The following is a 72,089-nucleotide window of genomic DNA, read 5'->3' as shown; positions in this document are numbered from 1 at the left end:
CCAATAACAACAAAAATGATAACATTGTATTAGTAAGTACGTTCAATCATCTATCTAACAAAATAAATAGCATTGTAAAGAAAAATTGGCACATTTTGGAAGGACGAAACACCGGTTGAGTAGATTCGACTTAAAGTGCACTGGGTGTCCCACATTCGGGTAAAGCTGGCTGCACCAGGCCTATGAGGCTCCACTTACAACCTCAAAGAGAAATCTACAAAAAAGAGATTATAGGTCTGGTTGGTTGGCTGTACCGCAATGGAGGATGCAGCCGTCGGCTTCCCATTAGGGATATATATTTGGTTTAATTAGGAAAAATCACACAGCCCCTCTGCCTGAAATACAAACTAACCTCTGCGTCATTTTTCAGAAATTATTTTGATCTGATCGCTCACATGTGATTTCAACTTGCTATGGTTCGAGATCCATTAAGCTTACCAAACAGGATATCACCAGGAATATAGCCTGCCTTGACAAAGACACCTATCTGTCGAGACACGTGTAGGCTGGATCGAAAAGGAAAACGTTTTTTGTATACTAATAAAACTGCAGCTTATCTAGCGTCTTTGGACATCTGTGTTGATTACATGCAATCTATAAGTGAAGTGTGGGCTAGCGCAACCAACCAGAGATATATTCTCTTTTTTTGTACATTTTGGAAGGAGGAGGGTTCCCAGTTAATCGACCACTCTTTAAACGTGGTAAAAATCTAAAAGATGACTTACCAAGAGTGCTTCTAATAGCAATCAAATGAGCATTTCTAATGGGGTTTGTCAAAATCTACTGGCCATGCTACAAGCGGAACGTGTAGTTGTTGTGCCCAAACTAAGAGAACAAAAGAGGTGAATATAGGTGGACACAAGGACAATTTACAAACTGCAATACATGTCTGCAACAATCCGGAAGCTCCAGGATAGGGACAATCGGATCCCTCTCTAATCTATGGACTCTCTCGACTTTTTTGACCTAAATCATGGCCAGTGAATATTTTGACCTGGACCCTGTAGAGGTTTTTCTATCTATATCCAGATAATCATTCTACCACTAATATATTTAGTTTGACTGACAATATAAGGACATGAAACTCTGCTGAGGATCCCTTTTGATCTTAAAAAAGGGTGAACACGTGTAGAGAGTAGAAATCATCTGGAAATAAAAAATCTTTGACTATTATCACCAACAGTATGTGACTATTTTTCTTTGGCTCTCACCTTCTCAAGCCTTAACAACAGACTATTGGATTGGCGCAATTGGGACTTTACCTCTTACTAAGCTTTCACATTCTCATCCCTGGTAATCAAGATAACAGTGCACAGCCAATAGCTGACAACCAAACCTTCACCACATAATCTTGGACAAACCAATATTGAATTTGCCCAAAGAACGAAGTCCTCGCTTTTTGATTACCATTTATGAATTTAACTACATGTATGGTAGTCTACGCCATTTGGTGCCCCTGCAAGAAGTTATATATAGGAAAAACTGAGGAAAAAGCCAAAACACGTGTTATTGAACATAAAAGTAGCATTTGTAAAAATTTGCTAAATGCCCCTTTAGTTGGGCATTTTCTTGTAATGGGACACACATGTGATATGTTGAGATGTTGAGATAAGTGTTCTTATGCAAATACCACCAAGCGGAAATCTGGCTAATGACATAAAGAAACTTTATGAGCAAGAACAACGACTCATTTGTATGCAAACGTTTTAGAATTCGGCAATAATGAGATGTTAGATTGGTTCCCTTTGTAACATAAGTATATTTGTGTTGGTTTCTAATAGACAAACTCCTTTTTAAAATGGCCACCACCTTTGCACTTTCAGGTAAGAGAGGCTTTCACAGGTTTTCCCATGCAGTAACAAGTGACATTTACAGCTACCTCAACTACGAGCGTTAGTGAGTTTGAGATGCTAATTTGGTCCGGGATGCACAGAGGAATTTTTCGCAGATAGACTATGAAGCAGTAGCTCTAACACAGGGTATGCTGTAGAGAGTTCACATCCCCTGCACTCTATTAATGTTAGAAAGGTTTGGGATAGCTATCTTAGTAATATGGTACCACATATTATGTTATCTCATATTTGCAGATCCAATGTGCCAACAACAGGTACATTTAGAAAACTAACCGTAGAACTATGTTTATCCACCGATCGTACCACCTTCCAGCTATGTTCTGAGTAAGTTGGCTGTTCCTAAATCTCATTTTTTAATTAAATGAGGAATTGAATAATGTTCCACGTGATTAGGTACCTTTTGTAAACATTTTTGAAGACCTGCTACATGAATTGTACGGCTGTATTTTTAAATGGACGACATTCTGAACTCTATGAATTAAAACCGCTATTGTCCCGAACAATCTTTTAAGAAGAATCTACAGCACTCTAGTTGAGGTCTATAATCAATTGTGTTTTGTGAGGACGAGTAGGGAGTGGTTTTACTGATAACACTTTGGGTAGTGTCTGTTTGTATCAATAGGGTGATGTCTATCGTTAAGACGCTTGGTGCACGAGACTGAATCTATAAGAGTTACACATTAATGGCCCTGGTATGGTGGAGCACGATTGCTAATTGGTGGATGATCCCAAATGTAATTTGGCAACTGATGAAGAGGCATTATTCTTTTGCCTAAAAAGATCTCTGGTGTTTGTTTTTTAGGTTGTGTACACTATGTGAAGTCATTGTGTTTGAATCACTTTGATAATTGCACCTGTCACTTTATTGAAATGTCATTTATTGATTTTATAATGAAATTGTGAATAAAATGTGTTAATATATGTAATGCACATCTCAAATATTAGTATTACTACTATTTAGTATAGTCAGGAATGCTATTCATTTCGTACCTTCCTAACCCTATTTAATCTAATGTAGGGTTTATTATCTAGACAGTGCAGAAGTGGCGGGTTCTTTATTGTAAATTATAACCTGTTGTTGTTCAGGGTTCGATCCTCCCGCTTGTCGGTGACTCAGTGTCTCTCTTTACGTGCTTCATGGCAATTGAATGACTGACATTTTACTGCCGCTTTTAAGGCAGAGGCATCCTTACTTCTTATGATAGGGGAGTATTTTAATCTTTATTTTTAGGGCATTTCACAATTTGACAAAATAATTGTGCAGAAACATTGCATAATCGTCACGAGAATATTTGTATCTTACCCCTCGCTCCTCTACTCCCTCCACCCCCCCCCCCCAGAATACAGCTTTTAAATAGTATCACTGTGAAACAATACTATTTAACACTCTGAGTCAACTACTATTTTAGGCATGTTATGTAGAATTTGGGGCTGCAGAACTCTGATATTTCTGTATGAATTAAGCCCATAACACCTCAACATTGAAGTGCAGGTCACTTTATAAATTTGATAGCCTTTCCAATTTCACAAATGTCCCATGTCTTTATGCCCAATTCTTTTTTGTAGGCAGTTGCTCCGAAGTATTAGACATGCTCTAGACTTGCGCCCAGCAATAGGAAGCTAAGCCATTTGTGGTAACCATTTCCAACCCACTTCCCCTCATCTACATATATTTTGGAAAGATTCAATAGGTCTACTGCCATCTGTGTAGTAGTTTCACTCCATGCATTTTTTTAGTATTGTGTTTGGTTTAGAACACAATTCAAACTTTTAGAAATGATATACAACACATTCATCATCATACAGCAGAACAAATCACTATGAACAATTCATATATAGCCTTTTTCGGTTATAGGTTAAAGGTTTGAATCAAAAGGTTCGAAATGCAATAGGTTCGAGTCAATAGGACCGAAAACAAAAGTTACGAAAACAAATCTTTTTTTGGGGGGGGGCCCCCCAACCCCTGTTTTTGTGGTAAAAAACACTTTTTTTTTACCTATACGGAAACCCCCAAAAAATATATAATTTTAAAAAAAATTCAAACCTTTTGTTTTCGGTCCTATTGACTCCACCCTATTGCATTCAAATCTTTTGTGTTGGAACCTTTAACTGGACACCGCCTTTTTCAACAGAGGTTTCACAGCTTTACAAAAGTTACTACCGCCACAACCATTAAGCATTGTCACCCACAGCATTTCCACGTCTACCCATGCCACACTGTGCACACATTTGCCAAATACTATCAAGCGATGTTCACGCAAACTGGGGCAATTCGCCAAGAGATGATTTAAGCTCTAAATGCTACCGGGCTGTTCACAGAATTGACACCAGGATGAACCTGGTGCTGGTTTATTCCTAATGCTTAGCACTTCATTAGTGCCTAGTACAGTGCATGGAAATCTCATATAATCATTTCTGTACTTTGAGTCGGGGAATCTATACACATACACTTCAGCTCTCCCAGCTTTCTTAGGGATTTAATTAGATGGCCATATTTGCAGTAATGCTCAGGCTTTTCCCTCGTCTTAATCCAATCATCCAGTGTTACCCTATCTGGGTTTATCTGCAACGTTTTCACAGATAGGACCGCACTTTCCAGCTATTCATTACAGTACTTCGAGAATTCTCACACTGGAGGTCCCACATCCAGCAAACACTTAGGCTCTTATTCAGAGAGTGTTTTCCAATGGGGTTTTGCCATTTTAAAACGCTTCTGTGAATTAGGCCCTTAGTGTACTACTGTTGATATATGCCAACTGCGCCGTCAACCTTGTAGCTTTACCCTCTAACAGTACACGTACGGGAGTTTTTAGGGGATTCACCATGACCAGAAGACCAAGGTACACCAAGCTGTCCAACGTTTCCAGCTGTATACTCTTAGTGAACAAGGCAAAGCTTTGCTTTTGTTTTTTCCTATTAATTGTTAGAATGTTGGTGTTTGTGGGATTTAGCTTAACCCTGTTGTTCATGAAGTCCTTGAAGGCTGTCAGAAGGCGTTACAGGCCTACTGGCTTCTTGTAAAAAAATTCAAAATCGCCGACATAGGAGAGCCACATTATTCTATGGTCTCCTGGCGCTATAAAGGAAGCCTTCTTTTTTGGACAGACCCCTATATCTGCCATGTACAGGTTAAAGAGACATGGGGCCAGAACACACGCCTGTCTCAAACCAAAGAGCGCATCTATCCTTTGAGACAGGTGGCCCTCACTGTCCATCCTAAACTGTATTGTGTTCTGATGCAGATAGACCAGTATACTCAACAGCCAGTGTTCTATTCCCCATTGATCTAATTTCACCCACAGCAGGTTTCTGTCAACTGTGTCAAATGCCATAGGGAAGTCAAGTGAGGCCATAAAGGTTGCAGAGGCGTTCTAGGTTGCACAGGCATTCTTAATCCAGGCCATTATTTGAAATAATGACATTATGAGGCCAATGAAATCTGTCCCAATCCTCCATCTAAAGTCTGTTTGGTTTACCTTCAGTACCCTCTCTCGATCAAGCCAGACTTCTAGTTCTTTGAACACTAAAAAGCCTTGCTGTCCGCATCTAGCAGTGTTATGGGGCTATGGATAGTTTATTGGCTCTGCCCGATTGCCTTTTTCGAAGATTGAAAACACAAAGGCATTCTTCCATGTGTAGCGGTAGGATAGCTCAGAGGCAACTTGCTCGACTTGCAAGCAAGACAACACAGAGCTACACAGGCTCGTACCCCGGGTCCACGCGTAGAAACCTCTGGGTATTAAGCGTGTTATAAATAGCCAATCATATCATACCTGGGAGTCTGCTTTTTTAAGTATTTTAAGTATGATATTAGAGAGCAACAAAAACAATATACATGTCCACATCGCAGGGTCTTCATTAAATAGTTTATTAGCAGGTTGGTTACGACCCACTGCCCTTGAGCCACTAGCTCGCCTGATAGCTGTTTCCCCTTCCTCTACTGACAATTTTAGCTGCTATGTGCTATCCCTAGTTGTCACAGTCTGCCTCTGGTCTCCCGCCTAGTAACCACAGAGCTCCGAAAATTTTTTTACACAAGCCTCCTCTAATATTGGAATTGCTTGAGCATGACCCTGGTCTACCTCCAGGCTATTAGCCAATGGCCATGATTCCTGTTTTTTCAGCAATATGGATAACATTACTTCCCCATCTTTTTTGAAACAGTGTCTGATTTCTCATCCAGTTCTCATATTTCTGCTTCTCCTTCTTAACCAACCTAAAACGCTCCTCTAGTTCTAGTCCTTCTCAGCCAGTTCTCATATTGCTGCTTCACCTTCTTACCCAACCTAAAACGCTCTTCTACCTTCTCATCCAGTTCTTTAGTGCTGCTTCTCCGTCTTTACCAACCTAAAACGTTGCTCTACCTTCTCAGCCAGTTCTTATATCGCTGCTTCTCTTTCTTAACCAACCTAAAACGCTCCTCTACCTTCTCAGGCAGTTCTTATATCGCTACTTCTCCTTCTCAACCAACCTAAAACTCTCCTCTACCTTCTCAGCCAGTTCTTATATCGCTGCGTCTCCTTCCCAACCAACCTAAAACGCTGCTCTACCTTCATTTTAGATAACTTAATTTGCTGTACCAACCTTCGTGAGAATTTCTTTTGCGCATCAACATCTTTATCCCATTTATGATTTCATTTGTTAATTACTGGGGACCTACGACAATCATAGTAGATTTGAGCTGATCTTCAATGGCCAGATGTTCTTGTCACTCCATTTAATCCGAAAGTCACTGGGGTCACTGCTTTTTTACCACTCTCTTTGAATATATCTTTCAAATATATCTTTCACTTGCGGCCAGGTCCCCAATCGTGTTTGGCACTTCGGCTTGTCACCAGCACCTCCCTCTTTTTGCACACGGATCAAATCATTTGACATGGAGGGGGTATGTAGAGCTGGAGACCTTTCCCACTGTTATTATTGAGATGGCCACTTCTTCAATCCCTGAGCTGTTTAAAACTGGATCGAACTCATTTGAGGGCCTAAAGTACTCTGACACAGTGCGTAGGAACTTCTTTGATGATTTATCCATTGCGGCCGGGACTGTGTTATTCTTTCTCCCTTTAGACTTTCGCTTACTAGCTTGTTCCATTACATTTTTTCTTACTTTATTGTGCACAGCAGACTTCTGTTGAGGCCGCCATTCCGGTAAAATATTCAGCTGCTAGACCAGTCCTTTCATCTCCTCATTTGTCTTCCTCAGTGGAGCCGATGAGGCTTGGAGATCCCACATGCCTCGATTTTTCAGAGGCTTTCTGCAATTTGATCTAAAATACAGGATGGAACATTTAGTTCAGCAAGAATGTTATTGTTCACTGTACTCATAGAAGAGCATATTGCAGAGGTGACAAGCCCTGCCAGGGCTACTGATGGTGTCAGATTCCTGTTATCCAGTACTGGTGGTGTCAGATTTCTGTTATCCAGATTGGGGCTACTGGTATTGTCAGATTCCTGTTATCCAGATTGGGGCTACTGGTGTTGTCAAATTCCTGTTATCCACATTCACTTCAGCCGGGACTGCATTTCCAGCTGATTATTGATAAACTCCTCTGACCCACATACTCATAAATGCTCCCCGTGAATACATGGGGGGTATTGAGCAATGAAGCTGATATTGTGGTATGTTGGTATCGACCCCACCGTACTGCTTTCGCTCACTCTCGGGGAGATACACTTCCCTAGAAAAAGATTTACTACGGTTGGTGGTAGGGAGCCCAGATCACTCCCTTGTGACACTACCCTTTTTTCCACTGCATAGGATCGGTATAAGAAGTAGACATCCATAGTGTGTTTCATAGGTTTCCTCTGTTCAATATCGTGGAGAACAGGTTGAAATGTTTCCATTGAAAAATAAGCCTGTAGCGGGCTTGCTAGTGGGGGCGGGGGAGTGCGGCGAGGGTGGTAACTGTGTAGCCATCGCAAGGCTCAGGCTATCCCTCCTACCAGTAAAGACATTGATTTCATAAATTCCTTCAACTGCTTCCCGTGGCATGGGGTACTGTTTGACCCGTGGAGCTATTGGCCCTTGTTTTAGCTTAATCTAGCCTGCCCCTATTCTTTTAAAAAAACCCACATCATGCATGCCGCTGGCCCATATTTCTTTAGGCACCCTGTCTAAATCCTCTTGTAAATGTGCAGATAGTGTCTTTGTCAGAAGTACTTTCTGGGGAATCTCGTCATCATTGTCTGTGCTGGGTCAATGCATAAGACAGTGCACCATTCAATGCCATACTTTACTATAACATGTAAAATTACCTTGTCGTTCTTTGTGAGTACTGCCTCTAAGAGTATTATAATAGTGGTGCCTGGTGCTACCTCCTTGTGAACTGCCAGTCTGAAAAAAAAGTCTGAGCATAATTGAGATGTGCATTCTTGGATCCTGGGCACCCACTCTAACAACACTTGCACCCCCATAAAGGAATAGCTCAGAGTAAAGTTGTGCACCTCGAAGAGTGCTGTGAGCACAGAATGCTTGTATAACTGTAATAGCCTGTGTATAGTACACGCCTGTGGTGGAACACACTATACCCTTTTCCTTAAATGAAATTGTAATGTTTAATTTGCTCATAATATCTCTGCCCGATATGTTAATTGGCGTTTCTTTTGGATACAGCAAGGGTGCTACAATGTCTTGCGTGCTTATGGTAAGAGGCAAATATTTAGTTAAAGGAAAAATTACAACAGCCCCAGAAAATCCCTGCGTGTCCATTATTTTGTTCTGACAAATACAAGACTTGTTGCTCCTGTGTCAATAGAAAACGAGAATGTCTTGTCACCTATCTTCACTGCAAACTGTGGTTCCTCTTTGGAGTCTGCAGTTACTGATAGAAATGGGCACGTTGGAGCCCTCTGTGGGCTATCCTATTAGGAGGTTGAGTCTGTGCCTGGGAATTGTGAAGGTGCAGCCTCCCAACACTGTCACTCATTTGTGGTTTAGTACTGCACCCTGGGCTAACACATTTTTGCACCTGTGTTTGGAAGGGATTTGGGGGTGAGTATTGGGGCAACTGCTGCTGCTGGACAGTACTCTGTATAGTTTGTATGGTTTGTAGGGGGATTTGAGCAACTGGGGGCATCTGCTGTGGAGCGCTTTGTGAATTTGGGGTAAATCGTGATTGCATCTGTGGGGGGTGCATCTGTGATGGATAGGTGATACTTGGGAATGCCACCAGGGCCACCTCTACTTAATTTCCAGTACTGCATTCTCGTGCAAAGTGTCCCAGTCTCCTGCAAACCCAACATTGTCCTCCAAGAAGACAAGGACAGCAGAGAACAAATATTGAGAAAAGACAAGGTTGAGTCTAGTTCTTAACTAGAGAAGTGCAAAGAGAAGAACTCTCATTAGCCTCTCAGCAGCAGGCAAAGGCTTACTGGTATAGTGAAGAGTCAGAGCTAATCACACACACATACTAGAAAGACCAAGAGAATAGTTGAGATATTTAGTAACCATTGTATGTGTTTTCACAGGTCAGAGCAAGTCGTCAAGGACTCCCAGGGTTGTCACCACTGCAGTTTTAAGCTTGAGGATTGCAGGGTGGGAAAGACCAAGGGGGTCTGTGGGGCTATTGTCTGCTCCTGCAGGAAGTAAGAACTGGGTCCTGAAAGCTGGTGATTACTAGTAGTGACATGTGCTTACATAATGCTCAAATTAACAGCATACAAATATTTCATACATTAACCTTTTGTGTAGGAGAATCCATATTGAGGGACTCTAGTGTCAGATCCGGTGTAGGGGTTAAGGGTTCTGGGTGGGGGGGGGGGCAGAGCATTAACATGAGCAAGAAAGGAAAGTTGCAATCGGCTGTCATGGGTTAGATTAGGGTAGCTGTGTTTTTGTAGGCCGATCTGTCTCTCTTTGACCACTTCACTATTTAAGTGAGGTTAGTCTGTAAATACTTTAATAGCAGCATATTAAATGAGAGATAGATAGAACCCGGTCTAGTGTCCCCCTCCCTCTGGGACTCAGCTTATATAGGTTTCTTAATACATTGGTCTATGTGCTCGATAGAAAAATGAATTACTTATTTTTTCAGAGATTTCTCGGTTTCCACAATTATCTACTGTGACGAGTTGGAGGGTCTTGTCCCCATTAGCTACCATCAAAACATCCCTCCTATTCCAAAACCACAAGGACTTTTAAAAATGCCCAGTGGAAAATCAGAATCCTTCTCAGAGATTCCTTATGGGTACAGTTACTGCTGCAGGACGAACCCCATTAGAAGTACTGGGACAAGGAAGAACTGTACGACTCAACAGAGGATACTCTTTTAGGGATGTCCCATTGCTGATAACACCAGTCTCTTGGATTATGCGATAGGTCACAATAGCAAACTTAACTTGGTGATTAAGGTAAGTGACAACCGATCACTGATTGGGGGACCTGGAATAAAGCTAGAAATGATTGCTTTGGAGAGCTTACCCATTGACGGAAGTAGCTCAGAAAATCTATTGGAAGGACCCATCAAGCTCAACGAACTAACAAGGAGGTTCGAGGAGGAAATATTTTCATTTGTCCTAGATCCCAGACCGATCATGGAAGAAACCAAACCCGAGAACATGGCCACTTTGGAGGCCTTAATCCAGCGGGTGGTTGACCATCTGATGGAGGCGGAACATAGGTTCCAGGAAGGTCTTGAAAGGGGGATGGCCATCTGCCAAAGCCCCGTTGTACCCAATGGAATTGTACAACTCTACCAGGAGGCGGAAGACTTGAGAATATTATTTTAAAATTTTGAACGCTTAGCCCAGCATTTCCGATGGAGTGAGCAAGTGAAGACTTGTTATTTGGTCCCTGCTACAATGGGGAAAATTACAAACGGCCTACCAAAGCCTAAATCCCCTGAGAACTACCACCTTTGCAGCAATCAAGGAAGGTGTGGGAACGCCGCCTCGCGCAATCGTGAGGACGCGATCTTGGCAGACATGGGAGCGCGATGCGTGCGGGACTGACGAAGGCTGGCAGAACTTGACAGGAGCCGGCAAGAGTGACACTGCCCTGCGCTCCTCCTGCTACCGGAGCCCTAACCTCCACGAGGCCCAACACAGTGGGGGCCTGGCAGCCACAGCGTAATACCATGGCTGGGATCAGCCTCTTGGGTGCTCTGGTTGCATTGGTGTGCAGTCCTGTCACACCGCAGTATACAGTGATGAAAGAAACTATATGAACAGGAACTCTCACCTCGTGAGTACTGTTATTGCTCCATGTCCTGTACATTTGCCGATCCCCTGTTGTGCATTTAAATTCAGGTGTACTAATAAACACCCTGCCCAGCATCCATCTTGTTCTGTCATCATTCAAGGCCACCACAGAAGGTTTATTGCAGAGGGTTGGGCAGATGGAAAAAATGTATCAGAACAAATTCTGAGATCTGAAGCTCGGGATATGAGACACTCTGTTCGAATTACAATCACAGGAACAGAACACTGTATCACTGTGGTTGGAGAAGAAAACCCGGGATGAACTCCTTGAAGCTCTAGCTTAAGAGCAATTTGTGAATAGTCTACTACCATTATTGCAAAAAGGCATTACTCCAGCTAACAAAATTAACATTGATCATTGCCATCGAAAGTGCCCAAAGCTCGCCAACGCTAATATGCAACTCAGAGCCTTAAACAAAACAAAGGAAGTTAGGCGGGAACTAAGAGCCATTCCTCGCCCGATCCCATCAGAAATAACACCCAGACCCATTAAACCTAGACCCAAAGAAGTTGAGGAAAGAAGACTTTTCACCTCTCAAGACACAGGAGTGGCGAAACCAGAAGAACAAAGACCGCCTTTGGCCCTATGCTTTGTCTGTGTCGGAAAGGGACACCTAGCTCGGCATTGTCCAAAGAACTAAAAGGAAGAACTAGGAAATATGCTGGATGTCGGGATGTCCCTGGGAAGATCTTCAGGACGAAACAGAAAACCTTACCAGTTGCTTTTCCATAACTGTGGGAGTATAAAACTCATGAGACGGCCACAGTAAATGGTGTCCCTGTCATTGCTATTGTAGATTGTGTTAGCAGAAAAACTGCGGTAAGACCTGACTTTATTTACTTTGAGGAATTACTGGGGACAGACCCTGTCCAAATTCACTGGGTTCTCTTAGTGATAAAGAGCCGCATTCACAAAGAAAGTATTAATACAGCAGTCATGCCTGAACTTCCTGGAGAAACCATAATAGGGACAGACTTCACAAACTTTCATACAATTTTCCAGGACCTTAATCCATTACAAACCACATATTCCCATTTGACAACTGAGGAGCAGATAAGTTGAAGGAAGACACACCTGCTTGCTATTGGGGAGAAACCTCAACAAGTTCACCCAGAGAGAGCAATTTGCCAATTATAGATGGGGGAGCTCGATGTTATGGGGGAAGGTATGTGAAGAGCCAGAGGGTCATCAAAACATCCCTCCCATTCCAACACCACAAGGACTTTTGAAAATTCCCAGTGGAAGATCAGAATCCTGCTTAGAGATTCATTATGGGTATATGTACTTCTGCGGGACGAAGCCCATTACAAGTAGTGGGACGAGGAAGACCCGTATGGAGGAAAGAAGAGCCAACTGCACAAAAGAGTCATCCCATTTCTATTTCCAGTAATAATACGGGACGATAAAAGAAAAAAGGGACGACATCAAGGGGTTGGTCGAAATATTGTTGGGATAGCAAAAGCTGTGGCAGTGGTTTGGTAGAGGAAGGTGGAGAAGGACTGAATGTGGAGAAAGGCAGTCGTGAGTGGAGAAGTAGAGGTGGCAGTCTGCAGAGTGTGGACCAGACACAGTTAGAGTAAGAAATTAAGAGGAGCAACTTGGAAAACAGGACCTTTTATGAGGACAGGCTGAGGAGCCGTTTCGCAGAGATACAAAGCCGGGAGCTGCTGAATGGCTCGCCACCTTATTGGGGCAGGGCAGGCAATGCTGTGATACCAGCGATATTCTAGGGTGACCCGCGGCGCCCGGAGCTGACAGCACCAGAGGGTTGGTAATGCTTGAGAATGATCCTGGAAGCCGGCACAGAGGACAGCTGTTGAAGCCTCAGACTACCGACATAGACAGGCTTTAGGAGGGCTCTGGTACTGCAGGACGCTGAGAAAACATGTTGCGAGTAATTAGGGCTACATACAGCAAAATTGCTGTCAAGGCAGGGTTGATTCCTGCGGCACAGACACTGATGGTGTGGAAATACTTGCAGATACTCTGTCAACCCATTCTTACAAGCAGTGGAAGGGAGGTAGGGAAAGTTACAGAGGCAATCCCACCCCTGCAGGATACAGTTCTGAGAACCCTTCAGGAACAAGGGGGAAGTAACTTTGTTGAATGGTGCAAGGAACGTTATACTGAAGGTAAACGACAATGCCCCTGAAAGGGGGTGGTGGGGGTGCTGTTGACAACGGAAAAGCTGAGAAGTGGGCTGTAGGAGGAAACCACTCTTTTAGGTATGATTATGTGGAAAAGTGTAGATGTTTAAAGAGAACAGACAAACATTGCTTTGGTAGTTATTCACTGTTGTTAATGACAAAGAGGAGGAAAGACCAGGAAAGGGGATTGTGCCCCTGGCATATTGAAAATTTGCAGTAAGAGGGAAGAAAGGTTCTTCCTGAATAGTGGGTGGGTTGGGAGAGAAGCGTGTAAAACATTAGGGGCGAAGAAAACGAGGGAAGTCCTACAGTTTCTTGGCACCAAAACGGGGCAGGAAAAACCAGGGATGTGGATTGTCTACTTGGCATTATGGGAGGACTTAGTACTTGGAGTCACGCAGTGAAGTGGCATAAAAGTACCGCCAGGCTGCCAGAAGACAGTCGAATACAATATTATTTTCCCCGCCGTAAGTTTTGAAGAACATAAAGGTGAGGGCAAGAATAGGGTTTGCCAACCTATCCTGTTGTCACCAAAAGGTAACCCCTGTGCACTCTATTAGGGTCAATGGACCTCCCTCATTCAATGGCACATGCCAATATTTCAAAGACGTAAGTGCAATAAATCTAGAGAACATGCAGTTCAATATATAAGCATGGCAACTTTTTCACATAAAAAGTGTTCAATACAGTATTCTAAATAGTACTAAAATGTAAGGTTCAACTTCACCTTCCAGGTTACATTGTAAAATTAAGTTTGATTCAAAAGAAACTTCACAAAATAGGACTGAGTCCTTATACAGATTTGTTTATACACAACTCAAAAAATGACTTTCACTAATTCTTGTGTCGTAATTCAAATTGAACCGTTTACTGGAGTGCCCCTCTACGTATGGTTACGTTGTTTTTCCTCCAAGAATAGGGTTTGGACACAGGACAGTGAAAAGTATAACTATTATTTTGGGCATCTGGACAACGACTGATCCAATAGTTAGTTTGATTGAGGTAGAAAACCCCTCATAGAGTCAGTGCTAGTAATGTTTCCCACCCCCTTATTATTTAATTAAAAGAATTGGTGAATCCATTAACTCTGTGTCCGTCTCCTTACTTCTGGTACCTCGTTCTACATAGTGCCTCCACATACAGGCGATCAAGTCGAAGTTCTGCCAGATACTCTCTAACCTTTCTAATGTTATCAGTGCAGATGTGTGCACTAGTTATGACAGAATGCACAGCCCATGTCAAGTCAGCCTGTGCTAGACTGTATACTCAGCAGCTGAGCAGGTTACATAACCAAGAGGTGTGTGATGGCTATCACGCAAATTAACATATCCTCATCTCTGCATGCAACAGCAGAGATCCATCCTGGAAGCAACCATATATTTTCAAGATGAATTGGTTTAACTAAGCCAGGCATGGAAAGGATTGTACAGCCGGGTCTATGAGTAGTACAGTAATTTCAGTTTTCAATTTATTTTGTATCAGAGCCATGCTAGTAACCAATGGTGCCCCCACCATTTAAAGTACAAGAGCCATGCTAGTAACCATGGATGCTTCCATCATTTAAAGTACCAGAGCCATGCAAGTATCCACTGGTTCTCCCATCATTTAAAGTACCAGAGCCATGCTAGTACCCCCTAGTGCTCCCATAATTTAAAGTATCAGAGTCATGCACATAACCACTGGTGCTCCCATAATTTAAAGTACCAGAGTCATGCAAGTAACCACTGGGGCTCCCATCATTTAAAGTACAAGAGCAATGCTAGTAACCAATGTTGCTCCTATCATTTAAAGTACCAAAGCCATGCTAGCACCCACTGGTGCTCCCATCATTTAAAGTACCAGAGTCATGCACGTAACCACTGGTGCTCCCATAATTTAAAGTACCAGAGCCATGCATGTAACCACTGGGGCTCCCATAATTTAAAGTACCAGAGCCATGCAAGTAACCACTGGAGCTCCCATCATTTAAAGGACCAGAGCCATGCTAGTAACCACTGGTTCTCCCATCATGTAACGTACCACAGCCATGCAAGTAACCACTGGTGCTCCCATCATTTAAAGTACTAGAGCCATGCAAGTAACCACTGGTTCTCTCATCATTTACATTACCAGAGCCATGAAAGTAACCACTGGGGCTCCCATCATTTAAAGTACCAGAGCCATGCAAGTAACCACTGGTGCTCCCATCATTTAAAGTACCAAAGCCATGCTAGCACCCACTGGTGCTCCCATCATTTAAAGTACCAGAGCCATGCATGTAACCACTGGGGCTCCCATAATTTAAAGTACCAGAGCCATGCAAGTAACCACTGGAGCTCCCATCATTTAAAGGACCAGAGCCATGCTAGTAACCACTGGTTCTCCCATCATGTAACGTACCACAGCCATGCAAGTAACCACTGGTGCTCCCATCATTTAAAGTACTAGAGCCATGCAAGTAACCACTGGTTCTCTCATCATTTACATTACCAGAGCCATGAAAGTAACCACTGGGGCTCCCATCATTTAAAGTACCAGAGCCATGCAAGTAACCACTGGTGCTCCCATCATTTAAAGTACCAGAGCCATGCAAGTAACCAACGGTTCTCCAATCATTTACATTACCAGAGCCATGCTAGTAATCACTGGTGCTCCCATCATTTAAAGTACTAGAGCATGCTAGTAACCAGTGGTGTTCCCATAATTTATAGTACCAGAGTCATCCAAGTAACCAGTGGTGCTCCCATCATTCAAAGGACCAAAGCCATGCAAGTAACCACCGGTTCTCCCATCATTTACATTACCAGAGCCATGCTAGTAACCACTGGTGCTCCCATCATTTAAAGTACCAGAGCCATGCAAGTAACCACTGGTGCTCCCATTATTTAAAGGACCAGAGCCATGCAAGTAACCACTGGGGCTCCCATAATTTAAAGTACCAGAGCCATGCAAGCAACCAACGGTTCTCCCATCATTTACATTACCAGAGCCATGCTAATAACCACTGGTGCTCCCATCATTTAAAGTAGCAGAGCGATGCAAGTAACCAGTGATGCTCCCATCATTTAAAGTGCCAGAGCCATGCTAGTAACCCCTGGTGCTCCCATCATTTAAAGTACCAGAGCTATGCTAGTAACCACTGGTGCTCCCATCATTTAAAGTACCAGAGCCATGCAAGTAACCACTGGGGATCCCATCATTTAAAGGACCAGAGCCATGCAAGTAACCAACGGTTCTCCCATCATTTACATTACCAGAGCCATGCTAGTAATCACTGGTGCACCCATCATTTAAAGTATCAGGGCCATGCAGGTAACCAGTGGTGCTCCCATCATGTAAACTACCAGAGCCATGCAAGTAACCACTGGTACTCCCATCATTTAAAGTACCAGAGCCAAGCAAGTAATCCTCAAAGACCTCCAACATTCTAAAGTTTAGCTTTACTTGAGCTTTGGCAGAATAATAATTGATATATTTTCACGACTGGATACTGACAGTCTAAATATTAGTGCAAAGTCATGGATGTGAATGCACCGGAAGTGTGAAATAAAGCAAAACATACAACACCATGGAGACTAAAATCCATTCCAGACCGCAGAAATATTCGAGGTGTTCAAGTCTTGAAAGGTTTGTACAGTGGATGGGCGGCTTTGCATGTAAACAGGAACATTTGATATACAATGCGATGTACTGAAAATCATCATCAGAATTGTCTAGTAGGTCAGAATTAGGAGACAGACAGGCAGGCATGGGTTTCAAAAGGTGTATTTCCTCTTGTGATTCACAAAGGCCTAATCTGTCCCTATCTCTGTGATACTAAGGCCTATTCTATACAAATAAAGTTAACAAGCGGTGCTTGTCAGTCTGACGAGATGGTCAAACATAGATTAAGTCCTCTGTCCATAAATCATATTCAACATAAATCATAGCTATCCTCCGGCCGACTCCTTTTTTGTAGACCTGCTCAAGATGGCGATCGGTAGTGCCACCGTTCCATTAACATTAATGCACTAGGTGTTTACTAGGTTTTTGCTGTATACAACGTAATATTATTTGATTTTTCAGTCATACGTGATATGTAATCCAGTTACTTGGATACATTTAATGTATTCTTACCATACAGGTACGTGCATGCTTTTCGTTGGGCAGCACCTTTTCACTTTTTTCACTTCAAAATAATTTCTTGGATAAATGGGTGATTTTGTACTTTTTTCATTTTTCCTTTTACAATAGTGTCTGGTAGCTGTGACGATTTTAGCTGCTTCTTTACTTCAGCAGTTTTTTGTGATAATAGCTTGACGGCTTGGATTTGTGTCTCTAAATATTTGTGTCTGAATATGGAAGTGTTGACTTCATGCACGTTTTAATGTCTTAGATTAAGAATCTGCTTTGTGCTCCGAAGGTGAATTGCAAGTTATGTCTTCATTATTTTTAGGAAGCTTTGAAGGGCTTACCTCTAATGAAGGGTTAGTCTCGAAATGCGTAGGGTTTTTGTGAAGCCTTCTATCATGTTGAATTTGCCATCCAAGAAATGTGTTGTTGATCATTTTGTGCAATTATTATTATTATTAATTTTACCTAAGTAACACTACGGTGCCTCTAAACAGGAGCCTGGAACCTTGCTATATTCTCTGGATGTATGTATATGTCGCTTGTTGAATTTGCTTTTTGAAATTTTTCATGTATTACTGTGTATTAAGCCTTTTGTTCTGTGATCCCTTTCCCTTTCTCGTGGGATCTCGATCTCTCTTTAAATAAAGATTCTGTCTAGTAATGGGTTAGATTTCCGAGACAAGCACGAGTAGGATGTGTGATGTTCTATTAAGGAAGGCAAGTGTGGTTTTCTGGCCTCATGTAGTCCAGATATTCCTTTGGGGAGGGCAGATTCAGGGTTGTCACAAGTGGAACTTTCACCACCTCCCAGCATGATAGGTCCGAGTTCTCTTTTTTTCTCTAGAGATGTTTTAGGGGTTTTGCCTTTTCCTGCAAGATTTCACCTGGGAAGGAACTTAGATCTTCTATTTATGCTAAATCTAAGCCTATGTTCATAGTAGCCTGATCAAGGTCTTGCTGGGGATTGAGAATGGATCGTGTGGGGATAGTAATGTTCCTGTGCACTACACTCCCTACAGTTCCAAAAGTGGTTGGTCCGATCTTCCTTAACTGGTTTACCAGAGCTTCATGGAACTCAGGATATGATCACAAGGTCCTTCCCTGCTCTTCCTTTACTGAGGAGTCTAAGGTTTGGGAAAAAGCTGGGAGGGTTTCACTGTTAATATGGGGAGACTTGGTCAATGCTTTTTCTCTTCTTCAGTAATATATACTCTTTGCTTCTTATATATGATAGGTATGCCATGTTAGAACAAAGAATAGAGTTCAGTCTTTCTTTAGGAATCACAATTAGGCACACATGACCACTTTGATGTAGCTTTCAGAGTTTAAAGTTTGGTATGAAATTGTATTCCTGTGAAAGTGAAGGATAGAGTTCAGTCCTCCTTTGGGAATCACAATTAGGCACACACAACCACTTTTTAATGTACTTTTCACAAGTTAAAGGTTGTAATAATTATGTTATCGGCTTCAACAAACAATTTCTACTCGTTTTAAATCTTATGCAAGTGAACAGGGAACTGGATACTATTACCGTCAATGCTTGCGCAAGGTGTCAGATCGCTGCGCTTCACTCACCGGTTTCTTTGTGTTGCACTGCTTCAACACCCTTCCTCTGTGAAGGTGTCTCCAGTCCGGCCACACGTTTTCGGAGCCCCTCTCGCTCCTGAGACCCACGGTTTGACTATTGCTCCTTGCCACGGTCTCCAGCACGATCTTTGCGCGGCAACCACAGCCATCAGGCTCACATGGGGAAAGACCAGTCTCCTGCACGCCTTCTGCTGCGCGCCTCTGCACTTCAGAGTTTGGGGCAACAGGACCCTCTCAGAACAAGCAGGTTAAATCGGATGTCTCCACATTCTGGCGTCCCTCTTGTTGTTCCACTTCTTTGCCAGCCTTGTGCCTTCTTCCTTTTGCTACAACTGCTACAACTTGCATTCCAGTCACAGTTCCAGCTCCTTCCAATTACCTTCATCTGAGGGGGCTTTTTATACCTCCCAGGTTCTCTCAGTTGAGGGCTATTGGGCTTAATTGACTGACTACTGCAACTGCATGCCTCTTCAGCCCTCTTCCTCGTCCCAGTACTAATGGGACTTTTAGCAAAGTTAGTTCTTTTAATCATTGAGTAAATTTTAAAGGTATATGTATTTCCCTTAAACTCATTAAAAGATGGATTGTCAGAGTTAGTTGGTACAGAGGAAGAAATTGAATTTAAGGCATTTTCTGTAGATCATTTTATACCTCTGGGAGTAAGGAAGGTTTCTATTCTGAGATACCCTGAAAGATCTTTCTGTTAACAGAATTTAAACCTTGGGTTACTTACATCACTCTAATGGCTCTATTTTGAATCATGCCTTTTCTAACATTCTCTGTCTGTTTCATCAAATTTCTCCATGGCTTGACCCCCCCATCTTTCCTCTTTGATTTCCTTCTACTACCCCTCTTGCACCCTTCTCTCTCAAACCCATTTTCTACTTACAGTCCGCGTCCTCTATGTGCTAAATCTTGCTTCCATTCCTTTTCCTTACTGGCCTTCCTAACATTGGCACGCACTCCCTGTCCCCCTTCACTTCCTCTCCTCTTTTCCACACATCTGTTTTCATCTCAAAACACATTTGCTTGCTTGCCGATTTGGTTGTTGCATGTATTTCCACTTACTTGTTAAGCACTGTGGCGCTTAGCGCTCCATAAATAAAATCAAATACAAATAATCAGGGGGGCGCTCTATTTTTATTGGTGTAAACTTTTGCTACATCTAAACAAATATAATAAAGCAAGTTGCAAGTAATTTTGAAATGTAGAATTAGCAACTTAATATGCTGTTATTTAAAATCTTGCATACATCCCTTTTTTCTAATATATCCATATGTTTCATTCAATGCCCTGGTGGCAATAATTAAACACCATTACCCTTGAGCATGCCTGCAGGCTCTCATTGGGTTCTTTTACTTTTGTCAATGCAGTGAACTCTAAAAACACACTGTGGTGTTATAACTTTCATAAGATGGTTTGTCTTTTGAACAGAATTTTAAACACACGCTAGTCCTAAGAAGGTTATAACAAAGCGTTGGAAAGTGGCTCATGCTGTGTAGTGATGTTGTGTTATTCCCTCACAGCCACCGTGCACCTTTCCTCCACCCTGCTCCTTTCCTTCAGATGTTGTACCCCCTCCAACATCTTTAGTACAGTTACTCCTCTGGCCTTCACTGTTGCTCTGAAGCGCCATTGCATCCTGGGAGGGTGATTACTAGTAGCGGCATGTGCTTACATAATGCTCAAATTAACAGCATACACATATTCCATACATTGCCCTTTTGTGTAGGTCAACCCATAGTGAGGAACTCTAGTGTCCGTCCCAGTGTAGGGTGTTGGATGGGGGATAGAGCCTTACAATGAGCAAGGAAAGGAAGTTGCAGTCTGCTGTGATGGGATAGACTAAGGTAGCTGTGTTACCGTAGGCCCAACTGTGTCTCTTTGGTGGTTCCGAGGGAAAACCCCAGACTACTTCACTATTTAGGTGAGGTTAGACTCTTAACACTTCAATAGCAGCATAGCAGATGAGAAGCACAGAAATGTAACACAATAACATGAGATCGATAGAACACAATCTAGTGTGTCCCTCCCTCCGGGACTCGGCTTATATAGGTTTCTTATTGCATTGGTCTATGTGCACTGTAAAAAATGAATTACTTCATTTTTTGGAGGTTCCTCAGTTTCCCCAATTATCTACATAGCGCCTCCACATACAGCCAATCAATTCGAAGTTCTGCCAGATACTCTCTAACCTTTCTAATGTTATCAGTGCAGGGACTCCATGGGAATGGGGATTTACAGAATTCCGCCTCCGGAATTACCAGGTCACTGGGGTTATAATATTTCAGTGATTCCGGCAATCACGGAGGCAGAATGGTATTACGGGTCCGGCGGCAGCCTGCCGGTTTTTCCGGCACGGCTACCGCCAGACTTGTAATGTGGCCCATTCACTTCTAATTTTTGCGCTATTAAATGTACTACTCATATTTCTTTGCAATATATGTAAAACGTGACTCTCTAATCCATTACCTTAATGCTACTTATCGATAGCACTAATGTTTTTGCTTACCAAGTCTGTTCAATTCTTTTTTTAGGGTTAAATAATGATTTTATTTGGAAATTATTCTCACTACCATTAACATTTTTTAAACATCTTTTTTGGTCTCCTAATAGCACTATTGTTATTGCTTGTCATGTTATGCATTAAGTGTCTTTAAAAAGTTCATTTCCGAATCTGATGCACTGTTTGCGCAGATGCAGAGCGCAGCCAATGCGACCTCACTGACTCTGCTGCTGGCTGCTGAGATGAGGTGAGCAGGAGCAGCGTGTTAGGTCAGCGCATAAAGCCAAAGCCATTTGATTTTCAGGCACTCCTGAATGGGTCGAGACCAGTCACATGAATCATCCATGAGGCACATGGAGTCCTCCTCCAGCCCGTCTGCCTCTAAGCGCAAGTCCAGAGTGCTAAGAAAGTGCCGGACCCCCGCAACAGCCTGCACCACATCCTCATGACCCAGGCCTCTACTAGACCCCCAGACTTCCCCACGAAGGCGGACCGCACAGCAAAACGTTTGAGAGAAGCTTCAAGAATGAGGTAATATTTGCCAGGTACTCTGGCGCTAAAGGCTATCCGGATGTACCAGAACATGCCTCCCTACCCAAAAGCTTCCGTTCTCACGACTGGTCCGGGAAATCTGCTTTTGGTACACAAGGGGGTGGATTTCCGCTGGCAGGCACAGGAACTTGTTGCACTTCAAGAGTCCAGTGATCTGCTGCTTTTTGTATTCAATAAAATGACTCCTCCAGTAAAAAAAAAGAAAAAGTTAATTTCCTTAATTTTTTGGGGTCCAATAATGCTTTTCATGTCATATTCGTCTCACTGCTGTTATTTTTGAAATGTCTTCAATTGTTTTCATTAAACCGTTGTTATTATGCACTCAAACAGGCCCTTTCTTTTTTTAAAGTGACCTTGTGGCAGTGTAATCCAAAAATGCAGAACACTAAAAATGGCTTTATAAGGACCATTGATATGGAGGGTCAGGGAGCATTACTTCCAACATGGCTCCCTTCCATTCCATATCAATGGACCTGAATGCACTGTTTAGGCTTTCAGGACTAATGGGCACTCCAACTGCCGCGTTCATGGGAGAAGATGAAAGTCAACCTGGAAAAGCTGTGAACGCCTGTGAAAACTATTAGTATCGCAGGGAATTTCACACCGGAATGCTAATGTCAATAAGCCCCTCACCGGAGGGGCATTACTGCATCAGGTAATGTCCCTTGGGGCTTCATTAGGCGCTCGCTGTGCTTGGGCCTGTAAGTAATGCCCAGCTCTACACGGGGGTTATTGCCTATGTAGGACCATGAGCTCTGATACAAGATGGTCTGCATGTTAGAATTCCTGTAGATGACAAGAATTGTGAGGCCTTCGCTCTACCACACGAAGATGAAGCGGAACGTGTGTCACATTGAGCTTTACTTTGCCATGGGGTTGACACAAACGATTCACGACTGCATGGAAAACGTTTACAAGAAGTGTCCATAGATACATACATGGGCATGCCAAGCTAGCAGTTAGCCCATTAAGATACCCATCACTTTGTATGTTTCGGAGAGCTACAAGACGCAATATTATTTGGCACAAGTCAAAATTGTATGCACATTTTTTCCAAATAATACACTAAGAAAGACTGTTTTACAGGACCTACTAGTAACTGCTCTGGTATTCATATTTAGGTGGACTTCGGGTCCAAACAGAGAGATGTAAAACGAGATAGAGAGACTTGGAGAGCAAGAGAGAGTGAGAGTGAAAAGCACAACAAACTGGAGACTTCCTCAGATGTGTAAACAGGTAAGACCCTGGGAGCAAAGTGAAAATAGAACAATATGTTGTAACGATCTTGCAACAGCCAGAACCGTCACAACTTAAGCCATTTACTGCTTAGGCACGTAGCATAAAGTAAATCAACATCTCTTTTTTTAAAAAATAATTTTTATTAGGTAAATTCATAAACAGATAATATAAATATATGGTGTAAACTTTTTAACATGTATGCTCTCTTGGAGCATTATAGCCAGAAGGTTTGATAAAACGAGTTAATAAAATAAATATGATACGATTATTTTACTGAATAGATATTGAGACAAACTGGGTGACAAAGACAAGACAGAAGACAATAGGAAAGGAGGGGGGAGGGCATCAAAGATCAGGAACTGATTATACTTATTCAAGATTGTTAAGTTAATGAATAAACACATTCAATTTTTTGTTAAATTTGAGTCAATAGTCAACAGAAAATGCATGAGTGGAGCAAATAGAATTCCACCAGTTATTATAAGATACATTGGATGTGTTCTTCCAGTTTTAAGTAATGTTATGAAAAGCAATACTGATGAATACATTATATAATGCAGGAGATTCAACTTGTCGTACAAACGGTTTAACAATAGAGCCAATCATAAGATTAGAGAGTGACAAAGGTTCTGTAAAATGCAAGATCACTTGCAGACATGACCAGATCTTTGTCCAAAAAGCATAAACATATTTTCAATTAAAAATTAAATGAAGAAAATCTGCATTTGGTACATGACAAGACCAGCAATCGTTGTGTGAGTTATCCGCTACTTTGGCAATTCTCAGGGGTGTAGAATAAAGAAGTGGGTTTGGGTAATGTTGGCAGATTTAGACGTAGAACGACACAATTTCCAAATTTGAGCCCACAAGTCTGAGGTAGGCTAAAAGTTCCAGTCGTTCTCCCATTGCCTGATAATACTAGAATTTAATAGATTGGGAGGAGGGGGATCATTTAGGAACGCATATCATTTGGCTGCTCTAATGGAAGGGTTGCTGTTTAAAAAAGTCAGAAATGGGGTAGGGGATTTTTGAGTCAGTGAGGGCAAGGGTTTAGTTAGTGATTTGAGGAGGGATGTGTGAAAGAGGAGTTGAGATTTAGGGATATTATTGTGCACAAATCTGTGCAAAGGGGATATCTACGGAACTGTGAAGTAATTGTTTGATATATTTGATGCCTGATGAGCACCATCTATAAATAATAGTGGGGTTAGATTTGGTACAGTTGTGTTTATTGAACCAGAGGAAGATGTCACCAAGATTGGTTTCATAGAAAGAGTTTGTAGGGAGTTTATTCCAAGTGCATTTGAAAAAGTGCAGTGAAGGAAATGAAGTAATATTAGGCCATGAGGATGTAGTTAAGAAGTGAGAAAGGGAACGCAGGGAAATAATCCTGGCTTCTATATTGAGCCATAAAGGAGCATTTTAAGAATGGGTTTCATAGTGTTTAAAGATAGTTCATTGTTTTAGGATGAAGGCTTTATGATGCAATTGAAAGTTGGGAAATGCAACTCCACCTAAAAGCTTAGGGAGTCTTAGTTTGTTGATGGCAATTCTCAGTTATGGTTCCATAAGAAATTAAGAAGTAGGGAATCAAGTTGTTTGTAAAATTTGGTATGAATTGCTAAGGGGATCATAGATAATGAGTAGAGGATAAAGGGGTTGATCATCATTTTTATGGAATCAAGACGACCCTACCAAGATGAGAAGAGGGCACGCACCCAAGCAAGTACCTGAAAAGTCTCGCTTGGCCGCTTTGCCACGGTGCTGCCTGGCATAACGCTAACTTGAATTGCAACCCAGGTCTTTCACCACCCACTTCATTGCTCAAAGTTGACTTTGGGCTGATTAAAGTGGGTGTGCCAGTGCACTACATGTATTACAAGTAAGTTGTGCAAATTCAGTTGTTGATTATCCACCCATCTGTCTGTCGTCTGAACAGGGGCGGGTGGTGTGTTGATGTATAAGAAATACGGTTTCATGCTACACAACTTGTACACCTTAAAAACAAACATGCCTGAATCTTCAGGTCTGTTAATAACCACGCCCGCAAATGGCAATAAAAAGGCTTCATCCATATCTCGCACATCAAGAAAATCCATCATTCTTACCCCAGTTCTAAGAATGCCCTTGACAAATAGAGATATTCGTACCTTTTGTGCCAAAAGGAAAGAGTGTATGCCGGATGAATTAGACCTTCAATAGGTGGTGGCGCCAGTAAGTTTGCACCCGAACCCTTTGGTCTCTGCCATGAATGAAGTATCTAAAGACACAACCTCGTCCACTGTGTCTGATCTTACCATCCTTACAATAGCTAAAACGCCCAAAAATATGTAAATAATTGCAAACCAATGTCTCCTGTGCCCGAAATTAGCGAAATGTCGCCCGTATTACCGGATATTTCTATTCATGCCAGCATAGATAAACTAAACAAGACACCTTGCTCGACAGTCACAGATTACGGTGCGCCAGGTTCCATGGATACTACCATTCAATCAATTGCTGAATCTTTTCTGCAACCTACACCCATGCGCCGTTTACAAATTAATAATTCTGATAACCCAACGGCAAATGTTGCCCTTATTGAAATTACCCTAGCCGCTGTCAACACAACTGATGCAAGTTTATTCAAACTATTTGAGAGCTTAGACTCAAAATCACACAACAATCCAGTCAGATAGAACAAATACTTGACTGGATTACAAAACGACCTGTTGATTTTCAACAATCTGTGAATGTTTAGTCACGTCACAGACGCACTTACGCGCTAAGGGCCTTTGGTCCAATGAAATCGCATATGCGTGCTGACGTGCATACGCGCTAAGGGCCTTTCCTCGAATTACACGCAGACGTGCAGGATTTTCACGTGCCAAATCACTACGTATCAAGCTGGCCACGCATAAGCACACGGAAGACCACGCTCCTGCCCAGAAGGCCGAATTACTGCCCCCCAGAGCCCCGAGCACGCTCCCATCTGCCATCTGCTGCTGCCTGACTGCCTGCTGCCCACATGCCCTGCCATTTGTTGCCTGCACATCAGCCCAGGGTGCTGTTGCTGTGACCACCCCTGCTGGAACCGAAGACTCCCGACTGGGATTCCATCGCTCCACAGCCCAGCCACAGGACCCAGTTGCCCACCCACTCCTGCCTCTGGGGTTGTCATGTCGGGCACTGCAACATCTGGCACCACTGACAACCCCCGGCCAGAGAGGCAGAGGGGCACCAGCTTCACTGCCACCAAAGTTGGTGTCCTGGTGGAGCAAGTCCTGGGGCAGTATGATGCCCTCTTCGGAAGTTCCCGCGCCGACAAGGAAGGACGGACTCGGATCTGGACGGACATCGTGACTGCCATCAACGCGGAGGGGGTGGCAGTCCGACTATTCCATCATGTCAAGAAGCGCTGGGAGGAATTCAGGTCCAGGACCCTCAACAAGGCCTGGCGCCTCTTGAAGGCAGCGGATGCTAAGGGGCGCCGGGGCCACTTGTCGGAAGATCAGATGAGGGTCCTGGAACGCATATCCCCAGCGGTCCACGTCCAGGTCCTTGAGAGGCAGACCCGTCTGGAGTCGAGCGGTAAGTGTACATGCATCATGATTGTAAGCTGTGTGTGTGGTGATGTGCCAGTAGTGTGCAGGTTGCACATGTGTTTTTATGGGGCCAAGTATGGGTGGGGGTGTTCAGGGCCGTGAGGCTAACACATGCAAGGGCTCTCATGTGTGAGACATGGATGGTGCTTGTGTGTGTAGGATTGCATGCCAAATGCAGTTGTGTGGGCACACATGTTTGGATCAATGTGTATGTAAGTAGGCATGCTCGTGATGTCACACATGAATGTTGTTTTCGGCTGCATGTATCAGCACTGTGTACATGTGCATGTGTGTGTATTTGACAAGGGTGCAACAGTGATGCAACATGTGTGCATGTGACAGCGGGATGTGGAAGCCTGATTGGCAGATGTGACATGGATGCCGATCTGAACACTGCAACAGTTGGCAGAGGTGTACACATGCATGCAAGTGTGATGGTGTGTGTGCATGTATAGTGCACTCCCTGTGTTGCATGTTATGTCTGGCTCACCTTTGCCTGCTCATGCTGTTGTATGTGAATGGATGGTGCTGGCAGTTGCGATATGGCTGTGGTATGGCTCATGTGTGCAAGTTGAAATGACATGTGTGTTGGCGATTGTGATGCCATGTCTGAGGTTTGCCAATGCCACTCATGTACAACTGTCATGTGTGTATGTGTCCATCGTACAGTGCCCTGATGCCTGTGTTTTATTTCTCCCTGTCTGCAGCGTCAACTGATGAAGAGGGCGGAGAAGGTGCTGTGGAGCACAGCCGCGGGGATCGCACCGCCAGCCGGAGACGCAAGGCCCGGCTCCCCTCCCAGGTTGTGATCTCGTCAGGGAGTGAGGAGTCCGGTGCCGCGTCCCAGGCCGCAGCTGCCGGGGGAGGTCCAAGAGGCGGAGGTCGGAGTTGGACTCCTCGGCAGCAGAAGGGGCAGCTGGGACCCCACAGGGCCCAACGGGGGAAGATGGCACAGAGTCATCCAGGTTGGTGGGGGGCTTGGTGGAGGAGGAGGCCGTGCAAGCAACAGAGACGGGGTCTGGAGGTGGGGATTCCACTGGTGCTAGTGGTGCAGTGCAGGACCAGGACCAGGGACAGGAGGCAGCACAGGTCGCCGCGGAGTTGCCTGTGTGCAATCCTGTCCCTGATCCTGTCACTGCATCATCTTGCACCAGCAGGGATGCCTACGTCCAGACCCGTTTTCAGGCAGGGGATGAGCTCACGACAACTGGCCTTCCTCTAACTGCGGACGTGGCTATCCGGGTCCGGGTTGAGCCTGTCCTGACTGGTGTGGCGTTGCGTCAACTGGCCATGCGAGGTGACCTGCAGTCTTTTCATGAGGAGACTGCACGTCATCTCGAATGGCTCGTTGACCACGTCGGCCTACTGGGACAGGTCACCCAGGCCGGATTCCTCCGTTTGATGGGGCTTGCTCCGACCTCCTGCTCAACTGAACCCCCTATGCGCCAGTCGTCCTCCGTGCCATCTTCCCACCCATTAGTCACCTGGGTGCCCTGTGGAGCTGCCTCTGACGGTGCGGCCAGGCTGGTGGAGGAGGCATCCCTGCCACAGTCGGGAGTCGGACGTCCAGCAGGGGTGGCCACATCAACGACTGCACCCCAGCCGGTGGAGGATGTGCAGGGAGCAGGAGCCAGGACACGGGCAGAGGCACAGCAGCAGCAGCAACGAGGTGGGAGCCATGATGGCTTGGGGCCTTCAACATCGGAGGGGCAGGCATCGGCCGGAGGACCCAGGATGGGAAGTGTCTTCCATGTGGCAACGGTTGGGCCACGCCATAGATGCGGAGTGGCAGCAGGCGGAAGAGGCACGGCTCACGATTGTCAGGGCGGAGAACTCCATGCGGAGGGCCCTGAGGTGGGCCGTGTGCCTCGAGGCAATCCGCAGGGAGTTGGAGGTGAACATGTCGACGGCCCTGCGGACCCTCGGGGCCATGGAGGAGGACCACCTCCGGGACATTGAGCAGGAGTTCAATGATGCCCTGGCCCGGAACATCCCGAAGTGAGCCGTCGGACTAGCCCGCTGCCCTTGTAAATAGTTCTGTAGTTAGTGTTAGGTTTCCTTTGGTTTTGCATTTTTTTTGGACCTTTTGGACAATGGGCCACATTTTTGTATATAGTTTTTTTTATTAGGTAGTGTTATTAGATAGGTTTCATTTCTTCAGTTGGGATCATGGACCCTGGATTGTTTCTGTATATAGTAGACTGTTGGATTTTCTAATTGTTTTTATGATTTACCCTTGGAGCAATGGTTTTCGATTTTAATTTTCCATTGGATTTTCTTTTGTGAACTGTGACTTTGGACAACTTTCCTTTGGATTATGATTTGTGGTTTTACATTATTTCACGGACATGCTGCTTTTTTTTTGTCAATTCCCATTTTCGTTTGTTTATTTTGGATTCAATTTATGTTGCTTTTAATACATATTTTTTCTTCAAACTTCAATGTCTAGTATCATCTCATTGGTTTCATGCATATCATGATATGGGTTTTGACATTCACTGACACCCATTGTGTGTATGTGAGGGACATGTGTTCATTTACAAACTTGCCATTGGGGTTGTGTCATGTAATTGCCATTTCTAAGTGGGTGGATGCAATACTCGGGTGGGTGTTTGGCATTTGGAGGCTGCCCATAGGGGCCAGGGATCTAGATTGTGATGACATGTTGGCTGGGAGACATGAGTGGGGGCCTGGTGGAGGGTGCCCCTGGATGCAGGGGGGTGGGGGTGCTGGGAGACATGAGTGGAGACATGAGTGGGGGCCTGGTGGAGGGTGCCCCTGGATGCTGGGAGGTGGGGGTGCAGGGGGACATGAGTGGGGGCCTGGTGGAGGGTGCCCCACAGTGCTGGGGGGTGGGGGTGCAGGGGGACATGAGTGGGGGCCTAGTGGAGGGTGCCCCTGGATGCTGGGGGGTGGGGGTGCAGGGGGACATGAGTAGGGGCCTGGTGGAGGGTGCCCCACAGTGCTGGGGGGTGGGGGTGCAGGAGGACATGAGTGGGACATGAGTGGGGGCCTGCTGGCAGGTGCCCCACAGTGCTGGGGGGTGGGGGTGCTGGGAGACATGAGTGGGGGCCTGGTGGAGGGTGCCCCTGGATGCAGGGGGTGGGGGTGCTGGGAGACATGAGTGGGGGCCTGGTGGAGGGTGCCCCTGGATGCAGGGGGGTGGGAGTGTTGGGAGACATGAGTGGGGGCCTGGTGGAGGGTGCCCCTGGATGCTGGGGGGTGGGGGTGCAGGGGGACATGAGTGGGGGTCTGGTGGAGGGGCCCCACAGTGCTGGGGGTGGGGGTGCAGGGGGGCATGAGTGGGGGCCTGGTGGAGGGTGCCCCACAGTGCTGGGGGGTGGGGGTGCAGGGGGACATGAGTGGGACATGAGTGGGGGCCTGCTGGCAGGTGCCCCACAGTGCTGGGGGGTGGGGGTGCTGGGAGACATGAGTGGGGGCTTGGTGGAGGGTGCCCCTGGATGCAGGGGGTGGGGGTGCTGGGAGGCATGAGTGGGGGCCTGGTGGAGGGTGCCCCTGGATGCAGGGGGTGGGGGTGCTGGGAGACATGAGTGGGGGCATGGTGGAGGGTGCCCCTGGATGCTGGGGGGTGGGGGTGCAGGGGGACATGAGTGGGGGCCTGGTGAAGGGTGCCCCACAGTGCTGGGGGTTGGGGGTGCAGGGGGACATGAGTGGGACATGAGTGGGGGCCTGCTGGAAGGTGCCACACAGTGCTGGGGGTGGGGGTGCTGGGAGACATGAGTGGGGGCCTGGTGGAGGGTGCCCCTGGATGCTGGGGGGTGGGGCTGCAGGGGGACATGAGTGGGGGCCTGGTGGAGGGTGCCCCACAGTGCTGGGCGGTGGGGGTGCTGGGAGACATGTGTTGGTGATCAGTAGTCCAAGATGACATGTGGGTTGGCTGGGGGGCATGGCCATGGTGGATGGGTTGCCTGTGGGACATGAGCAGAGGTGCAGGGTAGTCCCCTGTGGTGTGGGCTGCCTGCAGGGGCCGTGGAGGGTGTAGAGGGAACACCTGGGAGGACCCACACGGCCAAATCACGTGTGAAACTTCCCACGCACCTCGGAATACACGTACCCTGCTGAAATCGCGTGTGGAACTTGCCGAGCACCCCGAAGTACACGTACCCAGGCCAATCGCGTGGGGAACTTCCCGCGCATCCCGAAACACACGTACCCAGGCCAATCGCGTGTGGAACTTCCCGCGCACCCCGAAGTACACGTACCCAGGCCAATCGCGCGTGGAACCTTCCGCGCATCTCGAAACACACGTACCCAGGCCAATCGCGTGTGGAACTTCCCGGGCACCCCGAAGTACACGTACCCAGGCCAATCGCGTGTGGAACTTCCGCGCATCCCGAAACACACGTACCCAGGTCAATCGCGTGTGGAACTTCCCGCGCACCCTGAAGTACACGTACCCAGGCCAATCGCGTGTGGAACTTCCCGCGCCTCCCGAAACACACGTATCCAAGCCAATCGCGTGTGGAACTTCCCGCGCACCCCGGAACACACGTACCCAGGCCAATCGCGTGTGGAAATTCCCGCGCACACCGAAGTACACGTACCCAGGCCAATCGCGTGTGGAACTTCCTGCGCATCCCGAAACACACGTACCCAGGCCAATCGCATGTGGAACTTCCCGCGCACCCCGAAAAACACATACCCAGGCTAATCGCGTGTGGAACTTCCCGCGCACCCAGAAACACACGCAAACGCTATTTTTCACACAGCGGGTGTCCGTGTTTGTCGGTACCCCTTTGCACCTCATTTGTCCTAGAGGGCCACTGTATGGACCATTCATCATGGCTGTATATGGGTGCTTTTTTGTTAGCGCACATTTTGGCGCACATTTATTTCAGGCGCAGGGACGCTACCGCCTGCTTTCTTGTGGCGTACTTGTTTGGCCCTGTGCGCGTCTTTCACCGCGCGCTGGTTTGCCCTATTCGATTCCATGAATACAGGTTGTAGGCGAGCGTGTGGGCGTTCCGCGCACTTGCCTCCTGTACTTCCCCTGTGACGCCCATATTTTCACGCGTTGTTCCCCATTCCGAGTGTTACGCCCAGTGTTCCGCCTACTTTTGTGATGTGTGCCGCGCTATGTGCGATTTCGCAGTGGCCGTGGCGCACGCCGTTGGATGACCTGTGCGCCGGCGTGCGCCGCGCACATCCAATGTTTTTCTCGCGCACGGACATCCATGAATCGATGTGCGCTGGTTTCCCTGCGATTTTTGCAGTTGCACTGCGATTTTCACACTTTTACTGCGAATCGCACGTTTTGGCACCTCTGCGCAGGAATTTTCGGCGCACATTAATTCCATGAATCGACCAGTTAATGTCTATTGTCTCACAGCTATTACATGCAAATGGCCGGGGATTTCTAACACAGGCGATGGTCAATGTCTGTGTGGGGAGTTGAAATCACTGTCGCAATTTGTGCTATTTAGTCCGCTCTACAGCAACATATGTAAAAGATATTACAAAATGTGCTCAGATCTAGTGGCCTACGTCAATGGAGACCGGCCCTTTTGTTTCTATAGTCCCTCCCCATGGCTGGAGTTGCCTTTGCCTGTTTCCTAAAAACTCCATGGAATAAAAGAACCATTCTTTGCAGTGAGGCTGGCAAATTATGATGCAATGTATGTTTTATATTGTTCCAAACACTTTTATTATTTGAGTGTTCATATTTTACTATCATGAGAATAAAATGAACAATATTTTTAGTTTTCTGGTGCTATATATTGTGTTTTATTGCTGGTAATTCACCTGTGACTTAATGTTTTAGTTTATGATGGTTGATGGATCCTTTGAATCCGAATAAACAGATTTGAGCTACTGACTCACCACCATTACCTCTCTCCCAAATGAAAAATGTATTTATATTTTATTTTGCTCGGAAACCCCTGGCATGGCCTACTTTCCAAAACCATGACACGTGCAGGATCATCAAAGGCATCTTGCAGCACATTATTCAAGAGCAATGGCATCATTCCTGCACTCCAATGTAGATTACGGGTAAAACTGCTGATTCACGTACAGGTTTATTCCAGTATAACCCCTCTACGTGTGCACTGCTCTACATTACATGATATGTTTTCATATCATAAACACAGTACAAGTGCCAGAAAGTAATGTGATGTTTTCACACCTGACATGGGAGAACTTACGACGTCTGTAAAGTGAGCCATGGGTTCTACTGTTATAAGACTTGAAGAGACATCACAGAAGAGCATGTGTGATAAGACCATATGCTTTTAGGGTGTGTTAACATGTATGTAGCTTGTTATTCATTATGCAAATCAAATGTGAAGTCACACATAAAAGTAAACAGGTTTTTCTACCTATGAAGGAAGTAGACATGGGCAGAGCAGGAAAACACCAAGAAACCAACAGGTGCCTCTATGATTGCACAGCTGTCCATGGCATAGCTCCCTAAAATAAATACATAGAATACAATCTGCCAAAATACCACCAAACCCGATTACCGTTACCATCACTTGGTCCTGTGGATTTACTGCAGGATTGCAAGTGGTGGTAGGGTGGTGTAATCCCCATGTTTGGAGTAGTACTCTGTGGAGATGTTGGCAGGCTTACCACGAGCGGTAATTCCACTGCAGTGATTCTGCTGATTTATGAAGGAAAGGTGGAGGATTTTCCTCCAGATTTTTGCTGGAGGTTAAGTCAAGTCCGCCACTTTTCCTCCAAACTCGGAATTCGGCCGTGCAATACAAATGGCAGTAATTAAGTTATCTACAAAACTGCACCACCAAACTCATAATGAGGCCCATTGTGTCTGCAAGAAAATGCATAAACTGCCCATCAAAACCTCGGTGTGCTAGCGGAATAACAAAAAAGCCTCACACTTATTTTCTGACATTAAAATGTTCAAAACGTTCATATAAGATATGTAGACGGAAGAGCATTGGGCCATTGGTAAAAGACAAAACCTTCTTAAACGAGAAAATAGGATTTCAAAATGATGCAGTGCTATAAAAAGTTTGTGTTTAGTAAGTTTCCAATACAACAGATCCCATCATGGTACATCTGGGAGCCCTTCCGACAACTAATCTATTGATTGCAGAAAGCACAGAGCTGGACTTTCACTGCTACACTGAGTGAATAACATCCAATGTAGGAACTAAAGCCTAAGCAAAATACTAAAAAAGAGAAAATTGTAGGTTTTTTTCCAGGAAATATATAATTCTTGCCCATGGATTATAATACAAATAAATGGGTAATTTAAAGATACATCACAGACACTCTTTATATATTGTACTAAACTGACCGAATATGCATGGTGTTTACACAAAAGCAAAACAGTAGACAGGCCGTCACTCAGACAGAAAGGCTGTCACTGGGCGAGAAGCAGAGGATCAGGAGGTTTCTCTCTACATGTCGACACAAAACATGATTGGTGATTAGACAAAGAATCATTTTATATTTTGCACAAGAAACCTCCAGAAATGAAATACTGTTAAATGGATTGTCTTCCTGTAATATATAAACTTAAAGTGACAAAAGGGAAGGCAAACAAAACATACATGTGTGTATAGCGACAGCAGAAAAATCCCTCAATGGTCACAAGCACCTACTGGACTTGCAGTTACAACTCGGATCAATCGAGTAAAATGAGTAAAATGTAAGCCTTGTTCCACATACAAAAAACAGATAAAGCACAGTGCTGCTAGCCATATTGTATATAAATACACCTTGCGCTTCATATCCAGTAAATGAAACGATCAGAGAAGAGAAGGGCATATTTGATTTAAGCAGGTACTATTACATCACTGCTTAAACACAGGGAAGGGGGTTCACTTAAAAGCAACTGCAGTGTAATCTGTTGAGTAAACCTGCAGTCAGGAGCTCAGAATGTTTTTAAAACAGAGATCCAGTTTTTAAGTAATCTTTTCAATGAACTATCAAAAAAACAGAACAATATGGTGGATGTTTAAGGATTGAATCAGATTAAGGAGGATTGAATCAGATTAAAAGCAAAGCAGCCAAGCCCTCTCCAAACCCATTCCATTCACCAGCAGGAAGTCCCACCCCTTTCAACTTCCCTTATTACATCATTTCCCTGGTTACAAAAATGCATGTCAATCACCTCTTTCAGAATGAGATACACTGCCACCTAGTGGTCAATGCTGTTAATTACACTTCATATTTACTACAGTTTTGAAATCTCTTTAAACATTGTAATAAAATGACACAATGGAAACAGAACTTTTGATGCAAAATGGTTTTTGCTTATCTTAATATTCTAAAAGTGTTAAAGTATCAGGTATATGTTACAATAGAAATATAGGGACTTATTACAATCCTGCTGTAATATTTGTTGAATTACTGCCATACTCAGTTATTCTACCGCACCACTGCACTCATAAAGATGGCCATAGTGTTTTTTAAATGTGCTTTTTATATTCTATTTCCGTACGTTTCTGACTTATCTTCTGGCCTCTTTTTGGTTTGGGTGCATTTTGGTGGCGTAAACTACCATATATGCTGACACGATTGTAACAGACATTAAAAGAGAAAAAAGGGAGGTTGGACAAAAGATGAAGTTAGCACAGCAAGTAACAACGCTAGGCATACACTAGGAAAAACACAGAATGATATTTCCTTTGCCTCTACGCTATAGCATCCAGTGCAGGATTGCCTTACTAGCCCATTCAGGAGTGTAGGATGCATCATGTGCTGGCTTTTTGTTTCCGGATGGGAAGGCTCGGTGGAGTGATTCACTTTCTTCTTTTCTTAGGTTACTCCTTCCCAAATGAGCATGAATGGCTAATCTTGCACAGCTTTCAGTGTCCAGTCCTCTGCCCTCGCCAGCCCATTTGGCTCTCCTCCACACCCTCCCGTTGAGCACAGAGATACTAATTCCACTGTTTTAGACCTTACAATTCAAGTAGTATTTGTGTGTAGTGTATTTACTGCACTCGCTATCACAATTCTTCAAATAATCACACCATGATTAATGACCAGAATAACCCCGATTTAACCTTTGATCTGAGGGGGGGGGGGTGAAATTCACACAGGCTACGACTCTAAGGAAGTCATTTTTGCTCAGGGCGTCAATGTTTGGCTGGCCAGCAGCCAGGCTTTCTGAGTTAGGCAATGGCTCTGCTCATGACCTTGTCATGCGCTTTTCCTCTTTATCTCATCCACCAATGTCATGGCAATGATATGACTGGCCCATTGTCAGATCTCAACTCAAATCCCACTTACCCTCACCTCAATCACCTCATCCAGATTACATCAGTTCAATTGACATGGCAATCTCCAGGCTTTCTGAGTCAGCATTGGATAATGGATAATGTCCCTTCTATTTAAACAACCCATGTTGAAGGGACAGCTACCAGGAAGGCTCATTTAATGATGTCTACAGGCTGTACATGGCATTCTTAGACTGTACACATCATTCTTTTTAACAGCCTTTATACTGTATCCTTTCTCCCTAACAATAGCTGTCACTGGAAGGGTTTCCACAGATTGTTTTCAAATACATTTTCTTGTTAAGCTGCTATTAGGTTGTGAGTTACAGCTTCATGCAGGACTGCTCAATTCAATTTTTATGCAACTAAGAACTAAGATAGGGTGTTGTTAAAAGGTTACTGTGTCCTCTTGCCGACAGTATTTACTTAATGGTACTTTACCACAAAGTAATTATTTCAATTTTCATAGAAATCTTTAGAGAATTGTGAGGTCAAGTGTAAAAAGGGGGTGGGGAAGAGTTTGGGGTAGTGGTAGTAATGAAAGGGAAGGCAGGCATGGGGGTAGTAAAGTACCACCAAGTAATTACTGTCGGCAAAAGAACATGGAACAGATAAAAGGAAACGAGAACATTCAACAAGATACAGGATACTTTTTTATTCTAAATATTTGGTCCATGAGCAATGTTTACGCTGTAATGTACACGCAACCTGACTAATTTCATCAAGTTTTATATACAAACATGTCTCTCCCATTTTTTACCTCCATGTCTTTACTACCTCTTCTTTAGAGGGGTCTTTACTACCTCTTGTTTATCTCTCTCTCACTCTCTTTCCCTCACTGTTTCTCTTTCTTTCTCTCTCTGTTACTGTCTCTTTCCCAGTATTTCTCTCTTTATCACTTTCTCTTAATCTCTCTCCCTCGCGCCTCTTTCCGGATGTTTCAGCTCCTTATTCCACTTTTTTTTTCCTGATGTTCTGGCCTTAATCTCTAGTTTTTTGTGTCTCCCCCCATTGACTGGCTCCTCACTTTCTCATTTACTTCGGTCTTACCCCCATATGTTAGATTGCACTTTCGCACAAATACATTGTGCACTTACACAAATCTTGTCAATTTCCAACTGTCCAGTAAATATGGGTGTCTGCTGGCAAAGTTAGATACTCTCTCAATTTCTCGGTTTGTTCAAAAAATCCTAATTGTCATAAAACCAATAGGTCTGGCTTTGCAAACTTAGATTTTGTTTTCATTCTGCTGGTGTTTACACAAATATTCATGCCCACTATCTTCATAATGATGCACTGTTGCTTTATCAATGCTTAACAGATTCTCAGATTAATAGAAAAGGCTACACATCATGAAAGCGCTGTGCCCTCTAATGCTCATCACATTTAGGAGCCTATCAGACTCACTCACTGGATAAAATATGCAGCCACGGATGCAGCGAGAAAACCAAGCCAACAACGTCAACGACTCTGGCCCCTCAGCTGAAAACACATAATGTGGGTGATGCCACTGCACCGTAAACACACAGCATCTAAAAAAACTAGAACTAACCACCTCCACCATAGGGAAAACATGTCCATTGAAGATGTCGGTGGCTCAAGCTGACATATAAGACTGCTTCCTTTGAATAAAGGATCTACTACACAGTCAACACAGACATAGATCAAATGCCAATGTGTCCTCTTGAGCTGCTGCCACCTGTACTCTCTGCTGGTGAAGTCGATTCCACACAGACATTTTTAATTTCTTTTTTTTTTATTCTTTATTTTTATTTCTTAAATAAAACAGCACACTTCAATACGTTTAATAAATAATTTGCAATCTTAGAATCAAATCCAAACTTAGAAATAACACATAATACCAAAACTATATAAACATTTCACAACTATTCCTAACTTTATACATCTTACACCATATTTACAACCCAGTTTGTCCCCCCTCCCAAACCCCGCCTCACCCATCCACACAAATTGACTAAGACTAATATAAATCCATGAATTTTCCTCAAATCTTCTCAAAAAAGGAATTTATTTTCCTCTACCATAGATTGTTTTCTCCATCTCAGCTAATTCGTAGATGTCATCTGTCCAGTCCTCTAATTCTGGGGATACCCTCTATTTCCATCCTCTCAATATTATTTTCTTTGCAACTGAAACCCCCCCCTAAATAACCATTTCTTTTGACAGGTGCTCAAGTCTTCCAATAGCTCAAGTCTTCCAATAGAAATTTTTAATTTCTTAACACATACGTACAATTTCCACTACCATAAGATAAAGTTACAACATTTTCCATCTTTGATGCTATATGGCAGGGGTCACCAACCTGCAACTTTCCAGATGTTTAGGACTATGACTCCCATGATCCATAACCATCAACTATGCTTGTTATATATGATGGGATTTGAAGCAAAATATCGAAAGAACCAAAGGTTTCAGGCCTCCGCCATGCACACGTCATTATAGGTTCTCTATAGTTGTCACAGAGGTTTGTCGATGCTAGCTGCAGTAAGGAAAAACATGTTTAGGCCACACTGTAGAACAGCATAGAGAAATATCTGCTTTTGTTGTTTTATGATATTATGGGTAGGAGCCCTGGGGACAGATGAAGCTATCATAGGGAAGTCCACAGTGCTCTCGCTGCCCAAACACGTTAGAAGAATGGCATTGAGATTGAATGACGAATATATACTTTGTACTATGACAAATCCAGGGTGACAAATCCAGGGTATTCGTCCCTTCTCTCCAGGGGGGAGCCACCCCCTTTGAGGTTAGGGGGGTGAGCCGCTAAACAAAACCCTCTGTAGGGGTCTAGGCAAGTGGGACCTCACTGGGAGTGACTTCCCCCTTGGAGACAAGGACTCCCATTCCAATAAGGAACTCCCGTTCCAGAGAGAATCATCTGCCTACATGGGAATTAGAACGACTGTTGTTACTTCTGTTTGTAATACTTCTATTTTGAAACCACCATACAGTGTTCCTTTCTCTTTGGTTTCAGGTAATGCTGGATCTTCACTGAGCGCCACTGTCAAAGAGCATCAACAGGGATACTAGAACTATCAGCTCCAGAGATGGCAGCGTGCAACCTGTGCTCCTATGCCATTAACTGACTCCTTCCTTTTCTCAATTTAACATGTCTGTATCTGAAACCCCTGAGGTGACTTAACCAGCTAAAAGACAAAAGGGGGTAGAGAAAAAGAACAATGATGAAAACAGAGAAGACTCGTGAAAAAAGTATACAATATTACATGATTTACGCTGCTATATTTAGAATAGTGTTGGATGGTCAACTGCACTCCTTTACTGAACATAAATCTGCTGAGGCATTCCTGACAGACTTAAATTCAGACCCCTTGGAGGACACCTCGTCAGAGCATGACTTTACAAAAATAACGAAAAAGAAATAAATGGTTGAACAGCCTGTACGCTAAATAATGACAATGGGCCTCATTACTAGATCGCCGGTAGGAAATCCACAATAACGACATGCCACAGCTACCGTTACCGGCACGCCTTGAGTTTGGAATCAACGTCTGATTCCAAGCATGATTTTCCATAACAAACCGCATTGCCGGTAAAAGCATCCAAAAACCCACACAATGGCACCATCAATGCTCTTGCCACCGGCACCACCAACCCACAAATACCGGCACCGGAACGGGAAATGCACCGGCGGCCATCTTTAAAAACACAATCCATTGCAATCCTCCAAACACAGGAGTCAAACACAGGAGCTGGAAGTTGGAGACCACAAAGGGACATGTCTGCTACCCGGGGGGAACGTTTGCCACCGCAAACCTAGGTTTAGTGAGCCGGAATTAAACATGCTTGCTGACACCCTCGTAGACAATGCTGACAAGGTATTTGGAGTGGACCTGCGCAGGCCTGCGCAGCTGCGCAAAAAGGAGATCTGGACCGAAGTGGCCAACAAGGTCTCAGTGGTAGGCACCACGCACAGGACCATAAGGGACTGCCGCAAACGCGGGGACGACCTGCTTCTCAGAGTGCAAAACCTATTGTCTGCTGAGCGCAGACAGGGGCAAGCCACTGGTGGTGGACCACATTCTCCCCTCAAACTCCACTCTGGGAGGAAAGATGTGCCTCCATCCTGAACATGGCCAGCATCGAGGGCGTGGGTGACGCTGAGCATGGAGCCACAGGATCTGGAGACGCAGTGAGTGTCCATTACCAACATCCCATAGCCACTCCGTCCCCTGATCGCCAATAGTGCCATGTGCATGACTGTAACCAGATACCTGCTGCTCTGCAGGACACTGACCAGACCCTCAAAACAATACATCTTCCCACCATGGAGACTGTCCAAAGGCACCACAGGCACACAACACATGTCCCATGCCATGCAGACAGACCCACCGTCTGCATGCGTCAACACACTCCACCGAGGCCAACATGCCGGAATGGTGCACATTTGCACCATCGAAACCCTCCTCACCCGGACTGAGGAGTGCCAGGAGGCGATGCATGTACTCCTGAACCGGTACCTCACCGAGGCAGAACTCAGAAGCCAGACCATTCAGGACAACACGAGAAACACGGGAAGGATGCTGGGCCGGGCAACTGAGGGTACGTGAGGGCAACGAAGTAATGTCCTCAATGGCAGAGTCCATTAATCTCCTAGTCACGGTCATCGCCGAACAGCGGCACATTATAATGCTGCCAATCGAGTCAGCAAGTGCTACGCCCAGCCCTTCGACACATGGCAGCCCCCTGCGCCGCTCATTGAGGCTGACCAGTCTTATGGTTCCCCAACCACCAGCTCCAAAGAGGGGGCGGAAGTAGGCCTTTCACTACAGTGCCTGGCAGTGGGAACCTGTTGTTGAAGGGATGTTGTTGGCATTTCTCATACGACATTGGACGTTGTTTTTCACTTTGTGGGGTGGGTGAGTGAAAATGGGTGTTAAAGGGGAAGGGTGTTTTGGGAAATTTATGGTGGTTTAGTTGTTATTGGGAGTTGTAACCATCTTGTTTGGACTGAGATACATGTCCAACCTGTCACATTTTGTGTATAGTTCACCAGGTATTAATATACTTGTGTTTGAAAGCAATACAGTTATCTGTACATCATTCAAGGGGTGTGTGAGTATTTAATGTAACACAATGCAATGCCTACAGTGTGGCAATCACACATTTCCATGTGTGGACCATCCTTCAATAATAACTTGCAACCAATGCCTGTCGTATGGCCTGTTCATCATGACCATGGTGATGCTGAGGGAGTCCAACATCGTCATCATCGTCCTGTGGCAACATATCCATGTCCGGGGGCAGGGGCACATTACGATGGATGCACATGTTGTGCAGTATTGTACAAGCAATCACAATACGCCCCACCCTCTCGGGACCATAGATGAGGGCACCCCCAGACCGGCTGCTGCGAAAGCGACTCTTCAGTAGGCCAAAGGTCTGTTTTATTGTGACGCGAGTCCTTGTATGTGAGCGATTGTATGCATCTTCATGTCGGTTACGTGGACATCTGAATATCGTCAGCAGCCAGCCCATCACTGGATACCCAGAGTAACCTGCAAGTTGGCAAGAGAGAGGGTATCAGTGATGATTTGCATCGTTTGACAAACATGATTGGGTCTATTCCGTTCAGGCATGATTTTCAGGGATTCAATACTAGCCGTGTGCACCAGTGCTTCAGGATTGCGGTATGCTGTGTAATGTACACACGCCCAACATGGCCCACCCATCAGGCAGATTCCCAGTGCTGGCACATCCCCCCCCCAATGTTACCCCACATGGCCCACCCATCAGGCAGATTCCATGTGCTGTCCCCCTCTGGCCCTCCTTCTCCTCCAGTGCATTTGCTGCATGGCCTACCTCACTGCCTCCTTATAGAGTAGCTGTTCCTGCATGTACTCCACCTCCAGCAGGGCTAGTGCTAGCATTTTTGCTTTGGAAGGGGTGTGGTGTGTGGGTGTGCTGCCTTTGTACTGTGGCTGGGTTCAATGGTGTGCACATGTGCTGATTTGTTGCACCTGTGGATGTTTTCTGCTCACCTGATCCCTGTTAACGCCAGCCCTGCGATGCCGGTGGTTCTGGCATCTTTCTTGCTGTTATTACTGCTATGTGGATGGCAGAAAATGTATGTCTGTGAACCTCTGAATGTGCACTGGTCTGCGGCATGCAATGTTTCAGGTACAGCAGGCGTGTGTCAGTGATGCTACCGGCATCGGGGATGCCGCTCACAGAAGGTCCTGTGCTGGTGTTGACGTACTCACAGGTCGTAATGATCCGGTGGGGTAATCGATGCCGGTATTTCCGTACCAGCATCGATTTTACCAGACCGGCAAGCTTGTAATGAGGCCCAATGTGTTTCTTCAAATTCATTCAAGACATGTTTCATCTATAATATATTAATTTTATTTTTATTATTAATTCTTCTTTAAAATGAACATATGGAAAAGATGACTGCCATGAAATTGACGTTAATTTAACTTAATTAGAATGCTGCGTGAGCTTTGTGTCGATTTTCAAGACTGTTGGATGTGTGGAGTAGTGGAAAGAACCTGTCGATGTGACTGGGAAGCTGCTTCTTACAGAATACGCTCAGGAAGCACTGAGGGGTGTGCCGGACACTGTGAGAATGGTGGCGAGTCGACCGCAGTATGGAAGGGAACAACGTGGTGTGGATGCTTAAACTGGAGGCGCGAGACGGCTAGCGGCGGTATAATTCAACGGCGAGTTATGAACATAGCCTCAAGTAAGTGGCGTGATAATATGGTTGCTAGATGAAAACAAGTTAATGCAAAGGGGTTACATGATCAGACTACGTAATGCTGTTGTGTGAGGGAGATATAATCCATTCGAAGAACAAGTTACTTACCCATGGTAAAGTTCTTTCGACTGGATGTTCTTCTTCCCACGTATTCCTTATCGCCCCTCCCAACCTACCCCGCAGTAGAATTTCCCTTGCGATTACAGTCTGCGCTCTCTCAGGAGTAACCGTAAGGTATGGGATAAATACTTCTTTCGTAAAAACGGAACTGAAGCCAACGGGTGCTACATATACCTTCGGTGATGTCGAAATTGAGACAGAGACCTCCGAGGGACATCGAGTCGACAGGCATCGATGCACATCGCCCTCTGCTGAAAGTTTTTTCCGGAAGCAGCTAAGCTGGATATTGTGTTAGTATGAGTGATCAATGCAACAATCATTATTGATACACATAATGATGTATTTCCATGTGTACAGTAAATTTGAAAGTTTCCATTATTACTAAAATTGAAAATCATACAATACCAAACATGTTTTGTTACATATTACATACAATCATTAAATAACAGCACTTCTTGAGGGCGCTAGAGGGCCAACCAAGATGGCTGCCTCCTAGAGAGCTCGCACACGGCCGAATATTAATCCGCCACAATCATCCTTCAATCGGTATACCCCCGCCCTGATCGTCGACTGCCCGTGTCTGCCAGTCACTACTCCACCATCCTGAGAAACCTGGGGAAAAAACGGACACGCAAAGAACCAAAACGCTGCCCACCCCGGCATGCGTACCTCTGAGCAACAACCAGGCCCGCTGGGAACCAGGACCCAGGGTGCCGAGCCGAGTCGCAGCCAGGCCCTAGAAGGGGAGAGCCGCTTGCTGCACACAGCGATTGCCAGAGACGAGAGCGAGGCTCGCATCAGCGGATCACAGCTGCCGAATTGGGGGGCCTCCCCCTTACGCATTGATGTCGGCCCGCCCGCGAAGACGCCCGCGGACTAGGCTGGAGCGGACGCCCGAGACCGCGGGGGGCCGCATGAGAGCTGTACGGTCACCATCCGTGCGCGACGGCCGCGAAGGGCTGCAAAAAGCCCCTCCCTGTAGTAGGATATTTCAAGACAATACCCTTCCACATGAGGGCTGCAGTGGAAGCGAAACTCCGCAAACTAGAAGACCTCAAGATCATTGAGAAAACCTCAGGGCCCACCCCAAGGGTCTCGCCAATGGTAGTCACTGCCAAACCGAAGCAACCCAATGCAGTCCGCATATGCATCGACATGCGACTTGCAATAGGGCAAGAGAGGCACATCACCCCAAATGATTGTTGATTTGACCGGAGCAACCATTTTCAGTAAGCTTGATCTCCGGTCGGGCTACCACCAAATCCGCCTCGCAAAAGAATCTCGCTATATCACCATGTTCTCCTCGCACCTGAGTCTCTGACGTTACCGCCGCCTCAACTTTGGTATCTCTTCGGCAGCGTAAGTGTTTCAACACGAGATACGAAAAGTCTTTCAAGACCTACCTGACGTGACAAAAGTCAGTGACAACATCCTAGTTTATGGGAAGACAGAAGCCGAACACGCCAAACGACTCCCAGCTATCCTCCAACGACTAGAGGACTCAGGGCTCACGCTCAACAAGGAGAAGTGTGAATTTGAGAAACGTACGCTGAGTTTCTTTGGCTACGTATTCAACGAGCATGGAGTTTCACCTGACCTTAGCAAAGTCAATAACATCAGGAATGCGCAGGCACCAACCACAGAAAATTAAGTTCGGAGTTTTCTGGGCATGGCCACTTACTGTGGTCGGTTCATTCCGGACCTGGCCCCCACTGCTGCCCCCTTGCACAAGCTTACGAAAGCTAAAGCTCCCTGGCAATGGGGCATCGAACAAGAACAGGCATTCAGAAGATCTAGGACTCCCTCTCCAATGACGCCACAATGACGTTCTTTCTTATAACCTGAACAACGGAGCTACTTGTCGATGCAAGCCCAGTAGGGTTAGGTGCAGTATTGACTCAGAGGGATAGAGAAGGAACAGTATTCACCATTGCATTTGCGAGCAGGGTACTCACACCAACTTAGAAAAATTACGCCCACATTGAAGAAGAAGCGCTAGCAATCATCTGGGGGTGCAAGCACTTCCACGTGTACATTCTGGACACCCAGTAAAAGTCATGACTGACCACAAGCTGCTTATCCCTATCTTCGGGGGATCAGCACCACACCCCCCTGCCAGGCTTGAGGGTTGGCTACTCCAGTTACAACAATATGACCTGGACGTTCAATATCGAGCAGGTGCTGACAATCCAGCGGATTTCCGGTCACGTCACCCTCGCCCGGCCACCTCCACAGAATGTAAGGCAGCAAAAGTGACAGAAGAACACATGTGTCAAGTTATTGCATGCGCCAGGCCCAGGACCATGAAGATCCAAGAAATCTAAGTCGCGACAGACAGGGATCCCTGTCTACAACTGACAAAGACAGCAATCCTCTCAGGCGAATGGAGAACGTTTGTGATGGCAGTTGCACAGAAAACAGCCCAAGCACTTTTTGGGATACGGCACGAGGTATCAGTCTCACTAGATGGCCTAATCCTTAAAGGGCATGAGAGAGCCCTCAAGCTGGCGCATGAATGACATCAGGGAATAGTGAAAACGCAAGCATTTCTAAAGTCCTGTGTATGGTTACCCCACATGCAACGCAAAGTCATGGCCCTTGTAGAAGCATGCCACCAGAACCTGTCCACATGCCGACCAGGGCCACCAGAACCTATGGAGTGCTCCCCCCGCAGTGACTGTAGGTGGGATGCCATAAGCATTGATTTCTGCACAATAGCAAACGAGGCACACCTGCGTGTAGCAATTGACGAACACACCAGATACCCGGAAGTTGAATCTGTTGGGTCAACGGATGTCAAATCTGTCACCATATCACTTGAAAAGATGTTTGCGACGCATGGCATCCCATCCTCAATCCGGAGCGATAATGGACCCCCCTTCACAAGCAAAGGATTTTAAGTAATGGCCACAGGCCAACGGGGATACGGAGAGGTTCATGGCATCAATCAACAAAACAGTGAGAATTGCCAAGGACAAAGGCCGAGCTTGGCTCCCAGAACTCTACAGATTTCTTTGAGCATATCAGCTGACTCCACATTCAGCAACACGTGTTAACCCAGCGGCCATGATATTTTTAGCATCCCCATCCAAGGAAGCTTACCCCTCCACCATTCCTGGAGGCCTCCACCTGTAGACTTAGAAGAGGTAGAAGCCAGAAGGCGCAGACACAGCGCCAAGAAAGATGAAGTCAGGAGAGCCACCCCTTATGAACTGCAAGTAGGGGACACAGTGCTAGTGAGGAACAGGATCCAAAAAGGAAAAATGTCCCTCCACTATGAATCTGCACCGTGGATAATAGTGCACCAGGAACACAGCCTTGCTTCAGCCATTTAAGGGCAGGAAACAGCGACTAGAAATGTTTCAATATTCCAGAAGATCCCGCCAACTCTATGGGAAGAAGGGGATGTGAACCCTAGCTCCACTGAAGCACAAGCGTCACGTGAAGGCAGCCGCATGGTCAGAGAGAAGCCAAATGAAAGCCCAACTCAGAAGCGTCCACATCTGAAAGAAGAAGAGAGGAGCAGGGCCATGCCACAAACCCCACACCGAGAACGAGAAGGAGACTAGTCACTTCGAAAACGACTTGTACCATCAACGAGACTTCAAGGCTATGTACTAAACAGCATCTACGTGCGCAAGAGAAGCTGAATATCAAGACAAGCTCCACCAGACAGCCAGTGAAAAAAAACAGTTGTGATGGGTCTGACAGCAACCATGTATTTGTACTCTTATGTTTACTGAGTGAGTTTTGTTTTGTTCATCTAAAGTTGAAAAGGGATGTGATGTCCACATGACTTGGTCACGTGGACAAGTAAATAAATGGAGGCGTGAGCCCGCCAAAAGGCAGTTCCTGCTCCAACGGACGAACCATGTCTCGAGCATTTCATTTATGCGCTGCACACTAGGGCCGCGCTGCGTCCCCTGCTCAGGCCCAGCCTCCCTGCCCAAGTCCAACATCACACACAGGAACCAGCTCTCCCTATCAGCTGGAGTATGCCCCTGCAATACCACTGCACTTACTGCCTGAGTCCTCTTTCTTAGCTGCTCAAGCAGAAGATAAGTACCCTACAGCATTAATCCTCTCTTGGGGGGCATGGGGTTACTTAGTGAGAATATTTACCAAGTGCATTGAGTGCTGTGATTAGATAAGTTGCACTGTTTGAACGGAACCTTCCACCGAAGGCCAAGCAAGGTAGAGCTTTCATTTAGGTGTGCAAGGTTGCTCTTCGGTCAGCATGCACAAGGTGCACAGGGGGGAAGCCCGGGCTCAGGAGCCAGGCCTTTCCCTTCTCCTCTTTGACATTACTTTGTTTCCGCAGGCAAGCATGTAGCAGGAGTGCACTCAGTGGCCTGTACTTACTACTCGGGCGGCAGTGTGCATCCACTGGAACGGTGCGCAGCACGTACACCTATTTGCTTTAACTTCCTCTTCCTGGCACGGCTGCTTGTTGACTACAGACATTGCTGGCCTGTTCCTGCTTCCACCAAGGTCTGTATTTAAGCCTTAGTAAAGAGCGGAGAGAGGAGTTTGCGACAGGGACGCATGTCAGCAAAGAAGTAAAAAAAGAAAGAAAGATAATATTTCATAAAAGTGGACAACAAGGAGAAAGTAGTCAAAGCCACTGCCCACGTTCTGCTGATTGGGTGAGGCACAGCTATTGATTATCCCCACACCAGTCCTATTGCTTGTGCAAACAGAGGGATGTGTTACAGACATATTCTTAGCTTATGGCACATCAGGTGCCATACTCAGACCTGGAGTGGTCTTGGGAAGAAGAGGCCCATTTAGCAGCCTGTTTCAAAAGAGTGCAAGGCTCTTCAGTAGAAGCAACTATCAAAAAGGCTTTTTCCGACATACTGGTGTCAATGCAGCTCAGACTAGATGACATGATAGATGCAATCAGATCTCTAAGCATGCTAAGGCATCCACCAGGAATGGAGAATCTTTTCTGGGTAGTGAAACAGCCCACAAGAGGAACAGTTTGTTTGCGACCACCCCACCATAGGCTAAGAGCATCCACCAGGCATGCCAGCCTTTTTCACAGATGCCTTTGAGAGGTTCAAGAAGGACTTCTTGGAGAGAAATGGAGGTATTCCCAATGCCAGACCCTTCCACCCAGAGGTAGATAGCAAGGACACTGACAAAGATAGCTTGTCCAGTGCAGGCAAGAGGACACCAGATGGATCCCCAGAGCTGCTGGGGTTAGATTCCGGTTGGCCACTAGGAGGGCAAACGCAAGAAGAGCCTTGCAGGGTATGTAACAAGAAGAGGGGGACACGTCTCCGGCCAAGCAGATGATCGACCCCAAGGACTTGGTGCACCCCAAGTCCACAGATTGGTCACCATCCCAAAGAGTAGCGCAATACCTCAGCTCAAGACTCTAGAAGGCCATGGACAAGATAGTGAGGGGATGCAGCAAGGTGGACATTTACGGTAGCAGCTGGATGCCAGAATGGTAACAATCTCAGATAAAAGACCTGAAGAAAGGCGTAGACTGAGTTTGGTGGTCATGTCAAGATGACCTGTTGGTCATAGCCAGGTTGCTGGCTTAGACTGTACCTGACTGAGAGAGCAGTGAGCACGGGATCTCTCAAAGACACACCGGTTCTGGCTGGGAGGGCAGAACGTGCTGTATCCTTTATTGGAAACACCACCTGCACCAATTACGCAGAAAGACACAAGGGAGTACCGATAAAGATCGACTTCAAGCTTGGGAGACTTCAACATAAATGGTAGGCGCCGCAGACTAAGGATTCCTATTTGGCGATCCCTTTGCTATAGACATTTCCAAGTTTGTTAACATCTTTAAGGCCCAGAAGAAAGCCCAAACGTCATCTCCATGAAGGTTTTTGTAAGGACTAGAGAGGAAGTGCCCTCATCCAGGTGATTCTTTCTGGACATTATGCTCCAGCAAAACTGTTCCTTGTCGCAGTACTGGCAAGAGCAAAGAGGGGATATCTTCTTCCCATCCAGAGGCAGAACCAGAGGCTGAGGCAAGAGGCGCCCTGTGAAGCAGTTACCGTAGCCTTCAGGTGGGAGCCTTTTGCACAAAGCCAGCGACACTAACCCAGCTAACACTGAGCTTTGCAAATGCATCAGGGAATGCTTGGGTGAGGTAGACCATAAGGGACTTCCATCTACAATCTTAACTGGCACAAGAAGAGTCCCCAATCGGATAGAAATATTGGTCTACGATTGAGGTCCTGATCAAAGAGGTAGCCGAATTTGTGCAGAAAAGGGGCTGCTGTGCACCATCCATGCAGATTTGTCAGCAATCTCTTCTCAGTGAGAAGACGTCAGAGTGGTCATCAACCTATGAGACCTCACAGTTGTATCCTATATCAGCCTTTCAAGATGGAGGGCAGTCATATGCTCAGAGACATCTTGCTTCTGAAGCAGTGATGCCTTGGTTAGTCTGTCTTCACCTGAAAGACGCCTACCTTGCAATACTGATGTGCTCGCCACAGAGGCGCTTTCTCAAATTCCAATGGGCAGGACACGTTTTGGAATTCACAAGCATCACCTTCAGGCTCTCGTTCGCACCCTGGTGCTTCACCAAGCAGATGAGGCCTATAGTGGCAGCCGTCAAGGAACAAGACATTAGATTGAACATTTATCGGGACGACATGATTATCATGTTGCAAGATAAGGACCAGTAAAGACAGCAACCGCAGGTTGCAGTAGACCTGCTGCACTGCCTCGGATTGGATGAGATACTGGGAAAAGTCAAAACAGCTTGAAGTTCCTTGATTTTTTAATAGCCACAGTGGAGGCCACTCTCAACCCCATTCTACCGGAGAAGAGATGTGTTCTCTGCTGAGGAAAGACGTAATCTCTTAGAAGCTACTCGCAGGATCCTTTGCAGCTCGCTCTTTCACCAAGGGCAGGCTGAGCTGTTGCCTTTTGTCAAAAATGGACAACATGCTGGCAGTGAGATACATCAACTACCTCGGAGGCACAAGGTCCACTTTAATAGTAGAATTGGCCAAGGACTTTTGGCACTTCTGCATGGAGCATCAGATTTCAGTGATGGCAGAATACTTTCCAGATCTAGCCAACACAGTGGCAGACTGGAACTCCAGATATGTAATAGATTACAACGATTTGAAATCAGACAGATTCCCAGCAGCCTGGCATGCAGTTGCTTGGAACAGGTGAATGCAAACAAGGCCTCTCCAGCTCTTAGTAGTTTGCTGCAAACACATGAACTTATTATGCCTTTTCCAGCCCTCTGCCTCTTAAACAGCACACATGTACCAGAATGCATCTGCTGGTTTAACCCAAAACCCGGATGAAATTAGTTGGTCCAAAACTGCAGCGGTAAAACAAGTAAATTAATGCAGAAGCAGTTTGTAGGTTTTAACTCTGCAATTATGCCATAAGCACAGTCTCTGAATGCATGCCTGTAGCAGTGCTGGGTGGCAGGTGGGTAGGATCCTGGTATACGGTGTCTAACAGCCGACGAGTCAACAACACTCAGTCAGAGGAGAAATGGCTTCCAAAGCATTCCAAGTGGGGGATCGACTGGACAATATCATGAAGATATCAGATTGATCTGGTGAATTGTTAGATTATTTTCACAAGCCTATAGCTGGGTTTGTTGGTGTTGAGTAAGCTTTAAACAAGCTTTAATTGTCGCCTCCAATCTTGACATAGAATGAAGATTCTCCAGAATAACTTATAGGAAAGTCTTGATTCTGCTAAAGACACGCAGGAGAATGTTATCCCCGCCCCGCCCTTGTCAATTACCACTAAATGAAATGTTATCATGTCAGACTCTGTTGCACAAACCCTCCATGTAGAGAATAGATTGGCTTGGTACACTGCCTTGTATACGCATTGTTTACTGTTATCCTACTATGATGTTATGTGAATCTAGCCTAGTTACGCTATTGTTTCCCTTCCTGTATGGCCTGTATCTTTCACCTGCAGGTTGAAAAGTTAAATTAGGATGGCGAATCAGGGGATAGCAGTTCCCTTGAACAGAAAAGAAAGACTGGCTGTCTACCTTCTTCGACAGGAGGAGTAAATTAGATTGATGCAGTATCGTGTTTATTTTCTGACTGACTTTCCGACATCGGAATTACTTCAAAAAGGTCCTCGAAATATATGGGTGGGGATGGTAAAAATAGGTGGGGTTTGGGTTGAAACAATAGAGAAAAAGAAGTTCCCTAGAGAAAGGCGACCGCTCCCATGTTTTTTTTTTAAAGTCGATTTTTAAAACGTCAGCCAGTAAATTAACATAGAACCATTGACACAGCTGCAAAAGAGGACTCAGGGAAGAAGTGCAGGCACAGTGTGCCAAGCGTACAAGAGATATAGTACTTTGGCTCCCCCAGTCCGGTCATCTTTTGTCCTGTCTGCCCACCCTTGCTTGGCCAAAAGATGGCTGTGCTGAGTATACTCAGAGTTGGAAATCCATTGAATTCTGTAAACTGTGGCTTTTTACCCTAGGAGGCACTGGCTATTCCCTTGCATGGACCTCCAGATCATTTCAGGGGACATCGCCTTCTGGGAAATGCACTGGATTGTTGCCATTAGGCGTTGCACAAGCGCTTTACCAAAACATCTACTCTCCCACCTTGCTTGGCAGACTATGAAACAGCATTATTAGAAAATGAAAAGCTCTAATACCTCCCCCTTGGGGTTTGTGGGAGGGAAATTCCTATTTCTGCGTTATATACTGATTTTATTCCTAACACCTTTCATAGAGTAACACAAAGAAGAGTGACCGACTCACATGCCTTTGATCCACCATTTTGAGGGGATAATAACAGGTGATACAGAGGAGACAGTCTAGCCTAAATGGGAATATCTTTCAAGATATGGAAGTATTTCCGAGACTTGGGATAATATATATATATATATATATATATATATATATATATATATATATATATATATATATATATATATATATATATAATATCCTAAAACCCCACAATATATAAAGGAATAACACTTTGACATTCCTCCGGACGGAGGATCTGGGTTTTGAACTTGACGTTACATCTCTTCTTGGACCGCTTCCAAAGCACATCCTGCAAATTGCACCAGAGCACCGGAGCCTGGCCCACCATCAATGCTGAGATTCACCTTATGACTGCACATGTGAGTAGGCAGCTCTCTTGATTCCAGTCCCATGTGACACTACATCTGCAGCCACATCGGTTCTTGTGTGTTCTATGCCTTACTAAAAGTTGAACTTAGGCGTTTCTGCTTGCATCTGCAACCACATTGGTTCATGTGTGTTCTGTCCCTTACTTAAAAGTTGAATTTAGGCTTTTTACTTACATCTGCAGTCATTTCTCCAAGTGTGCATTCTCTTCTCCCCCCATTTCTCTTCTTCTATGTGTGCCATGCACTTAATTCTGTTCGTTCTTACCCTTCTCCCCCTCCATTCACTATCTCCCTATTTCATGTTTAGCTCTTGCCTGTTCTAACGGCCTTCGTGCACATGCAATATTTTTTGTCACATGTTGTTACAGTTTGTTTCTCTCGTCCTATGTTGTACCACTAAATGCTTAGCACTTGCACATTCCCGAATGTTCCAATGCCTATTAAGAATGTTAAGCTTCACTACTCACCCTCCCTGCGTTGGAGTGCTTTGAAACCTTTTTTGTAAATGTATACGTGCTATATAAATGACCAATAAATAAAAAATAAATAAATATGCATTCAGTGTATTGTAAATACGGCACCACATATTTCCACATTTATAAACCCTAGTGGCTGTCATTAGGTTGTCACCGGATGGCATTATTCACTCGACAACACAATACTGCTGCTGCTAAAAAAATTCAACATAGTCCTCCAGTACCACTCAGAATGGAAAAGTAGGTTTAGCCGGGCTTTTAAGGCCCTCACACTTTGACAGGTTGATGGCCATGTATTTTTGTACGTTGTTTGCATAAGATTATCAAGCTTTTTACAGCTGTCCCATGTATATTTTGACAGATCTTTTCTCCACTAATAATTGCTCGATGCTATTTAAAGCCAGTATATTTTGGGATCAGTGTTTGTATTCTCACTTGTGCTGATTCTGGGTTGTGAAGGATGATAGCGTCAATGGGAATTCACTGACACATTCCTAGGAGACTTGAACACCGAATTAAGTTTGAACATAACCCATTTGGGGAGGGATATTAATGGCCAGAACAAATAAATGCAGTCTGGAATTGCAACCGATCTACTACGTAATATAGTGTGTCTGCAAGAGAAAGCATGAACTGGGTGTCAAGAACCCTGATGTCTGTTGGCAGAATAACAAAAAATAACAGCCTCATGCATGTTTTCTGACATCAAAACATTCCTATAGAAAATGAAGGTGAGAGAGCATTGGGTCACTGGTAGCAGACAAAACTATCTTGTTCAAGTTAAATGAACAAAATAAGATTAAAAGTGTATTTAGTGGGCCTAAAATGTTTGTGGTTACTGATTTAGGTGCACAGTGACAGATCCCGTTAGGGAACATCTCTGTGCCCTTCCAAGAACTAATGTTTTGACTTCAGATGGCATACAGCAGGACTTTCACCATAGCACTAAATATGTGGTCTGCAATCTTTGGCTCTACAGATGTTTTAGACTACAAATCCCACTAGCCATAGCCAGCATAATTAATGGTGAGGAATGGTGGGAGTCATAGTCAAAACATCTGTAGAGCAGAAGGTTGCAGGCCCCCACTAAATAAAACATAAAGCATCAAACATTAAAACAAAATACCATAAACATGATCGCTTTTAGACAACAAACAGCATAGTTCTTATCCGTGGATTGTAATACACATAAATGTGTAATTTAAACACACTTCACAGATTCCAAACGTTTTGTATATTTTACTAAACTGGACAGAATAGAGTGAATACACGGAAGCAAAACCTGGCCGTGACCCACTAATCAGAGAAAGGCCAATCCTAGGGAAGTGGCCAAGGATCAGGAGTTTCATTTGCACATGCTGACTCAGCTAACAAAACATGATTGGTGCTTACACACAGGATCATTTTATATTTAGCACTACAAACCTCTAAAAATAAAATAATCTTAAGATGATTTTCTACCTGTAATATAGAACGTTAAGGTGACACCAGGGAAGACAAATTCCATTAAGAAAACAGAAATGTGTGTAAAGCACCAGCAGGGAAATCCCTCAATTGTGACAGCCAGCTAAAACTCTTTTCATAGTAAAATGCATTCCCCATTACATATACAAAAAACAGCTAAAACACGATTCTGTTGGTAGTACTGTAGAGACTAGCATGAGTTTAAAAAAACTATTAAAAAAAACAAAAACACCTCACTCCTAAAATGAAGGGCAGTAGTTTTTTTTAAGAGAAATGCAGTGTTATATGTTAAATATTTTATTTATGAATGCTCACGAGGAGCTGAGCAAACATGAACTCAGAGCAGCAAGGAGCTCAGAATGTTTCTAAATGATTGATCAAACAAAAAAACACAATAATCTGGTGGATGTTTAAGGATTGATTCAGATATTAAAACACAACAGCCAAACTCTCTCCCAACCCATTCAGTTCACCCACAGGAAGTTACACCCCTTTCAACTTCCCCTATTACACCGTGTCCTTGGTGACAGAAATGCATGTCAATCAGCTTGCTCAGAATGAGATACACTGCCACCAAGTGGCCAATATGGTTAATTACACCTGATATTCACAAAACATTTCAGAGAGCAAGTTTTAAACATTTTAATACATAAAATGACACAATGGACACATGTCCTTTGATGCAAAACCTTTTTAGTTTATCTTAATAGTCGTAAAAGTGCTAAAGTGCTTGTACAGATTGCAATAGAAAGATGGGGCCTAATCACCAGTTTGGGGGCAATACAGCAGTAAATCTGCAGAATTACTCTCAAACCAGTAATTACCACTGTGGCATTACCACAGGATTAAGAGTGGCGGTACAGCTACGTAAACAACATTTCATGGGGATTTTCAATAGATTTACCAAGAGTAGTAAATCTGACGAGTTTTGGGGGCAAGTTGAAGGAATTACCACCAGCAACATAGTATAGCGCTGCAGGAATGTGCTGATAAAAGTGGTAGGTCAGTTCCTTAGATTAAAACGAAATAGCTCTTGCGAGAAGTTATATATAGGAAAAACTGAGAGGAAGGCAAAAACAGGTGTTATTGAACATACAAGTTGCATTTCTAAAGCTTTGCTAAATGACCCTTTCGTTGGGCATTTTCTTGCAATGGGACACAAATGTGATATGTTGAGATGGAGTGTTCTTATGCAAATACCACCAAGCAGAAATCTGGCTAATGACAAAAAGAAACTTTATGAGCAAGAACAACGGCTCATATTTTTATGCAAAAGTGTTAGATGGGTTCACTTTGTAACATAACTATATTTGTGTCGGTTTCTAACAGACATAATTACAACAACTCCTTTTTAAAATGGCCGCCACCTTTGCGCATTCAGGTAAGAAAGGCTATGCAGTAACACGTGACATTTACGGCTACATCAACTACAAGCGTTATTGAGTTTGTGTTGCTCATTTGGTTCGGGATGCACAGAGGAATTTTTCGCAGATAGACTATCAAGCAGTATCTCTGACGCAGGGTATGCTGTACAGAGTTCACATCCCCCGTGCTCGATTAATGTTAGAAAGGTTCCAGATAGCTTTATTAGTAATATGGTAACACATATTATTTTACCTCATATTTACAGATACAGCGTGCCAACAACAGCTACATTTAGAAAACTAACCGTAGAACTATGTTCATCCACTGACCGTTCCACCGTCCAGCTACGTTCTGAGTAAGTTGGCTGTTCCTAAATCTCGTTTTTTTAATGAGGAATTGAATAATGTTCGACGTGATTAGGTACCTGTGAAGGGGTAAAACGACAGAGAAAGAACCTAAAGGAGCTGACCGGCATCATCAGGCATCACGGCAAAGAAAGAGTGCAGGGCTAGTGAAAGAACCAACCGGGCCACTGGAAGAAACTCGACCTGTGCTCACAAACGAAGGTGTGGATCTCGTCAAGCCGGTATGTTTGAGAAATAGATACGGCTAGCTGTGAGGACTCAGAGATGGACAGATAGACTGGGAAATCTTGTGCTTTCAGAAGGCAAACCAATAGAAATAAATGTGTCACGTTAGAAGCTGTAACTGAATACACTGAGCCAAATTAAAGGGGTTTGAGTTGAGATACCCAGAGGAGCGAACAATATCGTTTTTGTCACATCAGAAGGCACGCACTGTCTGGGAGTAAAACAAAGATATTTTTTTTTCTATTCATGGCAACGTTACCATAAAGGGGAAGGAGAACAACCACAGCAGAAGGAGGAGTATGAGAATCTGGACAGAAACATTTTAATACAAACAGAGGAAACTAATGAGAGAGTATATTAGTCAAAGTACTGCAACAGGATAAAAGTTACAGGACAATCTTTATGAACGAAGGGGAAGGTAGTGAATCCAGAGATTGTTAACAAGAAAGAACATACAGAACCTCACATTTCCTACCACCTTTCTGGGTCACCACACGGACAGACGCTCTGGAACTACAGAGGAACCCAAGTCTTTCATCTGAACATCTCTTGGTCCGTGCTTTCACACCAAAACAAATAAAAGTTTGTTGAGAAAGTCTTCTACAGAATGCTGTCTTTATTCCCCCACAAAGTGAAGTTCTAACATTTGGTAGCAGCGGTGGGATAGACGGAACGCCATGGAGGCCTTAATAAAAACCTTGAGTGAGTGTCAATATCAACTGCAGTAGGCCCTGCAACTACACAAACAACAGGCTCAGGCTGCCCAGCAGGTGTTTCAGCAGGCCTTCCTGGTTCAGCAAGTCCAATTACTAGATGCAACCAATTTAAGAAGACATTCGCAGGTGCCTGCTACAGTTCTTCAGAAATATACATCTGGCGGGGAACCTGCAATTTTTTTTTAAAACTTTGAGCATGTGGCAAGAAATGCTTAATGGCCGGCGGAGAGATGGTGCCGCTACATTGTATCCCTGATGACCGGAGAAATGCAGAGTGCCTATCAAGCTGCAAATCCTACGGGATATACTAACTGCGTAAATATGAAAAGAGTGGTTCTAGAGAGACTGGGCCATGATGAAGAGGCTTACAGAATAAAGTTTAGAGAAACTAAGCTGCAACATGATGAGACACCCTGACTACTGTACTACAGAGTAAAGGAGATGCGGGATAAATGGCTACAGACGGTCAATACAACGACCCAAGAAATGGCTGAAAAGATTGTGTTAAAGCAGTTTGTTGAAGCGCTAACGTCCCCCATACAACGCTGGGTTAGACAACATCATCGCCCGAGTTTAATAGAAGCTGTTAACATTGCATCAGCATATCAAAAAGCCGGACAAGGTAGGCTGGTGACATATACTACCCCATCCAAAATCGTTCATGCTCCCTCGGCCTCCACAAGCAGACCTACAAATACACAGAGATGGCCAAATTCTATGATCAGACGTCCTGAATGGGAAAGTACCAGAACCCGTCCCAACAGCGAAGGTTCAGCAACGGCTAGGCCACCCAGCATGAGCTCAAGAGGACTGCAATGCTTCGAAGGTGGAGAGTGGGGTCATCTAGCACGACTGTTCCCCAACAGAAGCAAGGCAGAACCAATGGATGTCGGAACCTTTGAGGTACCTAAAGAGGATGACTTTCCGGAATTAGCACAATCCACAAAATCTCCCTATGTGTATACATGCGACGCCGAAGTGGAGGGTCAACAGACACGAGCAATGATTGACGCAGGAAGTCTACAAGCAGCAGTCAGTGCTTATCTGGTAGGTGATGTGCCCGAGTCTAATAGAAGCATTCCAATGTGAAAAGGGGATGTGAAAAGATATCCTACTAAGGAGATACAGATAAAGGTGGCAGGGGAACAAATAGATGTAAGGGCTGCAGTGATGTCTGTGTTACCAGAACCCCTCCTGGTGGGCTCAGATGTCCCCAGCCTTCCCCGCCTGATACAGAACATAGAGAAGAACTGGTTAGAAAGTGCCCCCTTCCATGACCAGGAAATTGCTACGCTGTCCATAAAAGAGAAAAAAAGCCAGGCAGATAGAAGACGGGTGAAGCGGGAGCGGGGTGAATAAAACATGCACCGAATCACAGTAGACTGGAAATTGGACGAACAGGGAGATAGTTTCCGAATGGCTCAGGAGCTGGACCCTGTATTGAAACATGCTCGAGCATCTGCAGGAGTAAACTAAAGAGGGGAGGGACCGTATTTCATCAAGGACAATGGATTATATTACAGAGTTACGCAGGGCCCTGGAGAGGAAACAGTTTGTCAGCTTCTAGTACCTAGTAAATATTATCGGGCCGTACTAGTAGTGGCACACCTACAAGAGGGAGAAGGACACTTAGGACCTGAGAAGACTACCCAAAAGATATTGGGAAGATTTTCTTTGGCCCAGCATGTATGGCCAAGTGTATAGGTTCTGCCAACAGTGTGGTGGGTGTCAGAAGAAGAATAGAGCCAACGTCACAAAGGTTCCATTACACTCTATGCCACTCATTCTACTTTCACAGAATCGGAATGGATATTGTTGGGCTCCTTGACCCCATCAGCCGAGGACACAAGTATCTGCTGGTGATAGTGGATTACGCTATAAGATACACAGAAGGCTTTCCATTGAAATCCACCAACGCTCAACAAATCTGTGCTGTGTTGGTACCTTTCATAGCCCGCATGGGCATTCCCAGAGAAATAGTGACTGACCGAGGCACCCATTTCATGTCTTCACTACTCCAACAGGTGTGTGACACTCTACACATTGAGCATTTGAAAACCGCACTTTACCACCCGCACAAACAGATGGTTTGGTCGAGAGATACAATCGAACTATCAAGCAAATGCTGAGGAAAACCACAACACCGGAAGAGAGGAACTGGGATTGGCTGCTACCGTGGAAACTGATGACACTATGTAACACACCACAGTCCTCGACTGGGTTTGCTCCATTCGAACTTCTCTTTGGAAGACCAGTCCGAACCCTGTTAGATATATTAAAGGAAGGATGGGAGGAACAACACACCCAAGAGATTACCCTCACTGAATATGCTTCTGTTATGGCCACATCCCCTGGCCCTGGTACTCTGTGCCTCTGGGCCGCATCACAGTGTCCCTGTATGACCCCAAGGGCCCAATCATGCCCCCCAAGACTGTCTTGGAGTCAGTCCTGGCCCCTTTGGCACGAGGCTCATATGGCAGAAGGAGGAGCTGGAGCTCTCAAAGGAAAAGGAAGCAACTTGGCTGCAAAGAGCCCCATCCACGACGCACCCCTGCACAGAACTGCAGGACGGAGAGCGCATCATATCAAAATCCAAGGTGAGGAAAGCTCTATGGGGGTCGTTGGGTTCACAAGGGAGGTGGGCCCAGAGAGGAAGAGATTGTGGGCTAAGTCTGAACTCCTGTATTCCAGACTAGATCCTCGGCAGAACGCGAAGCCGGGGGAGGCGGATCCAGGTCGGGAGCAGTCCAACCAGATCGGGTGGCGTCCCTGTGGATACCAGGTGAGCGTTACAGAACGCAAAGCCTCACAACTATAATCCACCCGGGCGTCCAGCATGGAAACCTCGGAAACCGACCAGTTAGCTCAGGTGCTGGGGCAGTTACGCGCTGAGGTACATTCAGCCAGACAGGAGACCAATGTCTTGCGGAGAGAACTAATAGTGGCCAAAGAACGTATTGATGATCTAAGTAGACAACTCCTTCAATCACAGGCCGGACAAGCCCCATTGCCTGGGACCATCCCATCGATGCCAACACCATTGATTAATCCGGTGCAGATGACCCTTCCTGGAGCAGTTCCTTTAGCCCCACCAGAGCGTTTCTTGGGGGACCCTAGAAAGTATGCAACCTTTATGAATCAGTGTCGCCTCCATTTTCTTTGCAGACCTGGGGCGTTCCCTAATGACCAGTCACGAGTGGCCTTTGTGCTGTCGTATCTGAGTGGTAATGCTGCAGATTGGTCTGTACCCTTTATTAGCCGGGATGCGATTTTGGGGGGCTTCCAGCAGGAGCTGGAAAAGCTCTTCGCCCGTCGTTTTCATGGACAGGCTTTAGACAATGAACTCTTGTCACTCCATCAAGTAAACCAAGACCTATTGACATACATAGCGACCTTCAACAGGCTTGTGGTCGAAGCAGAGTGGCCTGAGGACAAAAGGACCACGCTATTCCACCAGGGCTTAAGAGGTGAGCTAAAGGATGTACTTGCCCAAGTAGTAGATCCACCCAAGGACTGTGCCGAGTTTATTAACCTGGTGGTTCAACTCGATCATAGGTTACAAGATCGAAGAACGGATCGAAGTAGACAAGACGCACGCCCCATGTTTGTGCACTCCAAGGACCATGTTCAGCGAGGGACAGACAGTTCCGTGGAACCAATGCAGCTAGAAGGCTAAGACCCTCTTTAACCAAAGCAGAAAGGGACAAGAAGAGGGAACAGCAGTTATGCTTATACTGCGTAAAAGCGGGTCATTTCCTCAAAGAGTGCCCAGTAAAGCCACCAAGAAGGACCGTAAGAGCCATAGATAAGGAGAAACCAAGTGAGGAGTCGGAAAACTACCAAGCCCAGCAAATGTAGGGGTCCATTTGTCGAGCGAAGAAAGCCAACTACAGACCTCCCATTTTGCGTTGCCTGTGGTCCTAATCAACCACCAACAGCAGTCAAGGATGCATTCAGTAGAAGCATACATCGACAGCGGAGCCAGGGGGAATTACATGGACCAGGAACTAGCACCAAAGATGGGGCTCTCATTCTGCCCTAAGTCCACCACTGAGACTGTAACCACCGTAGACGGTACTGAAATTGCCTCCGGCCCAGTGTCTGAATGTACCACTGTTCTATCCCTCTTATGTCAAGACGGCCATCAGGAATCAATCGCTTTTGATCTTATCAAGGCACCTCAGTTCCGATTGATACTAGGGATGCTGTGGCTGGTCGCACACAATCCACAAATCGACTGGCGTACAAGAGAACTGGCTTTTTCCCAAGGCTGTACCCGCACTTGCTATTATAATGGAAGGAAGGCAACAAACACTGGCTCGTCTGTCCAGGAACGGGCAGTAAGTGCCTTAGGTGTGTGTATGTACCCTGCCAAGCCAATATCAGGACTTTCAAGACGTGTTTCAAAAGGAACAAGCTAATACCTTGCCCCCCCACAGACCCTACGATTGCCAGATCGTCCTGGTACCTGGTGCACAAATCCCTTGTGGTCGAATCTATGCGCTTACAGAACCAGAGAACCAACATTTGAAGTCCTACTTGGAACAGTATCTGGCCAACGGTTTCATCCGCCCCTCAAAGTCACCTGCAACGTCTCCCCTATTCTTCGTGCCGAAGAAGGAAGGAGATTTGAGGACTTGCATCGACTATCGCATGCTGAACCAAGTCACTGTTAAGAATCGTTACTGCTTGCCCCTTATCCCGGAATTGTTAGACCAAGTCAAAGAATTTTGTTCGCATTAAAAAGGGGGATGAATGGAAAACAGCGCTTCGTACCAAATATGGCTTATATGAATACCAAGTGATGCCATTTGGCCTTTGCAATGCCCCCACTGGATTTCAGTATTTCATGAACGATGTCTTGAGAGAGCTGATTGACGTCTGTGCCCTAGTCTATATAGACGACATCCTAGTATATTCGGCCTCAAAACAGGATCATGTCAAGCATGTGCGTTCCATCCTTACCAAGCTTCGCCAACATCATCTTTATGCCAAACTTGAAAAATGCTCATTTCACGTTACTGAGGTAGAGTTCCTTGGGTTCATCCTCACTCCAAAGGGAATCCGAATGGATGTGCACAAGGTTGATGCCATTCTAAATTGGCCAGCCCCAAGTTCATTCAAAGGGGTCCAGAGCATGTTGGGCTTTGCAAACCTTTACCGCCAATTCATCCCGGGATTCTCTCAAATAGTACATCCAATCACGTCTTTATTGAGGAAGTGCAATAAGAAGTTAAAGTGGACAGAAGAGGCTGAAAAGACTTTTCAGGAACCCAAGGTGAGATTCACTTCCGCTCCAATGTTACGACATCCTCGCCCAGATCTTCTGTATGTGGTAGAAACTGATGCCGCCTGTATGGCTATGGGTGCTGTTCTATCGCAAAAGGACCCACACACCGGCCAGTTACATCCAGTAGCCTTCTGGTCGCGTATGTTTTCGCCATCCGAACTCAATTATGCCATCACAGACAAGGAGCTTTTGGCCATAAAATCAGCCTTGAAGGCCTGGCGACATTACCGACCATCGAAATCTACAATACTTAAATAGTGCGAAGGCTCAATCCTCTCGCCAACTACGCTGGGCCCTTTTCTTTGCGGAGTACGACTACGTAATCATGTTCCGACCCGGAGTCAAAAATGGCAAAGCTGATGTCTGTTCGCGCATGGGCACCGATGAACTGGTGTACACGACCGCTGATCCTGTGGCCATCATCCCGTGCGACAAACTCATAGGTATCACAACCACCATGACTCAAGACAAATTGCTTCAAGGAATCCGACAGGTGATGACTCCTGAATTATTACAAGAATGGGATTTGAGGGGAGAACACTATGCAGTTAAGGACCAACTATCATAGTTCAGGAATCGTTTATTCTTGCCCAAGAAAGAGCTTCAGGAACAGTTCATCTCGGAATATCATGACTCCCTCATGGAAGGCCACGCTGGAATTGCCAAAACTCTGGCTAAGGTGAAACAGAGCTACTGGTGGTCCACGTGGCGCAAGGACGTTATTCACTTCATCATCTCTTGTGGTATTTGTGCACAGAATAAGTCATTGAAACAGAAACCAGCTGGGCTCCTTAGACCATTGGACATTCCGCCGGCTCCATGGCATACTTTATCTCTCGACTTTATCACCGACCTACCCTCTTGTCAAGGATATAATACCATCCTAGTGGTCGTAGACCTGTTCTCTAAAATGGCTCATTTCTTGCCGTTTAAAGGTCTCCCAAATGCATCCAGCCTGGCTAATACATTCCTAGAACACATTGTACGGCTCCATGGGTTCCCGTCAGTACTGATCTCGGACCGGGGTACCCAATTTGTATCCAACTTCTGGAGGAAATGTTGTTCAATAGCCCAAATCGACATTAGGCTATCCACTAGCCACCACCCCCAAACGGATGGCCAAACGGAAAGGACAAACCAAACACTCGAGCAGTACTTGCGCTGTATACTCCACCAAGTGGAAGGGGATTGGAAAGACTTGCTGTGGATTGCCGAGTATGCCTGTAACAATTCTCAACACAGCAGCACTCGACAGACTCCATGTTATACTATATACGGCAGCCACCCACGCACGTCCGAACTGAAAGTTCCTACTACTCTGGAAATGCTGGCCATCAAAACCTTACACGCCATCATTTCTCAGGCCTTCACAAGGGCCATTGAGCATTTACGTCAAGCAAAGGTTCGCCAAATGAAATACACAGACCTGCATCGTGAAAGGGCCCCCAACTACAAGTAGGAGACAGAGTGTGGCTAGCATCCAAGCATGTACCTCTATAAGGGACCCGGACATTCTGCCCACAATACCTAGGACCTTTTACCATTGAATCCATCATAAACCCAGCTGCAGTCACACTGGCCCTGCCGACCAACATGCATATTCACCCTGTGTTCCATGTGTCCCTCTTAAAACCAGTTCAGCCTGGAACACGGGCAACCACACCACCCGAACCTGTAATGGTTGATGAAGAACCGGAATTTGAAGTCAGGGACATCCTAGACTCAAAGTACGTCAGAACAAAATGATACTACCTAGTAGACTGGAAGGGATATGGTCCACAGGACAGAACATGGGAACCTAGCGATTACATCCATGCACCACATTTGATGCGACGTTTTCATCGTGAGTACCCCACCAAGCCAGGACCAGACAGAAGAACCACCTTGAGAGGGGCCTTGAGGGGAGAGCTGTCATGGCCATAGCCCCTGGCCCTGGCACTCAGTGCCTCTGGGCCGCATCACAGTGTCCCTGCATGGCCCCAAGGGCCCAATCATGCCCCCCAAGACTCTCTTGGAGTCTGTCCTGGTGCCTTTGGCGCCAGGCTCATATGGCAGAAGGAGGAGCTGGTGCTCTCAATGGAAAAGGAAGCCACTTGGCTCCAAAGAGCCCCATCCACGACGCACCCCTGCACAGAACTGCAGGACGGAGAGTGTATCATATCGAAATCCAAGGTGAGGAAAGCTCTAAGGGGGTTGTTGGGTTCACAAGGGAGGTGGGCCCAGAGAGGAAGAGATTGTGGGCTAAGTCAGAACTCCTGTATTCCAGACTAGATCCTCGGCAGAACGAGAATCAGGGGGAGGTGGATCCAGGTCGGGAGCAGTCCAACCAGATCGGGGGGCGTCCCTGTGGATACCAGGTGAGCGTTACAGCTTCCCAGTTGAAAGAAAGAGTAGAGAAAATACAATCAGTTGCCAGAGACAATCTACTACAAGCCCAAGGAAGTCAAGAGCGATATTACAATCAGCACACAAGGATGAAAAGTTTCCAGGTGGGGGACCAAGTGCTAGTTCTTCTACCGACGTTGGAGAACAAGATGTTGGCAGCGTGGAGAGGTCCTTACACAGTAGAACAGGTTCTGGGACCAGTCACTTACAGAAATCGCCAACCGGACAGGAAGGCGACTTTACAAACTTACCACATCAATCTGTTGAAGAAATGGATAGAGCCCACTCCCACGGTCTCAATGATTAATACCGAAGAAGTCCCGACTGAGCATCTTCCCCAGAGTTGGGAGAACGTGGGTAAGAAAGCCCTGAACATAAATCCAGATTTAAGCACCACTCAAAAGACAGAACTATCATATTTAGTGGAAAAGTATTCAAAAGTGTTCTCTTCTACCCCAGGGAGGACCACCTTAACCTACCACCGCTTAGAAACGACACCAGGAACCACTGTCAGACTACGCCCCAACAGAATTCTAGAAGCTAGGATTCAGACCATCAATCAGGAAATACAGACTATGCTACAACTAGGAGTGATAGAACCATCTCACAGTGCTTGGAGCTCTCCCATGGTACTAGTGCCCAAACCCGACGGGAGTTCTCATTTCTGTATGGACTTCCAAAAACTAAATGAAATATCCAAGTTCGATGCATACCCCATGCCCCAAATTGAGGACCTCCTCTCGGAAAAGCAAGATTTCTGACCACCATCGATCTCACAAAGGAGTATAGGCAAATACCACTCCATCCACCTGATAAGGAGAAAACGGCCTTTGCCACACCTACCGGCCTCTACTAATTCACTGTACTACCCTTTGGTCTTCACGGGGCACCAGCCACTTTTCAAAGACTTATGAATTCCCTGATTAAGGGTCATGAACAATACATGGGGGCCTATTTGGATTATATCATTGTGTATAGCCAGACCTGGCCGGAACATCTGAAACACCTGGAAGCCATTCTCTAGTCTCTGCAGCAAGCAGGCTTGCACGTCAACGCAAAGAAAAACCCACGTGGCTAATTTCCATACCAAATACCTGGGTTACTTTGTCAGTCAAGGGGCCATCAGACCACAAAAGACGAAGATGGACGCGATAAAACACCAGACAAGTCTGAGCCTTTCTGGGATTTGTATGATACTATCGTAGGTTCATCCCACATTTCTTGACTATCGCAGCCCCTCTGACCGACCTCTTAAGATCACCTGCACCCGCCAAAAGGGAATGGCAGAACGAAGTGACGGAAAAAGCCTTTAATTCTCTCAAGAACGCTCTTATAGATCAAGGAATATTACAATGTCCTGACTATGATGCACCTTTTTTCCTGAATTCCGATGCTTCTGGGACCGGACTGGGGGCTGTTTTATACCAAAATCAAGGGAAAGCAGAGAGACCCATTCTCTTTATCAGCTGGAAACTACTTTCACATGAAATGGGTTACGCAACCATAGAAAAGGAGTGCCTAGCAGTCAAATGGGCGGTGGAGGCCCTCAGATACTACCTCCTTGGACGACATTTCACCTTAGTGGTGGACTACATCCCATTAGTCTGGCTAGCCAGGAACAAGGATATCAACCCCAGAATTTTGAGATGGTTTCTTTCTCTACAACCGTTCTCCTTCCAAACTATTCATCACCCGGGACGTTTGATGGCCCATGCGGACTTCCTGTCACGCGCCCGTGCCCTTCCAGAACGTAAGGGCCTACAAGGTAGAGTCTATGAATGTCAGGTCTCTGAACTAAATCAAGAACTTTATTATCTAAAGCAAGAACTTTATTATTATCTGTCTCTGAGTAGATAAACTGCAAGAACTTTATTTTTACACTCTATCTGTTTTTGGTTAGGCCTTAACTTTAGTTTTCAGGAAGCAGTTGGGATCCCAAGCCAAAATGGTGGAATCGAGCTGGAGCCCTGATTGGTTGAGGGGTAAACAAAGGTTTAATCCAAACATTCTAAACTGCCTTTCATTTAGTTTTGTCTTATGAGAAAGTCATGTTTTTGTGTTCACCTGAACTTTAGGCCTAAAGATTCCAGTAAGAAGTCTAATGTTGAATATAATCTTATAAAAATCATCACAACTCTTTTGGAAGGAAGACTTCATGTTTGTGCGCAGAAGAATAAAAATTCAGCAACCTGCATTTCAAGAGTACCATTCTTCAAACAAAATATAGTGGATTTCAAGTTGAAAGTTAAAATCCTTGTAAAATAATTTTATTCTGGATTTTTAGAACCCGTAGTTTTTAGGGTCTAATTAATCTGTATGCGCATATTATTATACGTGCACGTTTTAAAATAATATATCTCTTTATGCACGTGTTTATGTAAATATTTTCTCTTCAAAGGTCAAAGCGTTACCTTTGATTCCTTCAGTCTTGTTGATGTGAAGCTGCGTGTTACCGCATGTGTTACGGAGCTGACATATGGAGAATCGGATCGCGGGAGCTCGTCGCTTGAAGCGTGAAAAAGGCTTGTAAGTCCTTTCAGAGTTGTTCATCTTTGAAGATAAGGTAAGCAACTCGTTTTGTTGTAGATTTTACCGTCAAATTGATTTTTGTTGCTACGCGTATCGCGCGTGTGAAAATTCAAACTGTTTTGTTTACTTTGATTTCCTGAAGTGAACACGAGTGCGCGTGCACGGTGCGGCGAGAAAGTTATTGAAAATACTTTATAATAAATCAATTGTAGTCAGTATTTTATTCAAGAATATCAGATTTAAATGACTTTACAATTCTTGAAGCTTAATCTGAATAGAAGTGAAATATGGAAAACATTTAAAGCAGAAAACTCAATTCTGACACAGTACAAACTCTGGAAATAAATACACAATACAATTTATGTGAACATAAAGAACTAATATCTTCTTTTGAGAGCAAATATGGAATGCCTGTAAAACCAGTTCTCAAAAATAAAGTGCATACAATTCTTAATTGCAAAAAGGATTCATATTGCATTAGTTTAATGATCCATGAATTTAATTACATGTTAGCTCTCAGTAAAGGAAAGAATAAAGAAACCAGTTCAATGTTAAAGTTTATTAAAGAATCTCAAGAGTTGTGACAATAAGACTAACTGATGAACTCTCTGCATGAATCATTTGAGTCTCAGGAAAAGCCACTTAATTGAGAGTGCACATTTTAATTTTATATGAATTAAGAACTTTGCTGAACTATTTCAATTTTGAAAGTCATTTCTTGTCAAAAGTTATTTATTTATGAAAACAAGTTATCTTGACAAGGAAAAGATCCTCTAGGCAAATAGCAGAGGATATTCAGATACTTACCTCCTGAAAGGATGTCAAGTTCCAGTGTCTGATTCCCCTTTCCCCTTAGAGTGTCACAAACTCAACTGGTCATTATAGTAAGTTGAGGACGCTACGCTTTGGTGGGTCTGTGGGGCTCAGCAGCTCCTGCGTTGAAATTGAAGATAAGTCTTGACAGTGAAGGGGTAAAACCACAGAGAACAAACCTAAAGGAGCTGACCGGCGTCATCAGGCATCAGGGCAAAGAAAGATGGCAGGGCTAAAGCAAGTAGGGGGACCATACGATATTCGATAAAGAAAAGAAAGTTATGTTGGTGTTAACGGCCAAGTTGGCCTAAAGAGAAGAGAGCGGCATCGTTGTGCTGTAAGGTTGACAAAGAGTAGCAGCGGAGTGAAATCGCCAGGAGTGCCGTCTCATGAGACCGGAGAAAAGTGAAAGTGGCGAGCCCCATCCGGAGACAATCGCTCAGAGCTGTCAGCTGAAGCCGTCAGCTAGAAGCCGCCAGCTGTGAGGACAGCTGACGGAGAAAGCATTACCAGAGAAGACGAGTGAAACTGACACCACTGCGAGTGTAAAAAAAGGGCAGCGAGTGCCGAACTGAGCCACGGAATCGTGAGGAGATCTGAAGGAGGTGAAAGAACCAACCGGGCCGCTGGAAGAAACTTGACCTGCGCTCACAAACAAAGGTGTGGATCTCGTCAAGCCGGTATGTTTGGGAAATAGATACAGCTTGGGGTTTGAGTTGAGATACCCAGAGGAGCAAACAATATAGTTTTTGTCACATCAGAAGGCAAGCACTGTCTGGGAGTAAAACGAAGATATTTTTTTTCCATTCATGGCACGTTACCATAAAGGGGAAGGAGAACAACCACAACAGAAAGAAGGAGTAGTATGAGAATCTGGACAGACACATTTTAATACAAACAGAGTAAACTAATAAGAGTGTATAGTATTCAAAGTAGTGGTACAGGATAAAAGTTACAGGACAACCTTTATGAACGAAGGGGAAGGTAGTGAATCCAGAGACTGTTAACAAGAAAGATCGTACGGATCCTCCCATTTCCTACCACCTTTCTGAGTCACCACATGGACAGACGCTCTGGAACTACAGAGGAACCCAAGTCTTTCACCTGAACATCTCTTGGTCCCGTGCTTTCACTCCAAAGCAAATAAAGTTTGTTGAGAAAGTCTTCTACAGAGTACTGTCTTTATTCCCCACAAAGTGAAGTTCTAACAGTACCTTTTGTAAACATTTTTGAAGACCCGCTACATGAATTGTACGGCTGTATTTTTAAATGGACGACATTCTGTACGTAACAACTCTAGAGCGCTCTAGTTGAGATCTATAATTAGTTGTGTTTTGTTAGGACGAGTTCTGGTGAGGGAGTGGTTTTACTGATACCACTTTGGGTAGTGTCTGTTTGTATCAATAGGGTCATGTCTATCGTTAAAACGCTTGGTACACCAAGACTGAATTAAAGTTATTTTGGTGGCAAGTGCTCTTTGTTTGAATTAATTTCAAGAGTAGCACCAATATAATTGATATAAGTACTAATTACAGCTGTTGCTGCACTATGTCTATAGGTATTTCTTCACCACAAGAGTTTAAGAATGTACTCCTACTACCCGTTGTTGAACGTATTTGAACCAAGGAGAACGTTATCTTTTGATAACTCTGCCTTCGCTGAGTTTTATTTTACCCTGAAGAAGTTCTACCATCTTTACCAATGTATTTTAGTAGAATGAAACATGTAGGGTTATTTTTTGACTGCAGTGAGTAGCAGTTCGATCAATTGAACATTGATGCATATAAGAGTTAGCTATTAGTAGCCCTGGTATTTGTAAACCCTGCATGGTTGACCATGATTGCTAATTGGTGTATGCTCCCAAATGCAATTTGGCAACTGATGGAGATGTATTATTCTTTTGCCTAAAAAGTTCTATGGTGTTTGTTTGTTAGGTTTTAGTAGTGTACACTTTGTGAAGTCATTTTGTATGAATCATTTTGATAATTGCACCTGTCACTTTATTGAAATATGAAATGTCTTTTGTTGATTTTATAATGAAATTGTGAATCCAATGTGCTATTATATATAATGCCTTTCTTTGGATCGTGAATATTAGTATTAGTACTATTTAGTATAGTCAGGAATGCTATTAATTTCATACCTGCCTAACCCCATTTAATCTAATGTATGTCTAATTATCTAGACAAAGCAGAAGTGGTGGGTTCTTTATTGCAAATATATTTTCTTAAAACATAGTTTTCTTAAAACTAAACAAATAAATGAAATTTAAATGTATTGCAAATTATAACTTGTTGTTCAGGGTTTGATCCTCCCGCTTGTCTGTGACTCAGTGTCTCTCTTTGTGTGCTTCATGGTAATTGAATAACTGCAATTTTACTGCCGTTTTTACCTCACTGGCATCCTTACTCCTTATGATAGCAGTTTTTTTCATCTTAGTTTTAGGACATTTTACAATTTGACATAAACGTACAGAAACATTGCACAATGTTGTCACAAGGTAATTTGTATCTTAACCACGCTCCTCTAATCCCCCCCCCCCAGAATGCAGCTTGTAAATAGTATCATTGTAAAACGATACTATTAACACTCTGAGTCAACTACTATTTTAGGTATGTTATGTAGGATTTGGGTACGCAGAACGCTGATATTTCTGTATGAATTTAGCCCATTCCATCTCAACATTGAAGTGAGGGTCACTTAATACATTCGAAAACCTTTCTAATTTCATAAATGTCCCATGCCTTTATGCGCCATTCTTTTTGTCTAGGCAGTTGCTCCGAAGTATTAGACATGCCATTGCGGCCAGCAATAGGATGTGCACAATTTGTGGTTACCATTTCCAACCCACTTCCGCTTCTCTGCATACATTTTGGAAGGTTTCAATAGGTCTACTGCCATCTGTGTTGTAGTTTCACTCCATGCATTTTTTTGTATTGCATTTGGTTTAAAACATGATTCAAACCTTTACAAATGATATAAAACACATTCATCATCATACAGCAGAACACATCACTATGAACAATTCAGATCTATGATCACACAAATACATCCTTTTTCAACAGAAGTTTTACAGCTTTACAAATGTTACTACCACCACAACCATAGAAACAGATAACCCATAAGCATCGTCAACCACAGCATTTCCACGTCTACCCTTGCGACACTGTGCACACATTTGCCAAATGCTATGAAGCGATGTTCACGCAAACTGGGGCAATGCTCTCAATGCTACTGGGCTGTTCACAGAATCGACACGCGGATGACCCTTGTGCTGTTTTATTCCTAATACTTAGCACTTCATTAGTACCTAGTACATTGCATCTAAATCTCATATACTAATTTCAGGACTTTAAGTCGGGGAATCTATACACATATGTTTCAGCTCTCCCTGCTTTTGTAGGGATTTTAGTAAGACGGACACATTTGCGGTACACAGTGAGGCTTTCCCTCCTCTCAATCCAATCATCCAGTTTTACCCTATCTGGGTTTATCAGCAACGTTTCCACAGCTAGAACCGCACTTTCCAGTTGTTCATTACAGTACATATGAGAATTCCCACACTGGAGGTCCCACATCCCGCACACACTTACTGTAACACTGTTAATGTATGCCAACTGCGTCGCCAACCCTGTAGCTTTACCCTCTAACAGTGCACGTAAGGGAATTTTTAGGGGATTCACCATGACCGGATGACCAAGGTACACCAAGTTGTCCAACTTTTCCAATCGCATACTCTAAGTGAACCGGGCAAAGCTTTGCTTTTGTTTTTTCCCCATTAATTGATGTAATGTTGGTGTTTGTGGGATTTAACTTAAGTCTGTTGTTGTTCATGAAGTTCTTGAAGGCTGTCAGAAGGCGTTACAGGTTAACTTGGGTCTTGTAAAACAATTCAAAATTGTCTGCATATGAGAGCCAAATTATTCTTAGGTCTCCTGGCGCTATAAAGAAAGCCTTATCCGGACAGTTCCCTAAATCTGCATTGTACATGTTAAAGAGACAGGGGCCCAGAACACACCCCTGTCTCAAACCAAAGAGTGTATCAATCCTTTGAAACAGGTGGCCATCACTGTCCATCCTAACCAGTATTGATGTGTTCTGATGCAGATAGACCAGTATATTCAACAGCCCGTGTTCTATTCCCCATTGATCTAATTTCACCCACCGCAGGTTTCTGTCAACTGTGTCATATGCCATGGAGAGGTCAAGTGAGGGCATATAGGTTGCAGAGGAGTTCTTATTCCAGGCCATTTTTTGAATGCATGACATTATGAGGCCATTGAAATCAGTACGAATCCTCCATCTAAAGCCTGTTTGGTTTACCATCAGTACCCTCACTCGATCAAGCCAGGTTTCTAGTTCTTTCAACACTAACAAAGCAAAAGCCTTGTGTAGCATGGTGCATCCTGTACTGCAATGATGCAGAATCCACAGGGATTTTAGAAGGAGAATGTGGAGGGGGAGAGACTCTGAGGACGGTTGGAGACAGAGAAGCATCTCCCTCTAGAGAC

Source organism: Ambystoma mexicanum, chromosome 4p (assembly GCF_040938575.1).
Source record: "Ambystoma mexicanum isolate Mex_15411 chromosome 4p, UKY_AmexF1_1, whole genome shotgun sequence".
NCBI lineage: Eukaryota > Metazoa > Chordata > Amphibia > Caudata > Ambystomatidae > Ambystoma > Ambystoma mexicanum.
The sequence above is the reverse complement of the archived record's forward strand: the minus strand, read 5'-3'. Positions refer to the sequence as shown.